Below are 72,089 nucleotides of genomic sequence, written 5' to 3'. Positions count from 1 at the left end.
AAACAAACAGCAACTTAGTTAACTACTACCATGGACACTAGCTTCCACAAAGGGTCCCAGCAGCTCTCATTGGTGGTTCTGAGCTTGCCAAAAGCTAACACTTTGTGCAGCAGCAGCCACGATTTTAAAGCAGGTGTATCATAACCAAGACACTCGTAATTAGTATCAATGAACTTAAACAGGGCAAACTAAGGCAAGTCAACTACAATTACCTACATTCTTTCACTTCCATTTCATATTTCAGGCCACACATTTACAAATAGAACTACAAGAACAGGAACAATCACCCCTCTTGGCACATCCCAATCAACAGGAGGATTGATTTCAGAGCATGCATATTGATTTCAGAGCATGCACGATCTGAAATCACTCATTGTCACTGGGTAGGGTATTAGTTTTCATCTAAAACTTAAAGGTACACAAACTAAGCAGGATATTATTATAATATTGTTAAATATTATGTGACTTAATTGACCACTTACACCCTAGTACTTGGGTCCCCAGGGCTCTACTAGTCACCTTTCTATTCAAATATCTATTTTCTGATCAACAATATGAATGTTGGGATTTAAGTGGTTAACATACAAGAGAGTGTAGAGTTTAATGGAACTGTGTCTTAAATGCTGCAATCCATAACTCATATTGTACCGGGCCAGGACCCTATCTGTGCTGCAAAGCACTGACATGTGTCCTGTTGAGCTGTACAGCCTGGTAGAGAATGTGAGAATACAGTCACTACACTGTACCTGACCACATAACTTATAACCAAACTTTTATCGTTTATCGTTTATCGGTGCAATTCAATCTGCAATGGAAGATTCATATTTGCATGTTGACCCTCAGTTGTGTTGTGATTGGAAGGTTACCATTTTATGTCAATAAATGATCATCTATCTAGCATTCTAGCTTGAAGGTCGGCTATTTTTGGCGAAGAGATTTGGTGTGTCTACCGTTGTGACTCGATCAGTTCCGTTTCCCTAAGACTACTAAGGGTTTAAGTGGTTCGACTTCATGCCACCCTTGCATAAGTCCGTGCCTCACCACCCCACCCCAGTCAAAGAAGTCTGGCCACACCCCCTGCTTCACATAGAGGAGAAGTCTACTCCTGTTCGCCTTGCTCAGCAGCACTGACACACACAGCAGCCAACACAGTGCAGGGTTATCCAAGGCTGTCTGCCATTTTGTCTGGTTTATTTACTTACAATCCAACATAGGTTTTTAAGGGAGAATATTGACTGTTGCTCCAATGAGTCCAATCCAATACAACACCCTTTAATGACTTGTCATGATCCTGGAGCTCTAGTAGTGTCTGTCATATCGTACGTGTTGGTATTATTTATAGAATACTGTTGGAGAGGTCTACTGCCAGGATTCTGAGCCAAATTATGTCTGGTGTACAACACGTCATGTTCCCCCCACAAACATTCTGGTCAGGTCAGACAGACTCTCTGGAAAAAACAGAGACAAACTAAAAATAGGGGAAGGGCAACTTGAATGATAGACAAACCGCACGTAGCGTCAAGTCAACTTGATAGAAGTTAGGGACAGATGAACTAATGACAAAAAATGTGTATACTATATAGAGTTCTGTATAGCAGTGGTCCTCAAACTGGGGTCTGGGGATCCACAGGAGGTCCTTGAAGAGTTACGGGACTGTAATTTGTACACTCTCAGAGTTAGGATTTTACAGCATAGATTGTGGTCCCAGAGATTGAAAATTGTAGGTCCGTGGCCTAATGCCTATGAAACTCCTTTCAAGGTCCTTGAAATGAATGAATTAATGACGTTTGAGAAGCACAGCTGTATAGTGTATGGTCTTCCAGCTGGAAAAGGAAGCATGATATAGAGTAGACTGGTGGAAGACAAGAGGACAGTGTCACATTCTTGCCATAATGGATTACGATTGGTCTTCTGGCGCTCTGGTCTCTGAACAAGTCTTACACTGGTAAGCGACACCGCGGATTAGATGGCCTTATGGCTGGGATTACAACAAGCTCCCACCTTCTGCGCCGACCTGGATAAAGCAACTCCCCCCCCCCCTCCCCCCCAAACACACACACCTTCTTCTCTCTGATCAAATGACCTTGACTCTTGCGGGGTACCGAAGGTGAAAGCACACTATTGTAATTCGGATCTAATCCTTTTCACTATTAAGTGATTCAACAGATTTGAGGGAGGGTGTGGGGGGTGTGTCAGGTGCTAAATGCAGATTAAATGCTTATTAGGCAAAACATCTGAATCATATAATACTGAAACATTCAACATGGCCCTTTACACTTTGGAAGAGGTGCCTTTTACAATACAATTCTATCTTATCTATACCCTGCCTATCAAATGTAACAAATACATGAAAAGAAAGTAATCTTATATTTACGATCTACAGTATCTAAAACAAGTACCACTGACATGAAATGTCTTCGAATGGGATCTTATTCACTCAGTTGCTAACTTGCAGTAGCTAACTTGCATCTACTATTTCTACCCCTGGTAAGGTTCTAAACTCAGATATGTTCAAGTCAAAGCAATCCTATGATCAGCAGAACTTTATGCAATTCATAGGCCACTCTGTCGTGTCAGAAATACCAGATGTCTTGTGATGCATACTGCCATGTCTTGCGTGACACCGCCCTGCGACTAAGAATAAATCTGGCTTTAGAAGTGAAAAATCAGACAAATTGGCACTACTTTGCTGTTGCTATATAAGATTTGTGCATGCAGTAGGCCTACTTCAAATCCAAAAGGTGTACTGTATGAATCAGTACATTGTTAAAGGAATAGAGAGTGAGAGATAGAAAGCATTACAGTACCTGTCCTGTTGGAAAGTTGCAATCCCTCCTCGGTAGGAAGAGTGGATGAACTGTTGGTGCAGACTGTACCACGGGATTAGGCCTACGACCAGCAGATTAGACCTTGGGCCAATCAAGAATCTCAATCATAAACCAATGAAGGGACAGTCCTGCAGACCCATGACCACTAATAAGCCTATCCCACGCCACTGTCCTGTTTGACCTACACACACACACACGCACGCGCACATGCACATGCACACACACACACACACACACACACACACACACACACACACACACACACACACACACACACACACACACACACACACACACACACACACACACACACACACACACACCCCTGTGTTGGAAAAGACAAACTGTATAGTATATTACAACACACAGGTAGTCATATAGCTTTATTAATTTAATAAAGGGGAGTCCAGCCCGTTACAAAGCCAGTTAATGTACCCCATTATAGCACATAATATATAGACCATGTTCACAGTTCACACTGACAGAATGGAGAAACAACAGGTGATTGACCTTGTCAGTTCAAACTGAAAAATGGTTGATCATCTGTTGGGATATTCATTGTCAGAGTACTAAGGTACAGTAACAATATTATTGGCATATAATTTTTATCAGTGGTGGAAAAAAAACTCAAATGTTTCAAATAATTTGTAGATCTGCTAAACTTGAAATGGTACATTCTGCATAATGCATACTGCATTTCGCACTTTAAGTACCAATACTGTTTTACCTCAAGTGCATTTTTAAATCTGGATTTTTAAAAGTGTCTGGGTGTTACGATCCGATCCGTTTATACCTTCCGAAACGTGGGTGGAGGTGATAAAGTCCTCACAGGGTTGGGGTGGAAGGGGCTAAGGGCCGATTCATACTCCTATTTTACCGCTGTTTTGGCGCTGTAGTGCCGAAATGATTTCGGCTCGTCAGAAATTTTCAGTAGCACCGAAGAGCCGACTTTAGGACGGTACCCGCCCCCCCCCCCCCCCCGAACCTCAAATGACGTCAAATTGTAGGCTCTACAGCGAACCGACTTTTACTCGGCTCTATAGGAGTATGAATCGGCCCTATTAGGGCCGATTCATACTCCGATTCATACTCCTATAGAGCATACTCCTAAGGCAGAGGGGGGCACAGGGTTTCAGGAGTCTGCCTTATCCCCTTCTACAAGTCACTCCCCTTGATGTCATCTTGGACTTTCGGAGCCGAGCTGTTGTCTCTCCTCCTGATCCCGAGTCACTGGCTTGCTCTTTCAGCAGCACTGGACAGGGCTTTGATGGTTTGACGTTGGGCCTGGCCCAAATAGGCCTACTCAAGTAAAGTACAAATACCTCCACCTACCACTTTTGATCCAGCCGACCACAGTACTTGCGCGCTCTGCTTGCAAGTAATGAGTCGTATCCCTCCTCATCCTCCTGCCTGAGGATGCGGTGTAGTCTTTCTCCTCCAGGGGGTGCTGATAGAGATATACATATATACGTTTAAAAAAAAATATATACCGGTGTTCTAGTTTGTCATCAGACCATGTCAACTTCAGTCCGCGTCAACCGTCGCCGTATAGAGACGGACACATAACGACAGATGTTTTTCATAGTATAAAGATTATAAAGAAAGATAATAAAGATTGTATTGTTTGATAATCACAATAGTTTTCACCACGTTTTTCTTCCCTCCTTTTCTGCTACCTGCATGTCCTTTTGTTTACTTCATGTGATCTCCAGTCATGTGGCCTCTCATCTGTCTCGGTTTGGCTGGAGCTGCATGGTGTTCTGAACACCATATTTGTGGGACTTTGTTCACAAACTGCAAACGCACAGTAGAAACTTTCTATTGAGAGCCAAAGATTGGGACAGGTAGGAAACTCCCGTGATTAATACCCTCTTTCTCTCCAAAGATTGACGATCTGGCCTGGCTACCAAACCAGCATCTTGCAGTACGAGTCGGGCATCATTCATGATGTGTGCCGACGTGAGCCACAAGGTGCTGCGCAGTGAGACCGTGCTGGACTTCATGACATGCAACCTCAAGCAGCAGTGTCCAATGCAGCACTTCAGAGAGGCCTGCACCAAGGAGCTGGTCTTTTCGCAGATAAGTAAGCCTGGGACCGAGGCTAGGAGCTGGTCGGCCTCGTCGTCCTCACAAAGTAAACAGAAGATTCACACTCCATCCACTTGACGCCCGTGACTCCGTGAGCGTGTAATGGATGAGCTTAGTGGCTGTGTTGCGTTTGGGATCGACATAAATCTGACAAATGACTGCTGTGGAAAGTAGCACATTTGAATTGCAATGTTTTAATCTAGCGGTTGTCTGGGTAAAATGAATCCCAAGTGCAATCAAACTGTAATATACGGACGCCGAGCCTGTCCACCAAATAAATTCTTCCCAAACACAAGATGCTCACCTAAAAATGGTTTCAACACTAGGCGAGCCGATAAAAAAAAGTTTCACTTGAAATGAATACTATGAGTTTCTATAATGCAGTGTATAAATGCGGTGTGTATGTCATTCCCAGTCTATGGTCATTCCTCAGGTACAACAACAAAACGTACAGGATTGATGACATTGCATGGGATCACACTCCCAACAACACGTTCAGCAAGGCAGACACAGAGGTCTCCTTCAAGGACTACTACAAGAATGTAGGTTTTCCTGCTGGTCACAATTGTATAGCATAGATTATTATGGAATGCTGCAACTAACTTCATTTTTATTGATTACTTTTTAGATGAATCGATATACTGTGATGTGTATATTATTTTTATATCTAGAAATTGAATATCAAACTTAGGTCCTGTTTTATACTTTGTGAAACACGTCGCATTGTGACGTTGACATATTTTTGAAATGTTTTGTCTTACTGTAAGGCACAAACATTAAATAAAACCTGCCCAAAACGGATTATTAATTTTAATTTTACCCATTAAAACCAAGAAAGCATCTGTCATTTTATATTTCATAAGTTAGCTATTCAGAAATGGCAGATATGCAGTGCTGCGAGCTTGCACACCTGCTATTTGGATTTCTTTAATCTTGAAATTGCGAGAACTACTGATTTAGAAGGCATTTGTAGAATCTGCCTCAGTGATAGATTAGTTTGTGAACTATTGCACACCCCTAGGCTACACTAGACTAATTGTCTCCACCAGGCCGAAGGCATGTGGGGAGAGTATGTTTTGCACTGCGTCCGTCCGTGTGTCCGTCCGTCCGTGTGTGTGTGTGTCCGTCCGTCCGTCCGTGAACAGCTAATCTCGGCCACCGTTAACCCGGTCGATGCCAAATTTTGCACACACACTCCCTGGATGCCAACCATGAACCTCTGCCCCAAACTTTCCAGAACGGCCTGTTATAGCGCCACCAGGAGGCCGCTTTGTGCAAAACAAGTTTTTGCACAGTACACCTACAGATTTTGTCCAAACATCACGCAAATTGGTACACAGTCTCTCTAGAGCCATTCAACGAAACGGGTCTTTCAGATTTATCAGACTCCATCCTGATTGGTTAAGATTGGCTTCCAAAGTTCACAGGAGTGCTCAGTTTCAAACAAAATGCTGCAAATCATGAACACATCGCGTGATTTCCGTGAAATTGTGCACCCACATTCCCACTAGGCCGAGGACGAAATGCCACATGAACAATTTCAACTCAGCCTCAAGGTGGCGCTATAACTGGCCGAAAAGTGTTTTTACCTCTAACTGCACGGATCTGTGGATAACCTGGTGGAGACCTGTGCCCAGAAGGGCACTTTTTCTAGTTATTTGGTGTTTCTTGAAGCAATACAGCCTGGACATCCGTTGCAGTGACCAGGCACTGCTGGTCAGCCAGCTGAGGAAGATCAGGGGTCCTTCTGGGGGACCTCAGCCATGCTGATCCCAGAACTCTGCTACCTTACAGGTGCTCTGCTCTCAAAGGGGAGAGGGACAATATTTTTGAAAGATTATTTGGAATATATTTTTTACACAAATCTTGTATGGGATCCCTTGCACAATATATTTTCACTTTTTTGGGGGTCCTTGACGTAAATTCGAGATCACGAGATTCAGTGTATGAAGATGCTGATGGTGTTTGACTCTGAGATGATGAATTAAGTATCGAAAAATGGTCTCGAGTAAACTAGAAACTAATTACCTGTACTTAAGTAGAGTATTTTGGTAAATTAACTGACAATTACTGAAAACAAACTTAACTGGCGTTGCCCACAGGTCTGACTGACAAGATGCGTGCCGACTTCAACATCATGAAGGACCTTTCCGCTCAGACCAGATTGACCCCTGAGCAGAGAGAATGACGCCTCAAACTATGTCTAAAACGGTGGTTCCCAACCTTTTCTGGATCAGGGTCCACCCATCCATCTGAGCACTTAACACGGTGCAGATGGTGGGCAGCATGCATTTTCAGAGCACAACATTGATTGTGTTCTGGCTTGGATCAATGGAACTAAGCTAATTCCTATTCATCTATCACAATGAAAACACATTTTTCAGGGTTTAAAAACATGGCATGTTTTATATTTTGTTTTAATGTGTGTTTTGGCAATTATTTGGGTGCTCTTTTGACAACATCCTCACCATGGCCCACAGGTAGAGGTAACTAACAACCCTTTCCTGTTTTTAGGAACGCCCAAGCCCAGGCGGAGCTCAATACCTGGGGACTCAACTTCGATAAAGAGCTCCTGAACATAAAGGGCAGAGTTCTTCAGTCTGAGAGGATTTTCCAGGGCTCCCGTTCGGTATGAAAAGCACAAAAATGTCCCCTCAGGATTTGTCAGGAAACTTGCAAGTCGGGGAGGATATAGAAAATAGTCTGCCCTGTCCTTCCTCTTCTTCCTCATACAGATATTGTACCAATATTTCACTTTATGTAACCGTTCTCCCATCTTGATATTATATTTGTCAATAAGCTCAAATCCTCAGTGTTTAGCAAAAGTCATCAGTCAAACAAGGTTGTCTCATGTCAAACGTGTTTGAATGTTGTGAAGCAGTTACTTGGGTTAAACCTCACAATTGTTTTGGTTTTAAACACAGTTTGACTACAACCCCATGGCAGCCGACTGGTCCAGGGAGATGAAGGGCCTTCCTATCATCAATGCCCCCCCCACTGCAGAAATGGGTGGTGTTCTGCACCAGACGCAACGCCAACGATGCCCAGACCCTCGTACAGACCTTGGGCAAGGTCTCGGGTCCTTTGGGCATCCACGTGGACAGACCTACCATGTTCATCATTTATGTTCATCATTTATCACATGACAATATCGGTATCCAATACGATCGACTCAAAACAATGAAATGGATCTAAATAAATGCATAACGACTAGTAAGTGGTGTATATTTTAAAACGCCAGTTTAAAATAGTCGCATAGCCTGTATGCATCATGTTGTTTAAGACGGATGTCGGGTTCATTATTTACCTGGCATGCTACTGTTCCCTCTGCATTCTATTTACAGCATGTAATTATTAAACAGACCCTCCAACTAGAAATCTTTACTAAAATAAAACTTAAATACGTACTTTGCACACACTTGAGCTTGGACACACTTTCCTTTTTTTTTAAAGGGTGGAATATGATGACCGGCAGGAGGCACTCCTCAGGGCCTTGCAGCAAAATGTAACTCAGGAGACCCAGATGGTAAGTGATTAAAACATAGTGGACTGGAACTCTTCACTGGCAGCATTATTCCTAAGTCTGGAAACTGAAGCATGATTATACTTCATTGTACCATCGATGGTGTTGCTCACAGAAAATGTACTGTGTTGTATATTTACAACAATCACTGTTTTAACACAAACTAAGAATAAACCTCAGAAACATAAAGCAAACAAAGCAAAGGAAACAACCCAGTTTTCACTTCAAGTTGAGCTTACTATCTGGATTAGATAAAAGACCTGGACTGTATCTGCAGATCCAAATCTTTAAATGGTCTTACATATGTATTTAAAAAATAATGCCATAGCAGGTTTTTGTTGTGATGACAGAATCGGCTTCATTTGTAAGAGTGTAAGCTGTTGCTAAGAGTCTTGCCCTTTGTGGAGCACAGAAGAGTAGGAGATCAATAACGAGGTAGTAAATGAGCTTATTGAAATAAATTAACATTTGCGTTTTTTAATAAGATGGGGCGCCATCGCGAAGTCAATGGTAGGGGAGACATTGGACATGACAGATTCTGACTGATTAAAACCACTAAGGGTAATAATGGTCCTCAGAAGACTTGCTAGCATTGTAAATGGAATGGTCCACAACCCATAATTAAGGTTTTCCTTAATATGTGTAATTTGGTCTGTTCTCATAGGTGGTAGTGGTCCTCTCCAGCGTTAAGAAGGACAAATACGACAGCGTCAAGAAGTACCTCTGCGTGGACTGCCCTACCCCCAGTCAGTGTGTGTTGGCTCGCACCCTCGGCCGCCCACAAGCCCTGATCACCATCGCCACCAAGATTGCACTGCAGATGGCCTGCAAGATGGGAGGAGAGCTGTGGACACTGGAGATTCCTGTTAGTGCCACCCTGTCACACACTCAATGTATATTATCAGCAAGCCATGTACAGGTGGCATTCACTTGGGGATATAACTTCAAATTCAATATCACGATTATTCCAAACGTATTCCTCGTACACCATTATAATAAACGATTATGTTTATAGGCATTGAGAAAAAATGCAAGCTCACAACTCCATTGTGAGCTTGTAGATCGTCAAATGTTTTTATTTTGTACGTCATTGTACAAAAGTATATTACAGGTTTAGTTAAGTGGTTAATTGATTATTTGATCAACCTACATGAACACGTTTAAGTCAGTCAGTGTTTTTACTGGTTAAAGGTTAAATAAATAAAAAGAGAAAACTGTATAATTCCCTGTTTTTGCAGCTCAAGCAGCTGATGATTGTGGGAATCGACTGTTACCACGACACCGTTGCTGGAAAGAGGTCCATCGGTGCTCTGGTGGCCAGTCTGAACCAGGGCATGACCAGGTTAGTAGTAGTACAGCAGTCTGAATGAACCAGGGCATAACCAGGTTAGTACAGCAGTCTGAACCAGGGCATGACCAGGTTAGTACAGCACTCTGAACCAGGGCATGACCATGTTAATACAGCACTCTGAACCAGGGCATGACCAAGTTACAGGCCCGGCGCCAAGATGAAATGACAGAGGGGCAATCGGGGGCAAGTATTGGACATGAAGACAATGCGCCACATTTGCATATCTATAGAGGGCAGAGGCGCACGATTTCGTTGGCTTCCTTTGGAAATGTACCATTGTTTTGTCTGTAACTATTTGATCTAAGGGGGCAAAGAGGTTGATTTAGGGGGGCAAACACCCCCTTTGCCCCCTCGTGGCACCGGGCCTGCCAAGTTAGTACAGCACTCTGAACCAGGGCATGACCAAGTTAGTACAGCACTCTGAACTAGGGCATGACCAGGTTAATACAGCACTCTGAACCAGGGCATGACCAGGTTAATACAGCACTCTGAACCAGGGCATGACCAGGTTAATACAGCACTCTGAACCAGGGCATGACCAGGTTAGTACAGCACTCTGAACCAGGGCATGACCAGGTTAATACAGCACTCTGAACCAGGGCATGACCAGGTTAGTACAGCACTCTGAACCAGGGCATGACCAGGTTAGTATGTAGTCTGAACAATGTTGCATTTCAACACCTGCTGCCATACCTCATCTTAACACCTGCTAGTTGAGCTGGCACCTCAGTCTTATACCCTGTGCTCACAGCACCAGTGATCTGTCAGTACTGTAGTTTGGACGAAGCGGAGTGTTGAAGAGCGATTGCAGCTTGTCTAGAAGCAATCTATAATTGATGTCGCCTACTGTAACCCAGCTACCATTGGATATTATCATTGCCAGCCATTAGACACTTGTGGTCTTAGACGTTATAATATTGCAATTTGCAACTCCTCTCATGCTTTCATAGTTTAGCTGCCATACCTGCTTCATGCAATTTGTAGTTGAGACTCCAGGCCCTGAAAACTTAGATATTTAGGAGACAGGTCTTACATTTACCTGTAGAGCCAATAGTGAGGAGGTTAGAAAGTGCTTGGTGGTGTCCTAAAATATGACATTGTCTGTGCTGTTGAATAGGTGGTACTCCAAGTGTGTTCTGCAGGACAGAGGACAGGAACTCATGGATGGATTGAAACCGGCCTTTGTCGGTAAGTTAGGTTCATTTGCACTCGTGTTCAAAGGCCAACTTTAGGGCTGCAACTATCACATTATCGATTATTGTATTGATTACTTATTCGATTAATCGAATAATGGAAGCACATATGCATCTTAAATAACCATTTGAGCATTGTTTTAAAAATTGTAGCCGACGAGACCGAAAATCTTAAAACGTGAATAACTTAATCTAAATCATTCCGTCCAATTCTAAGCAAAGATTATGTGTCGATCGCCTCTAGTAAAGAAGCTAGATGTAGCCAAAACGGCTGCTTCAGCCACATCCGGGATAACGTCTGTCGGTAAAAGTGCTCCGCTGCTAAATGATTTGATGGATTAAATAACCCTGGGGCGTTTGGGGTGTTAACTGCTGCACTCTTATCTGAGATGAAATGTGTTTTTGATTTTCTCAGGTGCTCTCAAATCATTCTACAAGTTCAACAACCAGATGCCTGCCCGCATCGTTGTGTTCAGAGATGGAGTAGGAGATGGCATGCTGTCCACTGTGGTTGACTACGAGGTCCATCAAATCCATGGGGACAGACTACGCGTAAGAACCTTACATGTCCATTATCATGACCAGTGATTCTTCCTGAAAAGAGTATTGTTGGCTTCAGTGGTGTTTTTGGCAGCACATTTTGATTTTAGTTTGTCATAGTCTCTAACAGTTTTCATTTAGTTTCAGTCACATTTTAGTCACCTTTGATTGTTTTAGTGTCTAGTTTTAGTCAACTAAATATAAGATTTTAGTCTACTAAATCTACAGTTGATTTAGTCGACTAAAATGTATTTTGACGGACCTTGATGCCGTTGTAATAACAGATTTGAGCTTGTAGATCTGCTATTTTCAGCATGCAAACCAAGTGTAAAATGACTTATACTGGATCTCTTGTCCACTAGTTCCTTCCTAACATTTTAGTCTAGTTTTTATTTAGTTTTAGTCAGTGAAAAAAGGTAGTCGAGAAACATCTTTTCGTCTGGTTGGCTTTGATTCTGGTCATCTAACCAAGGAACCTCCAATCTTCAATGGCATTATGGCTCAACTGTTAAAAACACTGGTTACCACAATCAGCCAAAAGTAATTACCGGTAGACGTACAAGGTTTCCACCGATGGCGACAGGGTGCACTATGTAATGCTAGAAAACGATTCTAACCTCCTTGTCCTCTGGTCTAGGCCCAAGTTGACTATGGTGGTCGTGAAGAAGCGCGTCTGCTCGAGGTTCTTTGCCTTCCTCAATGGCAAGTTGACCAACCCTCCCCCTGGAACTGTTATTGACACGGACGTCACCAGTTACCGAGTGGTAAGTTGTTTTGGACGTAAATGGTGCATTTATATATAGCGCCTTTATCCAAAGCGCTTTACATAGATTGTGCATTGCATTCACACACACACCGATGCCGGGGGAAACCATGCAAGGTACCAACCTGCACATCGGGAGCAATTAGGGGTTCAGTGTCTTGCTCAAGGACACTTCGACACTAACTCTGGGGTTCCCATCCGGTCACTCTACCCCTGAGCCACTGCCGCCCCTACAGTACAATGATACCACTGCCGGACATACAGTACAATGATACCACCCGACAAACGATTGGAACATTTAGACAAAGTGTTTTGGTTTTGTTTTATCTCGTCCATCTTGGAACATCCTTAAAATAAAAGAATGTATGCAATCTTACTCCCAGGTACGACTTCTACATTGTGAGCCAGGCCGTTCGCATGGGAAGCGTCTCCCCTACCCACTACAATGTGGTGTACGACACCAGCGGACTGAAGCCGGACCACATGCAGCGACTCACCTACAAACTCTGCCACATGTACTACAACTGGCAGGTAAGCTGCTAAACTGCAAGTCTACACATGTGATTTACATGTTATGTCCCTGTGGTCTAGTCATACGTAGGACAAACTAAACAACCCCTCAAACAAAAGCTATCAGAGCACAAATAAAATGTGCAAATCATGGTTCACCTTCTTCATTCCAATTCTGTGGGAATAAGAGAATTGTGATGCCTATTAGAGGGGTTGATATTCTACACACTGGCCCAGAGAGAAATGCAGTGGATCTACGATTCTTTTCCCCTAATTCTTTTGTTTTGATATCATGTATACTGAATTTGGGTCTAGCACTTTTTCTTCAATAGTGTCGCAGTCCCGCCCCCTTTAAGAACGAGGAGTGGCCCAGGAAATAATGCCCCTTCCCCATAGACGTTTCAAAAAGTATTTATTTAAAGACACACGGCGGACAAAGCCAACTCGGCTCGTGACAAATCATGACGACCGACACAATGTTTTGGGCAGATCAAATAATCAGAGGAAAAACAAAATGTTGTATCTTGCCTTTTTTTTCTTCTTTCGACTTATTTGATCTGCCCAAAACATTGTTTGTTGTCATGATTTGTTACGATCCGAGTTGGCTTTGTCCATGGCGTATCAACGTCTTTAAATAAATACTTTTTGAAAAGCCTATAGGGAATTATTTCCTTGGCCACTCGTTGTTCTGAAAGGGAGCGGGACTGCGACACTAGGACCCAAGTAGTTTTGTTGAAAATGCACTATATAAATTTGAGATCATCAACCCCAGGGGGGTTTAGCGGGTAAATCTGCAACATCGGAGTTGGAACCGGAGACCAATTGGGTCTCCATTGACCTGCTGAGCGCTGTTCAGAGGTGGACAACCGCTGCCCCCGCCGACGGGGGCAAAGGGGTGTTCACAAAAGAGCTTGTGACTATTTTATCCATTGGAAAACAGGCTTACTGTTTGGACCGGACAGCAATATGACATACAGTAAGAATCTTACCAACATTGAATGTTTCCCTGTATTTTGCTTTTCAGGGGATCGTGCGCGTTCCAGCTCCCTGCCAGTACGCGCACAAACTGGCTTTCCTTGTGGGTCAGAGCATCCACAGGCAGCCCAGCGTCCACCTGGATGACTACCTCTTCTATCTGTAAACTGGCTGTAAACCTGTCCTGTGAGCCCCCGAAGGCACTGCCACGGCCTGCCTTCCGGCAGTCATTTTATTTTTGCATGAGTCTTCTTAGCCCCATATGTTCCCTCTCCCTACGCTCATTCTGTAGCTCCGAGATGAGGTCACACACTGGGCCCCTCCCACCGCGTTTCAGAAACGGCGCAAGTTTCCGAAAACATAGTCTCTTATCCTTACCAGACCATTAATCCAAAACGTGTAGGGCCGATCCTGGTTTACACTAATTCAAACCTAGGATCGGCCCAGAAAATCCAAGTCGCCATTTGAACCGAGCCTTTACGTCCCGTCTTTTGTCAGTCGCTTCCATGTTTATCAGGGAAGTTGAAAAGCTTTAGCGCCTCCCCGGCGCCTCCCCTGGTCGAAAATGTCCAACTGACTTCAGTTCACTCGACATGCACGCGCACACGCACACTTCCTTGATAAACATGGAAGCGACTGACAAAAGACGGGACGTAAAGGCTCAGTTCAAATGGCGACTTGGATTTTCTGGGCCGATCCTAGGTTTGAATTAGTGTAAACCAGGATCGGCCCTACACGTTTTGGATTAATGGTCTGGTAAGGATAAGAGACTATGTTTTCGGAAACTTGCGCAGTTTCTGAAACGCGGTGGGAGGGGCCCAGTGTGTGACCTCATCTCGGAGCTACAGAATGAGCGTAGGGAGAGGGCACATATGGGGCTAGAGTCTTCTTAATTAGTATTGCATGCTTTGTTTGTTTTTGTTAATGCAACATTTCACAGTTTGTGCTAGAGAGCAATGGCTCTAAATTGTTTACCTACAGTACAGTATGTACGTACATTTCACTTCTACACCAGAAAAAAAGAAAATCTTGTTAACATTTTAGGCAAGAAATGGCCTATTTTCATTTAATGTTTACAATAGATATTGTAAGAATAGCTTACAGAAGCTTGCTTGTAGTTGGAAGATTGTTGTGGGTTAAGTGTCTTGTTTTGGAACACCAACCGATATACTGTACAGCAAAGGTTTTCAACTTTTTCATATTCATTATTCGGCATTTGAGCCACAGACCACCATTTGAAGAGATTTAGCTTCTCAGAACCAAAACTAAGAATATTGTTATCGTATAGACTTTTTGTCCACAATTCAATGCTGTATTGATAAAACCATTTTATTTCATATTACACTCAAGAATTTAAAATCTATAACGGTCCATTTGGTTATCAACTTCATTATTTAGCTGCATGGGGACCACCTGGAACCTCAAGGACCACTGCTGTACAGTATGTAGTACAACAACAGTTTATTTTAGGATTTGTACTGATTCTGTTTACAAATAACCGTGTGAATCACAAATAGAACCTTTGTTTATTGGGAGTCAGTCTTTCATTCTCTCAAGGTACTGAATTAACTGATTCAGATGTCCGTTTTATAGTTATTGTCGTCGTTTGATCTTAAATGCTATCCATTTCCATCTCTCCCATTTTTCTTCCAAGTAGTACTTATTGGAATCTCAAATAGTTGCCAATTCAAATGGGGTTGGGCGATCTATTAGTAAAATCACAAAGCAATATTTTTACATGCAAAAAGAAAGACATTTTGCTGAATATTGGTGCTTTTAGAAAACATTTTATCAAGAAACTTGAGCAATTTTTTTTAGGTTTTCTTACCAAGTACTAGCAGTGCTACTACATACACAGTAATTGATTGCACAGTATACAGAGGATATGTGCAGTGAGTCCACTGAACAACTACAGCCAAGTCTAGATGGTGCAGATAGACATGGTACAGTACAGCATGTCTATTAACTGTCCACAGTCAAATCCTGTGATCCTGTGACCAGAAGTAGTGGGGATGTGTCCCAACAAGCCAGCAGTCTATTCTAACTCGCACTACTTCACCTTCCAAGGACTGCTGGACACCGCCGTGGAGTATGAGGAACACGACGAAGACTGAAATGAGTTCTGTAACCCCCTACACAGGCTGTCAGGACTGAAAGCAATGTCAGGGGGATGACAACTAACCTGACGCTGCCAGATCCAACATGGTTACCCAATACCGCCCCCATCTGGCAGTCAGGTTAGATGACAACATCTTCAACTAAAATAAATTGTCATGATATTTTTGCCATACAACATGAATTAGGCTTTTTTTACTGTGACTTATTGTATATAGAGGCATAATATTATATGCGAACCAAATGAGTGTGCAGTATGTGGACATTTGCATTAGCTATCAGTGTGCCCAGTATTTCAACTGCCATTTGAATACATTTTGTCATCCATTGTAGTACTGTAGATTGGTAGTCGAATGGCCTCTAGTTAATGTTACAATCTGCCATGTACAATACACTGCTCTTTACTCCCTAGTAGTTCTAGTATTTAATACACAAAGGCCAATTGAGTGCTTTACATGAGGCATAAACTAAATTAATTAAAATATTACTGCCCTTGCGAATATTTTTTTAATTGAGGATTAATAACTGCAACGTTCAAAGGCATTGGAAAGTTATGAGGGAGGTATGTCTCTCCCGTGTCTAGAAGACTACTATAAAGCGGCACAAATAAGATACTTAGAATGTTGGTGTAATCCGGAATATGATGCAAAATGGAAGGTAATTGAAATAAATCAATTGGATGTCCCCCTCCAGGCAGTATTGGGTGATAGGACTCTCATGAGGAAACACTCAGGAGAATTAAGTAAATGGACGAAAGTCCCCCTGAACATCTGGTATTCCACGTATTCTGGGACTGCCCAAGAATACAACAATTTTGGCTAGAAATAGTATCAGACATTAATGCAATAATGGGCTTTGAGATTGAATTTGAATTTACAAGTGTCTATCTGTGTAACATACCAGAGGACCTTAATACCCCAGACAAATACCTTCTTAAAATACTGCTAGTGGCAGCAAAAAAGGCAATAACCAAAAAGTGGCTAGATAAAATCCCGCCTAAAAAGGGAGAGTGGACAGCCATTGTACAAAACATATACGAGATGGAGGAACTTACTTTCGCCGTTAGGATAAGCACAGAAAAGTTTTACAGATACTGGATGAAATGGATATTATACATGGGAATAGATCTTTTGTAAAGGTTTTTTGTATGAAAGAATAAGAGGTGAACACTGTCTTTTTTCTGTCATTAATGATGTCATAAATGTACCTGTTGCGCTCATGTTTTTGCTTTGTCTTTGGTTTGCCCTCTATTTTATTTTATTTTTTATGTAATTTACTTACTTTATTTATTGTCTTATTCTACCGATGTATGATTACCATGAAACCTGTACCTGGAAACGAACAAACTAAGACACTCTGAAACTACTCAAAGAGGGTTCTCTTACTCTCCTGGAACTGTAAAGACCCGTTACAATGTGAAAGTTAATGACAAGAAATGTAAAAAAAAGACTTGTAACAATTACGATATGTACTGTGATGCCCAATGTGACCCATCTGTTTATTGAAAAATAAAAATAAAAACAAAGTTTCAAAAAAAAAAAGGCATTGGAAAGTTGCTCGAAGACAATTATTATTTACAAAATTATTTACAATATATCAACTTTGTTACTGTCCACTGTATTCATATTTGACTATTCAACTATATTTGTTGTAGCTTCCCCAGGTGGCTGATAAGAGCTGGGTGGAATGGTGCGCCTTCAGGGTCTATATATGCTGTACGATACAACTTGGGAACCTAATAATACTTGTTGGCACCTACTGTAAACCTCAATGTTAAATCAGCTATTTATTTTTTCTAAATGTAAAAAATAAAGCATTTGGAAAATTGTCTGAAGTAATACTTAAAGTATATAGGATTTGAACATGCATGGTACATAATTAGCAGACCTAAATGTATCCTTCAACTATGCCCCTAATGACTGGCTGATCACAGGTTTTGTAGCAATTTGTTGCAAGTGTATTTTTAGGCCTTAAAAGTCTGTTCTCAGCATGTTCAAATCCTATATACTTTACGTATTACTTCAGACCATTTTCCAAATGCTTTATTTTTTACATTAGAAAAAATAAATAGCTGATTTAACATTGAGGCTTACAGTAGGTGCCAACAAGTATTATTAGGTTCCCAAGTTGTATCGTTCTCAAATATGCCCCGGTGGTGGTCATGTGTGACAGCTCGCAGGTCACCTCCAGGTTCTGTCAAGGCCGTCTTGATCCTCAGCAGAGTGGGACCGTTCTAGGTGTGCCTCGTTCTACAGACTCGCTGCGTTGGAGGCACAGCACATCTTTCCCCCAACGGAGGCTTACAGTAGCTATGGCATGGGGGAGTCTGCCAAGGATCCCTCGCTGAACTCCTGGGCTCCACCGGATGTCTCACCGATCCATGAGGTCCGTAGGATGCTTACATCACCCTGGGGTGTCAGCAGGTTCTCTTCAGATGTACTGAAGTACTTTGAGCCTACAGAGATGATTGTGACAGTAAGTACCGTCAGCCTAGGATCATTTGCAGCATTATGTTGAACATCTAATTCAGTAGTTCTAAAAGTGGGGTCCGGGGACCCAAAGGGGGTTCCAGGGGGGTCTCCAATAAAGATAACAAATTTGTTAATATAGCATATAAATCTGTTCAACCACTAATACATTGGCTATTGACAATATCCGAATCTACAAGGTCGCAATACAACAACACGTCACAATGTAGATTTCCCATTTCCAAAAGAAATCTGGAAAAGGTGAAACATTTTGAATATTTTTTAAACATTTCAACAGCACAAATCATGTACGGATGGAGGTACACGAATACTTTCAGATGGATGTCCGTGGCCATATACATATTCATCAAGGATCCTTGACAAGAAAGGTTTGAGTATCAATCTTCTAATTCTATCAAAGACGATTTAGTTCTTTATGGATACTCACTCTTGGACTCGCTTCCCTTACCCAGGAAAGCCTGGCTGAAGTCTTAGTCGTATTCAGGATTAAGCACATAGCAACCTGTGCGCTTCCTGAATCTGAATGATTTGCATCTGTGAATCCAAGTTGCAAATCTTGTAAGTGTCTTATTTGCCCTTTCTGCTCTCTGTCCTAGGGTGTTCTCCTCGCTGTCTTGAGGTGGCAGTGGATCGCTGGTCTCACCGCCAAACATGACTGGAACTTTCTCCAAGAGGCACTGTGGTAACACACCTAAGAGCACAAAGGAGGTCATTGATTAGTTGATCAGCACATATTATCAAAACTAACTAACTAACTGTTAGTAATCAAATGTGTTAGGGATGTATCATGTAAAAATTTAAAATATGCACTATAACTTTACTTTACCAAATGCTTCTGTTTCTACAGTATAGAATGAAAATGTGTTTTTGTGGGTAAACATAAACATATTCGTTCCAGTCCAGTACAGAGCCCCTGCCTGATGACTAAAAGTCTAATCTCTCCCCCTGGTGGACGCACAGAAGAATGGTGGTTCTTTAACTCATTTTGACCTGAGATCAGATTCTAAAAATGTCTTCTAAATCCTGACAGTTTAAAAAAATAGCAGACCTACAAGCTCGTAGCGCACCACTCGGTGGCGCGCTATGAGCTTGTAGATCTGCTATTTTTCAATAGCTAAAGCACAACATAATGCTAACACCAAAAGGGGTTAACTGTCATAAATTTGAAATGAACTGTGGCGTCTTACCGAAGTCCTGAGCATTCTCTATGAAGCACTGAATGACTGCTCTCTGCAGCTTGAGGTGGGTTTCCAAGTTCTCTGCAGTTCCCGCTCCAGATGGAAGGAGGTTAGGGGTCAAGACCACAGACAGATTATTGCTGTCCATCTTGTTATCTGCACTCCTAGGGTAGAAACAAACGGCAATCACAATCACAGTACAATTACAATCGGAATCCTTGTATTTGGCGGTGCATTGATCACATAGTAGAAAACACATGAGCATAAATCTGGAAGTTGGTTGAAAAAGCTGGTGAACACACTTACCTCTTGGACACACTGTGGATGAAGTCAAAAAGGTAGCGCAACACGCTGATGTTTCTGTCAGGCAGCTTGCAAGACAGCAGCAGTGTGGCGGCGGTTCTGTCTGCCTCACTGGTCAGCTCCTGCGCCTTCAGAAAGGCATCATGCAGCTCGGTGGGCAGGATGGGTTCTGGCAGCTCTCTGAAGAACTGCTTCACCAGGCCGGCCACAATATGGGGATTTGCTGTGGACAGACTCTCTTCCTTGCCCGCATCCAGCTGGACCTGAAGAAACAATGCAAAAGTTGTGTTTAGACTTAATTTATACTTACAGGCACTGTCAGTATGGGCTCTCACAATCATGACATCTTATTGTTGGTTAATTGTCATATATAAATAATTGTGATTAATGATTTAATTGTGTTTTTAGCATTAAACAATGGTACCCTACATATGAATACAAATTCATTTCTGTTTGCCTATTAGGCTTAAGCAATGACAGCAAAGTCAACTAGAGCCATTACTCACCCTGAGTGCTTTTTGTCGAGTAATGGAACCTGTTATTCTGAATAGGCCCTCTTTTTCAGTGTGCTCAAGCAGCATGGTACATGCACCCACCAGAAACCTGAGAAAGCAGAGACATGAAATGAAATTAGCAAAACAATTAAAAATAAACACCATTTGAACAGTAACATTTAACTGACATTTGCTGGTTTTCCACTGGACACTCACCGTGGCACATCCCCGTGGTCAGTATGATGACACTGTAGGCTCTTCAGTGGTGCTCCGAAAACCTTCACCTGAGAGAGGAAAAGTATAGTAAAGCAACATTTAAGATTTCACAAAACAAATGGACAATCTTGTGGTCATTTTTCATCAATTAGCGAGTAAAATTACATGGCTAACAAATTAACCCTGGCTGCTAAAAACCCCAAAGATTTGCAAAAGATTAGATCCAATGCGGTGATCCAAGGATGAATTGAATGAATGAATCCATGGACGGTTATGCATTGGTAATGCACTGTGCACATATCATATGGCAGATGATAAATTCAGAGAGCTGGCCTGTTCTGACATCACAATGTTGTTAACCGATGTAAAAGCTCACACATGTCATGATGCAATGCCACACATTGTGAGCATGCATGTAGATCTGCTATTTTCTAAAAAACTATTGAAACATTTTGAACAATTTGGAATAATTATACATTTCAAGTTCAACAACACAAATCTTGTATGGGGGTACTTCCTTGGCACAATATATGTTCAGATCCTAACCAACCCCAAACCTGGGGTCGTTGGCATTAAAAAGTTTAGAAGAACCATAAGAACCACTGTGAAAACAGCCATATGGATTAACTGTAACCGTTTACATTTAGCCTCAGGTGCATAATATTTGAACCAGTGCAGTTGGCTAAATTTGTACAATATCAGAGTTATGCTTAGCCCCTTTCGGGACCCTACGTAAAACTTTTCTGATATTTTGTTGAGTCGAACAAATGTCAGAAACTTCAGTAGCATTTGGGTTCTGCTTGGAGGGCTAAGTTATGCTGAACACTATCTGACAACAACCGTTTGAAAGAGGCAGTATAGGTATAAAATTGAACTTCTTACAATTTGCAGACGGACCGTCAACAAATATGTCGACAAATATGACTCATATTTGTCCACAACGAGTGAAAGCGAAGAGTAAATATCAAACCTTGTCAACGAATGAGCGTGATTATGAAACCGAACCGAACCGCTCTAGGGATAGACCGTTGCCGTTAGGAACCTCACCAACCAACGACCAACGACAACGACCAACGACATTCCAAACGAAACGTAGCCTCGGTCCCAGCTGGCTTACTTATCTGCGAAAAGAAAACGATAAGGAACGCTGCGGTGGGATCCATAATAACACCACCAACGACATTTAGAGCAGAGCAAACAAACATCAGGGAAAAGCCTCGAAACGTTGGCAACGTTTCGACGGTTAAACTTCATCATGATTCCCTGATGAAGGCTTAAATGAAGTACTGTGTACAAAGAAACGTTGTACCGTCGAAAGCCTTCATCAGGAATGATTAACCGTCGAAACGTTGGCAACGTTTCGACGGTTAAACTTCATCATGATTCCCCGATGAAGGCTTAAATGAAATACTGTGTACAAAGAAACGTTGTGCCGTCGAAAGCCTACATCAGGGATGATTAACCGTCGAAACGTTGGCAACGTTTCGACGGTTAAACTTCATCATGATTCTCTGATGAAGGCTTAAATGAAATACTGTGTACAAAGAAACGTTGTACCGTCGAAAGCCTTCATCAGGGATGATTAACCGTCGAAACGTTGGATTCATTTCTGTCTTACCTGCTGTCCTAATAAATATTGGCATTCTGGCTATAGTGTGTGCGGCCACCTTCTTGTTTTTTCAATATCTCCTCTACGAGGAACAAAATGAAACATTCCAGTAAATAATGCATTCTAGGTTTGTACACTCACCTTATTGCGCTTGTTGCTCCAGCATGTAGACATCTTCCTTCCCTTTGCCGTTTTGCGGCAATCAGGCGTTATAATACCATACGTGTTGAGCTGCTGCTCAGCTACAACACCACGGTCCAAAATACTAATATACATAACTGTAAGTATAGTATACAGGTCCTATATAGTAAGAGTTACTTAACCGTTAACCGCAAATAAGCTGTTTTGTAACTGTGCTCTGTCCTATGTTCTGCGACTGCGTTGTCCAGTTGTCCAGTTGATGTGAGAGAGGTTTGTTAAAAATCAGTTGAAACCAGTTACTAAATTAGTGCACACGGTGTGTACACGTGCACATCAACAAACGACGTTCCCATACGCCGGCTCACGACAATGGGCGGGGCCGGTTACTGCTGATTTGACTGACTGGCCAATCACAGAGGGCCGTGCTGTCGCGAAATCAGCCAACCAGATAACAGGTGTATATCAGATGACGTCGGATTATACTTTCAAAGTGCTCATCTCTTTATTCGCTTTCACTCACACACACACTGCCAAGTTTTTGCCAAGTTGCCAACAACTGGACGTTTATTGAGAGGACCCAACGCAAGCGGACAGTTACTTCAAGTTCTAAAAACGAAGAAGATGGAGACGGTATGTAGACGTGTTTATTAATACAATAGTATGCACTGACTGTCAACGGTCAACGATCGTAATAATGTTATTTAGTGACGGAATTGTTTACAGGCGGGTTTGTTTGACCGTGCCAAAAACGCTATAGTTAATTTGAAACGTTAGCACAGCAGTAAATAGCCTAGTTTGTTTGCTCTGCTCTAAATGTCGAGGCTCTAAATGTCGTTGACGCGTGGTGTTATTATGGATCCCACCGCAGCGGGTAAGCCCCGTTTCGTACCTTCTTTTCGCAGATAAGTAGGCCAGCTGGGACCGAGGCTACGTTTCGTTTGGAATCCCTAGAGCGGTTCAGAGTGGTTCGGATTCATAATCACGCTCATTCGTTGACAAGGTTTGATATTTACTCTTCGCTTTCACTCGTTGTGGACAAATATTTATTTGTCGACATATTTGTTGACGGTCATATGACCGTCTGCAAATTGTAAGAAGTTCAATTTTATACCTATAGCCAGGACTACTGGCTACTGCCTCTTTCAAACGGTTGTTGTCAGATAGTGTTCAGCATAACTCTGATATTGTACAAATTTAGCCAACTGCACTGGTTCAAATATTATGCACCTGAGGCTAAATGTAAACGGTTACAGTTAATCCATATGGCTGTTTCACTGTTTTAATCAGTGGTTCTTATGGTTCTTCTAAACCTTTTTAATGCCAACGACCCCAGGTTTGGGGTTGGTTAGGATCTGAACATATATTGTGCCAAGGAAGTACCCCCATAAAAGATTTGTGTTGTTGAACTTGAAATGTATAATTATTCCAAATTGTTCAAAATGTTTCAATAGTTTTTAGAAAATAGCAGATCTACATGCATGCTCACAATGTGTGGCATTGCATCATGACATGTGTGATCTTTTACATCGGTTAACAACATTGCGATGTCAGAACAGGCCAGCTCCATATATGGAGATCTAGGGGTGATCATGTGTGATCAATTGGCTAATTTAGGCCCTGTCCATAGCCTGGGCACTGTGGGCAGTGGCCCTATCCAGAGACCGGACATAGACTTTTGTGCTGGTTCTGTATCCCACCAACTCAAGGCCCGGGTACTGCACACAGTGTCAAACGCGTGTGTCAAATTTTTGACACCAAACTGGTGTCAAAAGTCGATGGGGCGAACATTTCTTGAGTTACTTGGATTACAAACGTTCATACACACTTACAGAGACATTTATAGATGAACAGTTTATGTAAACTGTTTGGGCCGATTCATACTCCTATTTTACCGCTGTTTCGGCGCTGTAGTGCCGAAATGATTTCGGCTCGTCAGAAATTTTCAGTAGCACCGAAGAGCCGACTTTAGGACGGTACCCGCCCCCCCCGAACCTCAAATGACGTCAAATTGTAGGCTCTTCAGCACCGAACCGACTTTTATTCGGCTCTAAAATAGGAGTATGAATCGGCCCTTACAATTGAACGCTGAGGATTTTAATGTAAATAACTAACTGTATAATTGTTCATCCATCCTCAACTGCCTATCAGGAGTCGGATTGAGGGGTCAACAGTTCCAGCAGAGAGTTCCAGACTTCCCATTCCTGGACAACACAAATTGCCTGCCGGCGAGTTGTGCGATATTAGTCTGGCTTATTAGCCAGGCTATAGGGAGACGACCAGAGGCATTCGTACTAGATGGCGATGCCTGAACCTTTTACACGCGAAGGAGCAGTGGCTCCTGGATATGTTTCATTTCTGAAATTCATTTTCAAATCAATTGTTAAAAAAAATGCAATGCCGTTCTAGTTCCTGCAGTTCAATGAATGAAGGAAATTTGCTTAATTTACTAATCTCTACATTTTCTCCCACAGGATTCTACAGATGACAACTTCACCTTGACTTCTACCTTGATCCAGGACCCCAACAACCGCAGGGTGGGGGTGGTTCTGAAGAGGGTTAGGACTGAGCTCTTTCGAGTAAGTACATCCTTCCTTACTACCAGTGGTGGAAACTAAAGTAACTAAGTTGATTTATTTATTTAAGTACAATTTTGATGTTTACTTTCCTTGAATATGTCAATTTTTCAATACTTTATAGTTTATACTATACACTCCACTACATCTCTCAGGCAACTCCACTACAATTTTTTGAAAACTTCAAACTTACTACTCTGTAGATTATTATTCAAAACATGCATTAACCACTTATAAGCCCTATTTTTTTACTGTGTCTATTAGAAAATAACCGATGAGATGCATTGTGAGCTTGTAGATCGGCTATTTTTGAAAGATTATTTGATAAAGAAAGCTTCCATGAGTTTATCTGTAGGAAGAAACGTTACAAAAAACACTATTATTAATACGAATTACTTCACTACTAACTACTTCAATTTCATGAATTTAGATTTATTGAAGGAAATTTGCTGAAGTTACAATTGTCTACATTTCCTCACACAGGACCTGGACCTAGACAACTGGACCTGGAAATGCATCGATGACCCCAAGAATTCCAGGGTGATACTGAAAGGGACAGTGAAGGCTTCACAGGGAGAAGCACCCAAAGACCCACAAGATACACAGGTGAGTTGGTTTCCGTGTTTGACAGACGATTCCGACACGGAAACTGACTCCCCTGTGTGTCCTCCACCAAGGCAGGTCACCCCCAGGAAGAGGGTCACCGTGGCCAAAAAGAAGCGAGGAACTGGATCTGCTCAGTTCAAGTATGTATAGATACATCTTGGTCACTGGTTTTAATGGTTTTGTTACTTTAATTGATTTGTTTTGCTTGACCACAAATGTTTAGATAGTATGTTGTTTAGACATGCTAGGTTCATTGTTTACCTTGAATCTTAGTTTCTTTGAGGCACCACATTGTTCTCCCTGTGCTCTATTTATGTGACTTTGTTTATTGTCTGAGTTAATGCTTACTCTCCTTATTCCCATCTCACACTTTTTGCAGGAGCATGCAAGCCTTCCTCCAGAAGAGACTACAATCTCAGAGCAAGGGAAACAAGAGGAAACCACCACCCAAGGACTCAAAGGAAGATCAGGAGGAAAACCACGGTGAAATGCCAGTGCCACCACCAGCCAAATGCCTAAGAGTGAGTACAACTTTACTACATAGTATACAAGGAGTTAGGGGTCTATACTTGGCCGCTCCTAATTTCCCTCTGCACTAAATCTCTTTGCTAAAAAGAACAGATCTACAAGTTCACAACACAGCATGTTGTGAGCATGTAGAACTGCTATTTTCTGCCCCAAACACTAGGGCTCAGTGGTTAAACTGCAAGCAGAGACATGAAACAGTGGAACAGTTGCATTGAAGTGATTAACCAATAACCAGTGATTTGTTATGCATGTACATTTGCCACCACTAACATCCACTAACATTACAAATCACTACCTTTTCTCACACAGGAGGTCGAAGCTGACAGCCCCCCCAGGAGGATGGGCACCATCCTCATCGATGCCCCCAGGGTGGTCCATAGGAAGGTGAGTTGGTTACCGGTTCTGAGTGAAGATAATGACATGGCAACATGGTCTCATTATAAAACATACAATTGATACTTAATCCATTATAATTATGTATTATATCTGCAAGGATAGAACTCAAATGTTGAGTTGTAGTTATAAAATTAATGTTGAGATCATTTTGTGACTTACATTGTTATAATATACATTATGTTACTAATTAGTTACTACATGGCAAGATGTAACTTACTATGTACATTTAGTTATAATTAGCAAGATATGTATGTTGATTTTCACTAACATGTGTTTCTTCTCCATGTGCAGAGACAATCTTCTGCCTCCATCAGCACCAAGAGACCTGGACCAAGGCAAGGATGAAGGTTGACTGTCAACGTGTGCCAAGTAAGTAAATACCAGTACATCTTTACTAATAGAGAATCTAGCCACTTAATAAATACATCATAATACATTGTTTAGTTTAGTTAGACCATCCATCCATCTACAGTATGAAGAAGTTCTTTACTATTAAGAGGATCTGATGCTTGATCATCCAAGAGTTGAGCTAAACTAGGCTACGCTCCCATTCAACAAACCATTTATACTTAGTCGACCAAGGTGCCCCAGGCCTCCATACTAGGTCCTCCTTTTTCGCCCTACACTACATTTCTTTACCAAAAAAGCCAATCTACAAGCTCACAGCGCCTTGCATCGAGACTAGGGATGTTCCGATGAGACATTTTGGCCGATATCGATATCCAATATAATTAATTGATGTTATGGCCGATAACTGATATTACCGATGTCGATATGATCTCATTCTGTATTCAATTTTTTTAAACATATGCTCATTCATTTTCTTTCTTCAAAACAATTGACATATATTTTTTCCCCCCACATCCCCATGGCAGCACACATACAAACAAAATCTTATCACAAAATGTTTTGACAATAATAAATACAGAACAAAAATAAATAAATAATGACATAAAGAAAAATAAAACGAAAATAAAACACATTACATACAGTTAAACAAACAAATGCCCAATGTCCATCACAGTTCCCTACCCCCACCCCACAGCTGACTACTCAGTTAACCACTATACATCCAAAGCCTCTTCAATATCACCTCGCTTAATGAAGTCCAAGAACTTCTCACATATCTTATAGAATACCGCAGGTTTCTTCCTAATTACATATGTTAGTTTCTCATGTGCCAAACTTGTTGTTAAGTTCCTCAGCCAAAAGCCGATCGTAGGGGCATTGACATTCTTCCAACATAGCGCAATTGAGCGTCTGGCCTGTAACAGGCAAAGGTCGGTCATTATTTTTTCATTACTATTTAGTGTACAATTTAATGGATAAATACTGAGTATACATAATTTAGGACAAAGAGGAACTGGACCTGACGTAATCTGAGAGACATAATGGACCACAGACCACAAATGGACCACAGACCTCCAGAATGTTTTAATCTCCTCACATTCCCATAAGCAGTGGAACAGTGTACCTTTATGTTCCCCACATTTATAACATAAATTAGGAATGTTTGGATCAAATTTATTTACTTTCTCCGGGGTTATGTAAGTTTCTGTATTCAATTATAATAATATTGTCCATTCTGAAAAATGCATGTAACAACTTAAATAACAACTTAAATAACTTTATATTAAATATTGTGAGCTTGTAGATCTGTTCAAGCTGTTACTTTGGGTTTGTTTATCTGTAAAGACAGGCCGATTAATCAGACCGATTAATTAATCGGGCTGATTGATTAATCGAACCGATGCAGATTAATCTAAAAACAACTAAAATCGGCCGATACCGATGTGTTTACAGATTAATCTCTCATCACTAATCGAGACTCATTGTGAGCTTGTAGATCTGCTATTTGTGCTGAATGTTCATCCCAGAAAGAATAGGGGCATTAGGGTTCACGTGGTTAAACTGCAAGACATAAAAAAGAAAGAAACAATTATAAACAACAACAACAACAATGCAGGAGCAATTTCCTGCAATTAAATGTATCAAGTAAATGACCTAAAGTTACTTATCACTTCTTTTTCTCTCACAGGTCCCTGATCCATCCCAGCAGGACGACACACTCTCTCCTCCTCCCACCTCAATCTATCCCACCCATCACTCTCCCCCCTCTCTCTTTCTCTCTCTCTCTCTCTCTCTCTCTCTCTCTCTCTGTGTATACATAGTTATGCTTGTAAATAGTTGTTACTTTGAAATGATAGTATGCTACACTGAGTATTATTTCTCTTTTGTTTAATAATCTGTAACAGTTGTAAATATGTGCAAATTTTTCTTACATTAATGGTTTAATTATTTTTTTGTATTTTAAAGAGATTGTTGAGAAGTATGTTTCATAATAATAAATAATATATTTTATTTGATAATCATATATCAAGCTTCATGTCTTTATTTTCTTCTTTTAGTGAGTCTGTCACAGACTCACATTATATTACATTTTATTTCATGCAAGTAAATTTGACTACCGAATGTAGTTATTCACTACATCCATCACCAGGGGACACTACTGGGTATCTTATTTATATGGTACAATCATCAAGTGAAAGTGAATGCTAATGGTAAACTTGGACAAGAATACAGGATTATTATTAAATCGTGACTGGCCTCAAAACTGACATTGCATACAGACAACATTAGAAAGACTAGCTGGTAATGTACTATTTTTCTTTTCAGTGAGTCTGGCTCTGATTGATAGATGAAAACTAACATAACTTGCTTACTTAAAATGACTAAACGGTTGCTGAGTGTTTAGCTGTCTTGGACGTTGTATGGAGGTTGTGAGAAAACATCTTTGTGCAATGTTTAATTAATCTGCTCAATGTTTATTCGGCTCATGCACATTACTAGAAATATATATATTTTGGGAATTTCAAAGTAGGCTACTCCAGAATTGAACAAGGAAACGTGGGACTTGAACACAGAACCTTTGGGTTGAGAGGCTGATCATCAAACAAGAATCACGCAACTTGGATCCATTTTTGGGTATCAATGAGTAACTTTTAATAAAATAATGTTTAGATCCTGTTTCACTGCAATACGTATTGCAGTGTATATGCAGTGTGAGATCATATTGGCTAGACATATGCATATCTTCTCTTCTGGGGGTCCGCGTCCAAATACAACGTACATTTGGGGGACCTTGACATCAACATGGTTTGAGCACCATGAGTAATTTAGCTGGAAACGTACCAATTAAGATAACGAAGCCGCAAGCTTCATGCAACCGTTATTTGGATATACTGTATTTGATATTTCTCTGTAATGGTTTATATTGCAGTGTGGGGTTCCCCCTTTTTTGAATAAGAATTTGAAGGTTTTCAGAAAACCTTAGCTTAGGAAAGGCGTTTTTAGAATCGGCCTCAGGTCTAAATTAGTTAATATAGCATAAAAATCTATTGAACCACTTTAACCCTATACATCATCCATCCCATCCACCCACAGATCCACCCATCCATCCATCCATCCGAGCACTATCCATGCATATTCCATCCACAAGCTCCCTTTGCGTTTGCTCTTTAAATAAATCACACCTGTGTGAAGTGAGCGGTGGAACTATACTATTGTTATACTATACTGAATTCCTGTACAGACAGACAGACACGTGCTGAAAAAGACTGGTGTTACACTAAAAACTAAGCTTCCCACCGTGCACCACATGTGTGAAGCTCAACAGTGCCACTTTCTCACCTGTTGGTACCCTTACTTTGGTACCCTAAACAGACATAGGGACATATAGGGACACACCTTGTAAATTCCACACGTTGTAAAACGTGTGGAATTTTCATCCTGTCTTGTATGGGGGTCCCTACTCCCTATACCTGGCACAAAATAAATAAGTTATTTTAAAATGGGAATGTAAAGTGCAATATAACAATGTATTATTTGAATTATGATTACGGTATTAATAGTAATATTAGGCTATTACGTTTGAGGACCACTCACCACTGGTATGCACAAAATTAAATCTTAAGTGTATTTTTGTAACTCGGTGGTAGCCTACAGCCTACAGACCTGTGCTGTGGTCCATTTGGTTCTCCGCTCAATGGATAAATGATGAGCCGGACTAAGGATTTACCATGTGCAGCCTGCCCTGCACTATAGGCTGTATAGACTATAGAAGTATAGAGTGACCTGTCTCTTTAAGTTGGTGTCAAAGCCGATTAAACGTTGATCTCAGCCGTGGTTCTGTTTTCAACCGTCTGTTCCTGACCCTGCATGCATCTATTTTTATTTTACGTTGCTGCTTCTGCTGCTGCTGCTGCTGCTGCTGCTGGCCTGCTGCATAGGCTGCTATCATATAAGCTTTCGTTGGTTTTATTTCTTTTTATTTGTCTCCTGTAGCGCAGTCTATATTTTTTAATTAAAAAAACACAGATCGAGTAACTATAACCTGTCAAAATCCGGATTGTAACGGTAATGTCGTCAATATTATAGATTTACCAGGTTTAGATTATGTGGGTAATTTTTATAATAAAAGCAAGTGGTGCGTGCGAGCTCCAACTTTCCTACTGCAGGGTACGTAAACCATGGATTATTCTTTCCCTGCAATGAAAATACATTGTTAACGTTATTAACCACTTTCTCTAACCTCTAAGTATAGCTATGGTATAGCCTACCGCGTCTGTGATGCCTAGTCACTATTTAATTGATATTGGTTGGCAAAAATGTATAAATAAATAAAACATAAAAAAAACATACAGAAGTATAGCCTATGATGACGAACAGGCTACCATAGTGTTTATTGCTGAAAAATAAGACAAAAAAGTAGGATGACAGATAGGCTACAGCAGATGTGAATGATTACTATTTTGATATTGGGGCAAAACAGGACAAAAAACAAAATAAAACAAACTATCGAAGGCGAAATGCAGAAGAGCGTCCGGTACAACGAGGGCCACGCGCTGTATCTGGCGCTCATCGCCCGCAAGGAGGGCACCAGGCGCGGCGTCCTGAGCAAGAAGACGGCGGAGAACAGCCGCTGGAGCGACAAGTTCTTCGCGCTGTACCAGAACGTGCTCTTCTACTTCGAGAGCGAGCAGAGCGCACGGCCGTCGGGCATCTACCTGCTGGAGGGGTGCAGCTGTGAGAGGGTCCCTGCGCCCAAAGGGTCCTCCTCTGGCACGAAGGAGGGCATGGACAAGCAGCAGCAGCAGGTAGGTCTACCGTCTAATCATTAGCCTACACCCTACACGCTACACCTATACATAAGACTCTAATGTATGTATTGTATTTTATCGATGTTGACAGTTCACTCTGGGGTGCATACTTAGTTTAGACTAGTCATTGGTTAGACATGGGTTAAGGTTAGGTTTACCCTGTTGGCCCAAATGTTAAAGAGGCATTATGGGTGCTTTATGCCAACTTAGCCATTTACGTCGTTAGTTTAACTAGTTTTAAATGTGTTTCAGTGTTTTTGTCTGTGGTCCACGTTTCTAAGGTTTCACCGGATATACTAAATGTTATCCAACAACAAAATGCTTTGCTCATGGACACACCATCAACAGCAATTATAAATTATAGAATATGACCACCATGCCCATCATACCACTTTCGGTCCATGCAGCCGACCATAGTATACTTTCAAGTTATACATGTCATACAGATACAATACTTTTTATCCACCCAAAATTGAAACATATCTTAATTACCAATAGCCAATTATAACCACGCCCACCAATATACCACTTTCGGTCCAGCCGACCACAGTATATACTACTTTCAAGTTATACTGTATACATGTACATGATACGCATACGTTACCTTTTACTCACCCAAAATTGAAACATATCTTAATTACGTCACCATAAATAGCCAATTATAATGTCGGTTTTGTTTAAAGGTTTAATTGTTGTTTTACATGGCATTTCCGTTCACGAAAATATATAGCCTGCAAACACGCACGCACACACACACACACACACACACACACACACACACACACACACACACACACACACACACAATACAGTTGATATCAAAACTACAGACTGTAAAATGAGTGTAGTCTAAGCCAGGCGTTCTCAACATTTTTGGCTGGGGACCCCCGGAAATGCTTTGTCTCGCTGAACTGATCAGTTTGATTGATTGGTTGATTGATTGATTGAAGTATTTATTAACAGTTTGGAGAATTACAGTAGGCTACATTTCAAGCACAACTCAATACAAAACTGTTAACTGTGGACGACACCATAAAGCATTACACTTGTTTACAATAGGGTCCACCATTTTCAATGCATCATAGAGTGCCATCATCAGTGCCAATTAACCTTCTTGGTCACACTGCCAGTATAGGCCACAAGATGCATTCTGTCTGTCTGTCTGTCCTGTCTATCCTGTATGAGTTATCTCATACAGGTTACAGGATACCTGAAAATGTATGTTTACTAAAGAGCTGGTGAGATTAGTGTGCTTCATAATTATGTTACCTGAGTTGCGACGCGTTTTGAGCTTGTAGACCTGCTACTTTTGAATTTGGATCCTGAAAAGTGACAGTTTGGGACGTATGGGGTTTCCATCTGACAGAGACGATATACAAACAAAGCAGACCCACGTCTGCTTTAACCCGTTCAATCTGGGAAAGCATCTGTGTCATTTTAGATTTTAGCTATATAGCACATTAGTTCTCAAGTGGGGTCCGGAAAGTAGTTAATATAGCATCACAATCATTTGAACCACTTTGGCTATACAAAAATAGCAGATCTACAAGCTTGTAGAAATACATAATCGTTTTCTGTCGGGATGAAACCACCTAACTGGATTTTTGAGGTTTTTGATTTTGATTTTGCATAAATCAGTGCTATTGAACACCCTTTACGTCTGTGTGTTGTTTCGAAAATATTGAACCAATGAAAAGTAGTAAAACATGCTTCGGACAAAACCTCTCAATTGGACCCTCAAACTGTCTGCTAAAGCAGCTAACTCCACCACTCCCCTCTCAAACTGTCTGCTAAAGCAGCTAACTCCACCACCTCTCCTCCTCTCAAACTGTCTGCTAAAGCAACTAACTCAGTCCACCACCTATCCCCCTCTCATGGAAGTAATTGACAATATTGCTTTGTTTTCAAAATATAAGGTTTTCTTAATTTACTGAAAAATATATATTTTTCATTTCCTGAAAAATTAACATTCTTCCTGAACAGCAGAGATAATACATATACTTTAGGGGGTCCTTGACATGAAAAGGTTTTTCACTAAACTGATTTAGAAGATTCTTTTAGAATTTGCCTCAGGTCTTAATGGGTTAAAACAGAGAGAGGGCTCTGGAATGTGCTTATTTGGTCCTATTTGGCGATCTGTACGTATACACTTCTGGACAAACAAGTACAAACATATACGCACATAAACACATACTGTGCTCAAGTACGGCGAATGGTTATGTGGAGTAGAGACGTACTGTACCAATTACGTACACAAAGACGTGGTGCATTTATAGATATACCGGTACATCCGGTAGATAGATATTGGTAGTTGTCATTTGCAGGTTTTTTATTAGGGCTTGTTTCTAAAAGAAGTGTAGTTGCTTATCTGGGCTTGTTTCTAAAAGTAGTTACTTATTTGGGTTTGTTTCTAACATGTAGTTGCATATTTGGGTTAGCATACTAAATGTTTTTTTAAACCAGTGTTTCTCAAACATTTCCATGTGATCCCCAGAATTGGCAACTGGCAATTTTCTTTATCGTTTGTAGCCACACAACTATTCCACAAAAGAGAGAGAGAGAGAGAGAGAGAGAGAGAGAGAGTGTGTCTGGAACTACACCTCCTGAAATCTGAGCAAGGAAGCTGGACCAGAACGTTCACGAAAATATATTTCAAAATATCTTCACGTTTAACTTTTTAATATCCATTTCTGCTAAGCAGCAAGCTATTTAGGCTTAGATGATTTGTATTAGGACAAGTTTGTGCGACTGTAAAGACTAAAAACAGAAGGAAGGAGGCTTCACTTCCACTTTATCGCTTGATCATGCTCAGAGCTTCTGGTGCAGTGGTGCTCCAGACTGTAAGCATTTGAAAATTGCAGGAGGCAACATAGCTACTGTAAGCCTACTGTACTAATTAAAGCCCAGTGCGGTGTGTAGACTACTGTCATGAACTGGCTCACATCCTGACAAAAGGGAGACGACACACAGGATTAAACTAGACACAATTGAAATTTTAACAACAAAAAAAAGTGCCAGTGGTATCAGTAATTTACAGCGTGTATGGCTGTGTGCACTGTATGACGTAGGCCTACTGTACTGTATGTGCAAGTGCAAATGGCAACTCAACTAAACTAAAACCAAGCCAAACACAGCAACACCAAGCAGGCAGCATTGCCTGTGCAGGAGAGAGAGTGAAAGACCACAGCTGGACCAGTCTGCTTTTATAACGATTACTCAAGGGGATGATTGGGACCAGGTGTGTCTCATCCCCAGCAGGCTGGCCCTGTCCTCCTACAAAGGAACTAACCTCGCATCACCAGACTTTCCACCTTAAGGCCTATTCATAGTCTGGATTTTCGGTGATGAGGTGACCACCGCTCCGGTGGTGAGCTGACCACCGGAGCTGAAATAACATTGAGCGGTGGTGAGTAAAAACAGAGAGAAGGGCTGTAGCGGTGGCGGTGGTTTGCTCTTCACCGCGGCTCGTGACGTCATGTTGTAGTTCGGTGGTCACCCCACCACCGTAAATCCAGACTATGTATGAGCCTTTAGAGGAAAGCCTGGTCTGTGTCCAAATTCGCCCATGTGATCCGATCGGATCCGCTCTTATTCCGGTAAGGTGGTTTCCACTTTTTTCTGCGTTTTTGTCCCCCCGTTTGTTTTTAGTCTTGCCGGTCACTACGAGTTGGAATAAAAGATGGATATACCAAGCAATCAAGTACTTGAAGAAACTTGACACATGCATAAGGCTTTTATTGGGGGGGTGCATAGTGCATACTGCATATCCCCCCTTTAATTGATTACACCCTAAAATGATGACGCCCTTGATCGCGGGAATTAGTTACTGTTAATTCTGATTCCGGTTTGGTGGTTCCGGGCTGATTACTAGAAATAGTCATCCCAGGCTACACAGGACACTCAATGGCAATCAATGGGATGGGTCATCACACTACTCCATAGAATGAGCATGTTTGCATAACGTGTTTTTGGATGAGGTACTCAGCACATTCACGGAGGAAGAGACAGTGCTCTACTGAGCACATATAGATTTGCCCTTTTAACATGGGCAAATTTGAATTGGATTATATATTATAGATTATATATATGCTGCCCCAAATACTATTCTTTGGGGCAGCATGCTGATAATGCACACACCTAGTTTGATGAAAATTATTTATTGAGGTTTGTTGTTTTGACAGACAGGTCCTACGTTTTCGCAGACAGACAGACAGGCAAGCAGGCAGGCAGGCATCCGCACACACACAGCATCAATTACATTACAAAAACAATATGCAATAAAACATGATCTGATCTGCTCCTGATGAAGGGTACTCTTCAGATAAGTGACTTCCTTCTGAAAAGGTTCTGTGAAAACCTGCAGACAAAAACATCAAGGACATTTTAAGCAAATGATGTACAATTGATATCAATGACTCACCATCTAGTGATGTTTACCGGTTCCCTTGAGCTTAGCTGTGCATGTTAGCAATATCTATTCAGGAACGAACTGCCCGTACCCATGGCTGAATATATTTATCCTAATGTTGGCCATGAACATTGACAGAAGTGCAGCTTACTGTGAATCATTACAGCATGTTTAATGCCTTGGTTTCCGTTACATACTTTGCAATGTGTTTTTTGTCACTGTATATTTGCACATATGAAACCTTTCCTCTGCATTTAGCCATGCTTACTATTAGCATTACTAGTACAGCAATTAAGGTAACTGTTTTGCTCAAGGACACATCGACACTGGCCCTGTCCAGACGCCTATAGGCTGTATTCCTGGCCACGCCCCCTACTGAGGTCCTTTTTAGGAGCTTCCGTGTACGAGTGTTCCGGTTGTTGTCATATGTAATTGTTCAGACGCTTGATCAGACGTGTTTATTTTACTTTGACATCGTTACAATGGAACTGATGACACACTCATCTGATTGATGCAGAGTTGTGAAGATCCCACACCCGTGTACAGACGACGACACATGGCGAAATGGCCTGATGTAACTAAAATTTACTTAACAGAATCAATGGCAGTGGATAGAAGACGAAAGGACGCTGTGGAAAGTGCAATGGCATATCAGTATCTCCACAGCTCCCACTGCCCCTGGTCCTGTATGTCACCTCCGTCTCTCCCTCCTCGTTTCCTGTCTGTCTCCACTTACTCTGTCAATACCAAATCAATTTGGGGTCTTTGGCATGAAAAGGTTTGAGAACTACTAGTGTATAGTATATATTACATGGCAGACTGATGAACCTGATGACTCTTGTGTGACACATAGTATAGGGCACAGGGCAAACCATGGCTTTAAGTCCTCCCCCCCCCCCCCGTCTGTCTGTCTGCCTCTTATTGTTATCCTACAGCTTAAAAAGCCAGCATGTGGGACATGGCAACCACTGTTGCCATGTTTGCCATTATTATAAGCGACTTTGGGCTTGTTTTCATATACCTGGTTGCTTATTTCTCTTGCAGAATCTGGCAAGGAGCTAGCCTACAGTATAGCTGCACAAGGCCTCATACTGTAGTTATGTAAGCCCCCTTACACAGACATTCTGCACACACCCTACACACACACACACACACACACACACACACACACACACACACACACACACACACACACACACACACACACACACACACACCAGTGCCTGCAGCCGTGCACACCGTGCAGGCTTACACACACGAATGCTGAATGTATGGCTATAGACTTTCGATGAATGCCATTTCTACCTATTACCGTACCTTTCGGTTTTGCCATTTATAAGCCTACACCTGAGCTACTGTATACTTAGTGTAATTGTGTGCGGGTGATGTGCACCAAAAATAACAGATCTACAAGCACCACACCAGTATAAATCAGGCATGACTCTAACTTGTGTCTTTCCGTAATTTTAAGCCTAAAACGCGTCTATTACTCAATTTATACTGTAATTCAACTCTTAACGAGATTACACTTAAGACGGAGGGCGGAGGTTGGAGGTGAGATTTATTGCGGATGAATTGATTACAGTATGGAGCTGGGATGAGTGAATGGACAGAGAAGTGACAAGCAGTATGATGACAGAATGACAACAGAATGATAACGGTATGAGGAGGAGACAGTGGAGGAGCTTTGGCGTGGGCCCCCTGGGGACGGGCCAGAGCCTCGGTTCGAATCCTGCCTGGCGGAGGCAGGGGGGCTCTTGAGCCTGCCCCCCTGGGGCCGACCTGGTGGAGCCTGCTGCTGGGCGGTCGTCGGGGAGGTGGCGGGTACCTGAACGGAAGCACAGGTGAGCGATGGGAAATGCGGAGCGTTTATAAAGGGGTGCGGACAAGGTAACGTAGATCTGATTGGGGCAGACGAATGATGGGTCGTTACATCTCTAAGTTGAACTTTCGTCAAAGACTAACATTTCAACTCTTAACGAGATTACACTTAAGACGGAGGGCGGAGGTTGGAGGTGAGATTTATTGCGGATGAATTGATTACAGTATGGAGCTGGGATGAGTGAATGGACAGAGAAGTGACAAGCAGTATGATGACAGAATGACAACAGAATGATAACGGTATGAGGAGGAGACAGTGGAGGAGCTTTGGCGTGGGCCCCCTGGGGACGGGCCAGAGCCTCGGTTCGAATCCTGCCTGGCGGAGGCAGGGGGGCTCTTGAGCCTGCCCCCCAAAAGGAATTTAAAGAACATACCTGGAGGTCGTTACCGGCTTGGGTTGCACTAGGGCGTCATCGGCCCGCCTGGGGCCTGGAGGAGAGAGAGAGAGGAGCCTGCGGAGATGGGACCTTGCAGAGGCGGATGGAAAATGAGAGAGTGGGGTTAGTAGCGTGGGAGTGGACGACCTCTCGGCAGAGGGATGCGAGAAGGAGCAGTGGCGATAATTTTGGTTCACCTGGCGACGGAGGCGAGACAGGGTGACTCCCGGCGGAGGAGGCCCGCGTGGCCGGAGGACGGGTCGACCGTCGTATTGGAGGAAGACTCCCGGCGGAGGAGGCCCGCGTGGCCGGAGGACGGGTCGACCGTCGTATTGGAGGAAGACTCCCGGCGGAGGAGGCCCGCGTGGCCGGAGGACGGGTCGACCGTCGTTTTGGAGGAAGACTCCCGGCGGAGGAGGCCCGCGTGGCCGGAGGACGGGTCGACCGTCGTATTGGAGGAAGTGAGTGGGCGTCCTGGAGAGGGAGAACATGTTTAGAGGAGGGCAGAGGAGGAGGTACCCGCCACCGGACACATCCACCAGTCAATGTAGGTACCGCGCTGGAAGATGCCATGGACTGCTGGGCGTCAAGCACGGAGGCGGAGGAAGGTCTCACGTAGGAGGAGAAGGCGGAGGACGACCATCGGCCCAGGGCCTGCAGGGTCAGCACGGAGACGCCGCTGGCAGCAGCGGTGGTGGCGGCGCCGATCCTCAGAGAGTGGCTGGAGTAACGGTCAGGCGGGAGGCCACATCTTTGGAGCAGGGAGCGGAGGTGAGAGGTGAAGGCGTGCTGGTGGAGAGGGAGACCGTTCGGGAGGCTGAAGAGAGGAAGGTGACCGGAGGAGCGTTTTCTAACGGAGAGGAAGCGCAGCATGGAGGAGAAGGGGCAGAAGTTGCCGGAGACCTTGGCCACCGAGACGAGGCAGCCTTTGTGGCCGCGGTCAGCTTTTGAGTGTTTCAGAGATAGGTTGTAGCCGGTGGAGGTGAAGCGGAGGTCGGAGCAGCAGACGTCTCTAGAGGGGTCGAACGCCGTGGACCTGGTCGTGAACTCGCCTACCCTAAGGAATCCGTAGAAGGCGAGGAGAAGGGCGGCTTCGAGGAGGCGGTCTAGATAAGGAGTGAAGACTCCTTTCCTGAGTTCCGAGACGAGGGAGTGGAGAATGTTTAGAGTGATGGGGAGACGCTTGTCCGGGACGTGGCGTGACGATCGCTGAAAGCCCTTTAGGAGGAGTTTGATATGTGAGTTAGCGAACAGGCTGGGGAAAAGGGGGTCGCGAAGGCGGGCGTGGAACTGGACCCCTGCCAGTAGATTGTTCATGTAGCCGTAGCTGAGATGATTAAATTTGAAATTAAAGACGAGAAAAGGGGCGACGGTTGAGATTAGTACCGGGAAGAGAGGAGTGGAGTGACAGGCACAGAACTGACCGAACTTGCGCCAGGCCGAGGCGTAGCAGGATGCGGTGGCGGGGGAGAGGGCGGATCTAATATAGACGTCGGCGAGAGAACGGAGGTGTTGGATGTGGGGCATCAGGACAGAACTAGCTCTCGGTGCGCCGGGCAGATCAGGGGGAGTGGCTTGGCTGAAGGGCATCGCTGGTGGAACTCCTGGAGTTTGAAACGAGAGAGACAGTCAGCGATATTGTTAAGGCGGCCAGGAACGTGAGCTGCGCGGACCGTGAAATTGAACATGACAGAGGACCAGGTGATGAATCTCATAAGGGGCATGATCTGATTGGAGGAGGAGCGGCCTTTATTTATGACGAAGACTGTGGCCTCATTGTCGCAGTTGAACACTATACGCTTGCGAGCCCAGCGGGACCCCCAGAGCTTGCAGGCTACGGCGATGGGGTACAGTTCGAAATGGGCTATGGACACCGGTGGCTGAGTTAGTTCGACGGGCCAGCTGTCGGAAAACCACTCCCCTTTGAAGATCCCCCCAAAACCTGCAGAAGGCGCCGCGTCGGTGAATAAGTGCATTTCGTGGGCCGGAGATACGGGGTCGTGATAGAAAAGGGAGATACCGTTCCAATCTTGTAACAACTTTGACCAGAACAAGAGATCGGACTGACAGCCTGCATCTAGAACAACTACGTCGCTAAGGGAATCGACGCTGCTGGCCAACTCCAGCAGCCGGGATATGAACGAGCGGCCCTGGGGAATTATTTTGATTGCGTAATTGAAATGACCCAGAAGTGAAAGCAGCTGGCGCTTGGTGCGGGGCGAAGCGGCGCTCTGGATTAATTCTCTGACGCGAGTTAGCTTTTCCAACGGGAGGGAGGCTTTCATCTCTACGGAGTCTAGGAGGATACCGAGAAACTCGACGGACTTGGCCGGGCCGACTGTTTTTTCGGACGAGAGGGGGACCCCTAGGGCGTTAAACGTTTCTTTGAGTGAACGGAGGCTGGTGGGGGGGAACTGGGAGGGAAAATCTATTAACAGAAAGTCGTCGAGAAGGTGGAGGACAAAGGGTAGACGGTTAACATTCAGCAGAACCCAGCAGAGCGCCTCCGAAAGCTGGTTAAATATGTGGGGGCTGCTTCTACAGCCGAACGTTAAGCGAGTGGCGAAATAGAACAAGTTCTCCCATTTAACGCCGAAAAGGGACCACTGGGACGGGTGGATTGGCATTACTTTAAAGGCGTCTGTGATATCTGCTTTTGCCAGCCACGCGCCTTGGCCTGCTATTTTAATGAGTTTTATTGCGTCGTCAATGGAAGCGTAATGCAGAGAAAAGTTTTCGAGCGGAATCATGGAGTTTACGCTGGGGCACAGGTCGTGGCGGGGGGCTGACAGGTCTATGATTAAACGTTTTTTCCCCGAATATTTTCGCGTGGCGATCCCGATGGGATTGCTGCGAAACGGATTGAAAGGCGGGGTGGGGTAGGGCCCTACCATGAAGCCTTTGAGAACCTCTTTCTCCAGGAGAGAAGCGACTATTTCTGGTTCTGACAGGGCAGATTGGAGATTAGGAAACACATGAGAGTGGGTTAGGGGTGAGAGAACGCCGACGCGGAAACCTTGCGATAGGCCCGTGAGGAGATAGTCCGTGAAAACTGGGTCGGGGTGAGATGATAGAGCGGCGGATAAAACGTGAATGTGGATGGGGGTGGAGGGGTGGCTGCTTAGAATGGTTTGGAGTATCGAGTAGTTTTGTGAGGTGGACCCTCCCTGCTGGCATCCCTCGAAGGGCGGGTTCGCCTCGGGCACACGGACTTTGGGTGGGGATCTTTGCAGTAGCTACAAACGTGAGAGAATTGACATTTACCGAAGGTGCAGACGTTTTCATTAAAGTTGTTACATATGGCCATGTTATTAAAGAAGGTCACCTCTCTTCCGCGGGAGTCCCTCTGGCCCGGGGGGGGCCGGTCCTGGGGGTAGAAATCTTGAGAGTCGAAGGCGGAAGGATTCGAAGTTTTTGGGCGGTTTTCTTTTTTCGCCGAGGGAGCGAGGAACACTGACTTGGGGCACGATTCGGCGGAGTGATCTACCTGGTTGCACAGATGGCAGGTAAGGGCCCTGTGGCCGCCTACGTGTAGGATAAGCAGCTCTGTATCTAGGCACGCCCAGTTGAGTGTTGAGTTGAAGCGAGAGAGGAAGTTAGCCGCTTTAGCTGAGAATGCTTTGTGATAATCGTAAAACATAGAACCGCCGTATCTACGTTTGATTTCGCTAATGAGAGCGAGGTAGCAGTCTAGCTCGGATCTACGCTCTGGGAAGGCATCGCACAGGGTGTCCCTAAACAAGCCGAAGGCTATAACAAAGTCGCAGAAGTCGAGGGAACGGTTAATGCGGGGATCAGCGGCGCGGAACACGACAGAGAGCTGGTCGGAGCCTACCAGCTTTCTGTCGCATTCGGGAGAGGGGAGGATGAGAGCGGCTAGGTTAACGTCCTTCCCTTCGATTATTTGGGCTCTGAGGTGAGAGGAGATGGCGGAAAAGGGGGAAATGAAATAATTACCGGCAGGGGCAACTGGCTGGGCGGAGGAGAGGGTGAACCCGGACCGCGGGTGGAGAAGCACCGGGTTGTTTTGAGGAGGAAAGGAGGACGAGAGCGTGGCGCTGGCGGCCGCTGGAGGAGGGTTCACGGGCGCTTGCTGAGGGAGCCGTGATTCGAGTGCCCCGACTGCGTTGGCCAGGGTGGCCATAGCTGACAGCAGCAGGGCGGTGGAGTCGTGAGATGACGGCGAATGCGGATTTTGAACGGGGTCGGCGTCGGCCTGGGAGCCGCCAGGTTCGTCCTGGGCGAGCTCGGCTGAACGCGGGGTTGTATTTTTCTTTTTACCCTTACTCTTGCCTTGGCTGGGAGACTCGTGGTGCTGAGGCTGCGAGGACTCGATGGTGGCGAGAAGGAGATCCACCAGCTGAGAGTGGGTTAGGCCCCGTTCGGGAACGATGCCGTGGCCGGAGAGCGCGGCGTAAATGAGTTCGTCTGGCCAGTGGACATACTCGGCGGCAGCCAGCCTGGAGCTGCGGCGGTGAGAGGTGCTGTCGTCTGGATCTGACATGATCGATGCGCGTTACCTGACTACCTGAACGGAAGCACAGGTGAGCGATGGGAAATGCGGAGCGTTTATAAAGGGGTGCGGACAAGGTAACGTAGATCTGATTGGGGCAGACGAATGATGGGTCGTTACATCTCTAAGTTGAACTTTCGTCAAAGACTAACATTTGTGGTGACATTTGGCCCTCACAAGTGTAGTAGTAATACAAATGTGTGCACGCACGCCCATACACACGCACGCCCACGCTCACACACATGCACACTCACACGCGCACACACACACACACACACACACACACACACACACACACACACACACACACAAGCCCTTAAGCCTTTGGTTGTCTATGGCGTCCACACGCTACAGTTACAGTAGCTAGCTTGCATCATTAATACTCATGCGATGCAGGCCCACTCACTCTCTCCATGCTGTTGTTGTAGGCTTGTAGCCTCACATAAGGCACAGTAAGGCAGGCTATAAGGCTATAGGTAGAACAGCCATGGAGGAATAGTGTGGTAGTTACTGTAGGCAGGGGTCTGTCTGTCTGTCTGTCTGTCTGTCTGTCTGTCTGTCTGTCTGTCTGTCTGTCTGTCTGTCTGTGAAATACTACCTCAGCCTGATGAGTTGGTATTGGTTCTCCTTCTGGGAGAGCACTAGCCTGACACTCAGTCTGAATTTTCATTTTGTTTCACTTCCTTATTCAGAGTTCAGACTGAAAGCCCTCCCCACGGCAGCAGTTTCTGGGATGGGCGTTGTCAGTCAAAGTGGCGATTGGTTCATACCAACCAATCAGAATAGTAGGAAAGCAGATGACGTTGTTGTCAGTCATGTGGCTATGGCTAACCCGTTTTCTAACCAAACAAACACAGCCAATGAGCGCTACTACTCCTACTATAAACAAAAGCGGTAAAATATGTCGGATGATGATGTTTATGAAACCTGTCGTTTCTGTAAAGAAATGATCATACATCGATTTAATAGCCAGATTGATACGGTCATGAGTCACCGCAGTGGGGGGAGCCATGTTTGTTGTCTGACGCTGTCGAGTGAGGGGGCTGATGGCCAATCAGCTGGTGCGATCGGATTTTCGAATGACACTGATGCCGTCGTAGGGAGAGTCACCAGACCTGAATCGCCAGAACATATTTTCTTAATGGGCGTGGCTAGCGATTCAGGGCTGTAGCTAGGCTAGGAGAGCACCAAACAAAGCTGTCAATGGATTTTGGGTCTATAGTTGAGTTTCATATATTATATGAAAAGGTATTAAATATCTGTCCAAAATGCATTCAGTCTGGGACTGGACCAAAACATGTGGCCAAGCGTAGCTGGTTCCTGAGCGCACCTGACACAGGCTGGATCGGGATTGTATCTTCATGAATGAACCATCTTTTTTTTCCGTGTGTTTTGACGTGCAGCACTACTTCCTGGTGATCTTCGGCCATGATGGACAGAAGCCTCTGGAGCTGCGGACAGAGGAGGAGTCAGACTGCAACGAGTGGGTGGAGTCTATCCAGCAGGCCAGGTGAGAAATGTCACAGTGCAAAACTGGTATTAATGCTTGCTGCAGTGGTTCCCAAACTGGGGCTGGGGACCAAATGATTTGGGGGAACATTGTTTTCTCACTCAACAGTAAACAAACCAACATACAGTATAAGTGTATACAGGGTATCTGCACATTTCTAAAGTGACAATATAATGACGTTGAAGACCTTTTATTATTATATAAATATTATGTAAAAAATAGTCGATCTCCAAGCATGTACTGTATGCTCCGGCCCATGCCAGTGTCGGCGCACCAAAAGGCTACAAGCTCACAACGTGAACTCTGTGAACTGGCAGGTCGCTGCTAGAATTTTGCAGTGCGACATCATCGTCTTATGATGGAGCATTAGTCGGGCTTAAGACAGTGGCAAACATTCCGCAATGCTCCAGATATTCACTTTCCATCTGTGTGTGTGTGTGTGTGTGTGTGTGTGTGTGTGTGTGTGTGTGTGTGTGTGTGTGTGTGTGTGTGTGTGTGTGTGTGTGTGTGTGTGCGTGTGCATGTGCGTGTGCGTGTGCGTAACATTTAGGTCACACTCTGGTGCTGTGCTGATTACATCACAGCTGTGATGTTCACTATTTATACCTCTACATTTCTGTCCTCACGTTCTATCCTCTCTCTCTCTCTCTCTCTCCCCCCCCCCCCCCCCCCTTGTATCACTTTCAATAAGATTATGGATTATATCGGTATCACCTGATATAATATTCTGTACTTAAAAGTGCTGTGTTTGTAAAAGGGTACCAGCCAACAATAATCCCAATATTTGATTTGAATGTGAAGCTGAAAAAAGCCCTTTTGTGTGATGTGATTGAAGGCTGCAAATTCGATCAGTGTTTTCTGGGGAAGGGTCTAGCTGTACCTTTTAAACGTTTTTAATATTTGACTATTGTTTGGACCCAATTTCTTATACAATTGTGGCAATAAAGTAACTAACTAACTAAATAACTGCTTTCATGCTTATTTCATGATGGGTAGAGAGCTGTCCGTCTCTCCATCCGTTTGTTCGTCCGTCTATCTGTCACATTGGCCTGTTGTAGCGCCACCAGGAGGCCAATTAAACACATTTTATGATGTCACTCTTACAGACTTTGTCCAAACATCACGCAAATTATCTCTACAGTCAATTAGTCATGTGATCATGACCTACAGACCTCTCCGATTTTTGATTGGCTAAGATTGTGGCCCTCCGAAGACCTGGTGGTGCTCATGTGTGTGTGTGTGTGTGTGTGTGTGTGTGTGTGTGTGTGTGTTTGTGTGTGTGTGTGTGTGCGTGCGTGCGTGCGTGTGTGCAGTTACAGTGACATCATCATAGAGCGTGAGGTGCTCATGCAGAAGTACATCCACCTGCTCCAGATCATGGAGACGGAGAAAATAGCAGCCAATCAGCTGAGGACGCAGCTGGAGGACCAGGACACTGAGATAGAGAGGCTGAAGGCTGAGGTACACACACTGTGCAGCGCACGCACGTACACACGCACGCACACACGCATGCACGCACGCACGCACACACACAAACACACACACATAGCCACACAAACACACACATAAGCACACACATTTTAGTCTCAGGTCATCCATGGCACCACCTGAATTATACATTGACACTTTTAGCACCTTTTGTGATGTGAAAGTAACTAGTAACTAAAGTTTTCGAATAATTGTATGGTGAAGTAAAAGTATAATATTTGCCTCTGAGATGTAGTGGAGTAGAAGTACTGAAAAATGGAAATACTCCAACCTCAAAATTGTACTTACCGGTGAGCAGAGATTTATTTGAAATACGTATTTGAAATACCTTTTTGTATTTTGTAATTTGTATTTCGCTGGGATGGAAGAAATGAGATGTATTTTGTATTTAGATACATTTCTTTGACCCAGTATTTGTATTTTGTATCAAAATACATTTTCAATGTATTTTGCCCATCAGAGATGGGCAGTATTTGAAATACATGTATTTGAAATACATGTATTTGAAATACGTATTTGAAATACTTTTTCTGTATTTTGTAATTTGTATTTCGCTGGGATGGAAGATGTATTTTGTATTTTGTATTTAGATACATTTTTTGACCCAGTATTTGTATTTTGTATCAAAATACATTTTCAATGTATTTTGCCCATCTCTGCCGGTGAGTACAGTACTTGAGTAAATGTACTGGGTTCCTTCCCACCCCTGTGTTGGAGCAGGTTGCGGTGCTGAACAGAACCAAGGAGAGGCCGTTGCCGAGCCAGAGCAACCTAGAGGAGGACGACCCAGACATTAAAAAGATTAAAAAGGTACACTGAGGTCATAGAAGAATTTATGCCATGTTATACGAAGCATAGATAAATATGTCACTGTTCAGACAGATGGATGGGGTGTGTCAGTTTTATCTTCACCCAGCTGGTGGCTGCTCAGATGGTCACGATGAGCACTAGGGAGGTGAGCTGTAAGGGGTGAATGTCTTGCTCAGGGACACTTGGACGCGCGTAGACATGGGCGGGAACCGGTGACCTTCTGATAACCACTCAGCCTCTCTACTGTACCCAAGCCCCCAGAAAGGCTGGCCGACATTGAAGCTGCCACTACCTACTGGACAAAAGTGGAACAGCAGCACGTTCATGGAGATGGACGGACATTCATGACGTCATGTGCGTACTTCCGCTCGCTCGAGCCATTGCGTTATAATGGTACTTCCGGCAGGCTTCCGGGTGCTTCAAAACGCCCCTGGGCAACTTCTATTGAAATGGATAGCGGGGGCTGTCACTCCTGGTCCGCACTCTATCCTTTATAACTCTATGACTGTACGTCTGTACCTATAGCAGGCTACTTCTGCAATTGATTGATTGATTAATTGATTGATTGATTGATTATTGATTGATTTTCGTTACTGGCTCTGAGTAAATACAAACATTGAAGACAAAAGTCTGTCTGTCTGTCTGTCTGTCTGTCTGTCTGTCTGTCTGTCTGTCTGTCTGTCTGTCTGTCTGTCTGTCTGTCTGTCTGTCTGTCTGTCTGTCTGTCTGTCTGTCTGTCTGTCTGTCTGTCTGTCTGTCTGTCTGTCTGTCTGTCAACAGTACTTGAGCACATGTACTTACTTAGTTACATTCCGCCCACTGACTTCACGCATGCGTTGCGTGCACCCGTGTGTGCGTTTAGGTGCAGAGCTTCATGCGCGGCTGGCTGTGCCGACGCAAGTGGAAGCTGATCGTGCAGGACTACATCTGCTCGCCGCACGCCGAGAGCATGCGGAAGAGGAACCAGATCGTGTTCACCATGGTGGAGGCCGAGGCGGAGTACGTGCACCAGCTCTCCATGCTGGTCAACTGCTTCCTGCGGCCGCTGCGCATGGCCGCCAGCTCCAAGAAGCCTCCCATCAGCCACGACGATGTCAGCAGCATCTTCCTCAACAGGTCGGAAGGGAACGTGTTTCTGTGTCGTAAATAACATTTTATTGTGGCTTTGTAGCTGTATAGACAAGGCACACAGGAAATAAACATACTGTTTTTGTCCCAGTGAGACCATCATGTTTCTTCATGAGATCTTCCACCAAGGACTCAACGCTCGGATAGCCAACTGGCCCACGCTGGTGTTAGGTGAGTGTTGCATACAATGCTGATTGCATTCATCCTTGAGACAGAGACATTATGACAGTTCTGATTCTATTTCTCTGCTACCACAATGTGGAATGCCCTGCCCCCCTGACACAAATTTAAAAAATCCATCTCTTTTGTACATACAGTATAGTGTTTGTATTTGTTGATGATACCATATGTATTATGGTGTTTTTTCTTTTCTTTTCAAACTTCTGTTTGTGTTCCGAGAAAATCCAGCTTCCACGGTAATTCAATTCCCAGTGAGTTTAGTTATGTTTTGTTGACGCTGCAGCCGACCTGTTCGACATCCTGCTGCCCATGTTGAACATCTACCAGGAGTTTGTGCGTAACCACCAGTACAGCCTGCAGGTCCTGGCCAACTGCAAGCAGAACCGAGACTTTGACAAGCTGCTCAAACAGTACGAGGCCAACGCAGTGTGCGAAGGCAGGATGCTGGAGACCTTCCTCACCTACCCCATGTTCCAGGTATATATATGACCCGGTGTTGATTTTGACATATTATAGTCTTTTGAATCTAATTCAAGTTTAATCATATTTTAGTCATCTGAAATGTTTTACCTTTAGTCTAGTTTTAGTCGACAAAAATCTTAAATCTACAGTTGATTTATTTGACTAAAATGTATTTTGGCAATCTGATGCCGTCCTAATGCCTGAATGTGTAAAAAGTGTAAGAATACTGACAAATACTAAGAAAATGCATTAAGATTGATGGTATTTCAGATTCCACGTTACATCATCACTCTCCATGAGCTGTTGGCTCACACGCCTCATGAACACGTGGAGCGTAAGAGTCTGCAGTTTGCAAAGTCCAAACTAGAGGAGCTGTCAAAGTAAGCACGGCTTCATTTCAAAGAAACGCATTCTCACTCCCAAAATGGCAATGAAATTTTGACTATTGCAGAGGTGTATCTACAATAAGGCGAATCCATTTCTGCCTGGCTAAAATCCATACAATGAGAAATAAGAAAGGACAAAAACAAGACCTGAGAACTATTAGTGGACAGCTGATTGGCCGTTGCGGTAGAGCGCGACCCTAAATCACCCATTGGAATGTAAATGCATGCCTTTCAGCTTTTGTATGCTACTCGTCTGGCAGGTATATCTTATATCGTTTTAACAGTTTTTTAGTGGACCTTTTTCGGGTTGAGAAGGGCACTTTCGCATTCCTGGATTGCGGAAGTCCCAAGAAGTCACTACAGTCCGTTTAGGGAGTGAGAGTGTGTTTGTCATAGTAAGCACACTTTGAACCGTATCATAAAAACATGACTACACATTTTGGTGATGTTTTACCTACAGTATTTGTTCATGTTGGCGAATGATTATGTTGAGTAGGACAGAGGCGGATCAGATGATGATGATGATGTGCTGTTTATTGGTCAGGATGATGCATGATGAGGTCAGCGACACGGAGAACATCAGGAAGAACCTGGCCATAGAGAGGATGATCGTAGAGGGCTGTGACATCCTGCTGGACACCAGCCAGACCTTCGTAAGACAAGGTGACGTGACGTGACATGACATGATGTGACATGACGTGACGTGATGTTGCAACCAAGTGTAAAATAAGGCATTACCACGCCATCAAGGCCCGCCAAAATACATTTACATAATAAACAACTGTAGATTTAGGGCCCTATATACGCCAGTGCTTCACCCCTTATCCTTAAACTTCTTTGCAGGTTGTGTGCGATGCGATGCGTCTCGTTTCATTGTACCAAACGCGTCTTTGAACTGTACCTAAGCGATCTGTTAGTAACATTTTCAATCAATCTGTATGTATCTGACTGAGTGCAGGGATGCAGCCTGCAGGCTATCAGAAATGACTTTGGACAGATGGAAAAAACTTTAGTTAAACTTGCAGAGTGACATTACTTTACCTGGGTTTCATTAGCGCGACGGAACGTGACAAAATAGGCTACAGCTGAGTTATGTTGTGCTGCTGACAGGCAGTAACACAGTAACACACGCGTTGAAGCAAGGCTGTGGTAAAGAAACCAAGAAGGAGTAGACAGTGATGTCAGTGTTATGCAACACGGAAGTAGTATGGACTTGAAGCTGTTTATAAACCAGTCAGTCAGTGACATCACTGACGAATCCTTGGTGTTACTCTTCCTTCCGACCGAGTAGCCTCTGAAACCAGGCTTTCACCGTCGTCTTGACTCTTTTTTCATCTTCTTCTTCCCCCTTCATGGGCCCCGCGGGTACGCTGGGCCCCGCGGGGTGCATTGCACCGGTTGCACCGACAATATACAGTATACCACTGATCACAGGAACAAGGACAATAGTTGCAGAAGGAGGAGAGAACATTGGAGCAGCACAGACATTATTAGGCGCTAGTAGAAACGTTTCGACCTAAACAGTCTTCAGAGTCTGATGAACTGATGACTAAAATTGTATTACATTTTATCCAGACGACTACAACTAAAACTAAATCAACACACTGCTGAGGTTTCAGTGTGTCACTGCCTGTGTGCTCCGATCTGTCAGGCTCCCTGGTCCAGCTGCCATCCAGCAGTGAGAGGGGGATGCTCAGTAAGGTGCGCCTGGGCTCCCTGTCGCTCCGCAAGGATGAGCGACAGTGCTACCTGTTCACCAAACACGTCCTCATCTGCACACGCACCTCCGGGGGCAAGCTGCACCTGCTCAAGGTACATCTCACCTGGCTGCTCGGCTATGCAGCAAGGGTCTTCAATGTGTTGCAGATTAAACCTTTTCATAGCGTTTCATAGACTTGTTTGACAGCACTATCATTGTGTAGCGTAAAGCGTTGGATTAACTTTAATGTGTATTGTCAGACAGTCCACCACTTAAACCCTCGACACATTTTCCCTCTACACCACACCTTTTTGCCGAAAATAGCCGATCTACAAGCTCCTACTGTACATGCTCCACAACATTAACCACAACGCCTCGCATTTCCAATGACACATAGATTTGCCGGTCCCCCTGTAGTAACTTTGAGGACCCCCTAAGGGTCCCGGACCCACCGTTGAGGAAGACCCCGGCTGCTATACAGTATAAATACATGCTTGTACACACACTTCATACAGTGTTTGCACGTATAAACAACCTTCCTCTCTGATTCAATCTATGATAATCCTTTTATTCAGTTCTATGCTACAAATTACTCTCCTGTGTGTCTTGAAATTTGTACACAGCCTACACAGGGGTCCATTTGGTTCCGTTTGTACGTTCTTGTACGGTGAACATTGTGGTCCCAGAGATGTCGAATCATATCAAACTGTGGGGTCCTTGAAAGAATCACTCATTGCTTTCCTCTCTACCCGCCAACAGCAAGGAGGAACCTTGTCTCTGATAGAGTGTACTCTCATTGAAGAAGTGGACACCACTGATGAGGACTGTGAGTATCAACATTCCTTCACTCTACTCTGGAATTGCAGCAGCATTGATTTCGTCGACTAAAACGGTCCTATCTTTTTTAACAGAATTTTATTCAAAAGACTATGACTAAAAACTAAAAGAAATGTTTCTGTCAAAATCAACACTGAATTGCAGTGACATGCCGTTCATCCTCCACTATGAATTCAAAGTAAGCAAAGGATCACAACCTGGCAAGAAGCCATACCGGAGTATCAAGAGCCATGTCAACAAGAGCCAAAGCGTTATTGAACAAAACCTAAGCTTGTCGCCTGTGCTTTTATCGATTGTGTAATATACTGAATGCACTTTACATTTTGATTCACTACTACTTTTGTTTTTTTTGCGCTCTTTTTTTTAATTGTCTCGTCTTTTAAACTGCAAACAGTAGAGTGAAAGCCTGCACAAATAAGAGTTTCACCTGTTACAATAAGATTTGATTGATTGATTGATTGATTGATTGATTGATTGGGTCAGTCGGTTGGTCGGTCGGTCGATTGATTGATTGATTGAGATGTCATGTGTTCGTCATGTTGCAGTCAACGCAGCGGGCCAAGGCTTAAATCACCTGGAGTTTAAGATCGTAGTGGAGCCCCCTGATGGCCAGCGTTTTAGCGTGGTCCTTCTGGCTCCTTCACGGCAGGAGAAGGCTGCATGGACCAGTGATATCAGCCAGGTACACCTGTCTCTAATTAAAGCAGTTCTTCTGAAACCTTTTAATGGCAAGGACCACCCAAATGTACCCCCACCTCAAAGCTTTTGTTCCAGGGACCTCCTGTTGTCCTGTTGATTTGTTTTAAAAACATTCGAAATTATGCTAATATATTTTTTTTAGATCTGCTATTTTTGAATAGCCAATATATAAATGGGTAAAGTGCTTAAAACTATTGTGATGTTATGTTAACTACTTTAGCCGGGGACTAGACCCCCTGGATGAGTCGCAATGCAACACACTGTGAGCTTGTAGATCTGCTATTTGTATGCATTTCAAACATTTGAAAACTTGTGAAATGGACATTTTGCATAATGAGCACTTTCTACTTTTGGTACAATTTGGTACATTCACTTGTAACACAGTATTTCTACATTGCAGTACTGATACCTTTACTTAAGTATGAATATGACTCAGTGCTTTTTCCACCACTGCTCATGTGTGTGTGTAACTGTGTCCCTCTCTCTCTTGGTCGTGTGTCCAGTGTGTAGATAACATCCGCTGTAACGGCCTCATGACCAGCGTGTTCGAGGAGAACTCCAAAGTCACCGTCCCACAAATGATCAAGTAAGAACACTGGCACGAGGGTAGGACCAGTAATATAGTTTCTGTATGTACATATGTTTATGAATTTACAAGGGCTTGGCTGAGCCAAGCCCTCTAAATCTTCTTCCCAAAAGGACTTTCAAACTAGGAAGGGTATAGCCTGGTCAGCCTGCAATGACATGCATAAGATCTGGTCATCCCAGCTTAGTAAAAAGCTTAGTATAAAAAATATTTAGGACGACCGTCCTCCGAGACATGGACACTTTCAAAGGAAACGGCTTGATGGCACTTCAAATGAGAGCGCAAAATCTCTCTTATCTGGTAAGAATCTGAATGTGACGTTACCCTCCCTTACCTAAGGGCTGACTCTCGACTGCACACGGACGACGTGGACATCTGTTTCAGCAAGACTCTGAACTCCTGCAAGGTTCCGCAGATCCGCTATGCCAGCGTGCAGCGGCTCCTGGAGAGGCTGACGGATCTGCGCTTCCTGTCCATAGACTTCCTCAACACCTTCCTCCACACCTACAGGCCAGTGTTGATTTCTTCGACTAATAGCCATGACAACAATTGTTGACTATCTTTTTTCCACTGACGAAAACTGAATGGAAACTAAATGAAACTAAATGACTAAAAGTATGTTAGGGAGGGAGACAAGAGATCCAGTGTAAGTAAAAGACACGAGTCATTTTACACTTGGTTGCATGCTGAAAATTGCCGATCTACTGTACAAGCTCACAACGTGTCGCAGCACGACGCGTTGTGAGCTTGTAGATCTGCTATCATCTGCAAGCGTAAAATCAGCCATTACGACGGCATGAAGGCCCGCCAAAATACATTTTAGTCGACCAAATCAACTGTAGATTTAGTCGACTAAAATCTTATGATATTTAGTCTAACATGTGACTATGACTTAAACTAAAATCTAAATTTGCTGTCAAAAACCACACACCTACAGGCTCTTCACCACGGCCGCCGTGGTCATGGACAAGCTGGCCGACATCTACAGGAAGCCCTTCACCTCCATACCTGACAGGTAGCCGTGCACATGGCTTTCAAACCAAGGACCCCAAATAGGCTACAGTATATGCATTCTCTCCCTCTTGTCTCACATTCAACCATGAATGGTTTAAGTGGTTACACTTTCTCATTTGTTTACCATTTTATATATTTCTCCATCTTTGCATTCTCTCCCTCTTGTCTCACATTCAACCATGACTGTGTTCAGCCCATGGCTGTGTTCAGCTCATGGCTGTGTTCAGCTCATGGCTGTGTTCAGCTCATGGCTGTGTTCAGCTCATGGCTGTGTTCAGCTCATGGCTGTGTTCAGCTCATGGCTGTGTTCAGCTCATGGCTGTGTTCAGCAGCAGTGGTGGAAACTAACTAAGTACATTTACTCAAGTACTGTACTTAAGTACAATTTTGGGGTATTTGTACTTTACCTGAGTATTTCCAATTTCCCAATACTTTTACTTCTACTCCAATACATTCAAATATTGTACTTTTACTCCACTACATGTATTTGAAAACGTAAAGTTATAGTTACTTATTTTGATTATTATTACAAAACATACATTAACCACTTCAGACCTTATTCATTTTTTTAAATAGCAGATCTACATGCTCACAATGTGTTGCAATGCGACACGTTGTGAGCTTGTAGATCTGCTATTTTCACAAATGAAATGGGACAATCTGCATAAGGAGTACATTTAAGTACATTTTGAATTCCGGACTTTTACTTAACGTAACAGAGTATTTCTTATTTCTTATTTAAGTACTTTTTCCACCACTGGACTATTCAGCTCATAACTGCGTGAACAGCTCATCTGTCATTCAATGTCTCCTTTCCACGTCCGCCTTCTCTCTGTCTCTGCGTCCTTTCGTCGTTCCTGTTTGTGTCCTCCTTGGACGTCCTCCTCCTCTTCCTCCTGTGACGCCTGTCCCTCTCAGGGTGCAGTACCACTCATCAGACCGTCTGTCCATCACCTCCCTCTGTCCCGACTACAGCCTAAAGATCACACAACTTGCTCTCAACCAGTCCAAGTAAATATCACCACTTGTGTTGTTAAAACCTGCTCCATGTCCTGCTCTACCCGGACTACAAACTCTTGGGTCAGCAAGCGCTGACATTTCTAGTTTTTATACTTTGCACGTTGCGCTACGGTGTCCGGTCAGCGGCAGTGCAAACCCAGCGTGATTCCACCTAAATCTAACTACAGTTTTTAATCTGCTCATCAAGTTTAAAGGCATTAGCCATTTTTACTCCAAGGTTTGAGACCATGGGTATACCACGTAAGGTTGCAGTGGACCCAGGTCTAAGGGGGGAGCATTACATGCTGTTAAATCTAGTAACCTGATAAAGCAGAGTCTTGTTTGTTCTTTACTCCTCTCGGTCCTATATGCTCATCTCACACCTCGCAGGTCCTTGGAGCTGCTGTTTGCCACCAATCAGGGCGGGTGGGGAAGCGACTCCCTGAGCAACAAGTCCCCCAGGCCGTGCCGGAAGTTCTCCACCCCTCCCCCGCTGGTCATCCCCGGCTCGCGCACGTCCTCGCCCGTCCACTCCCGGAAGCACTCCCTCAGCTCTCCCGTGGGCTCCAAGCCGGCGTCGGCCTTGGACCTGTCCGCCACTCCCACCTCCTCCGCGGCCAACTCCCCCACCTCCACCCACTTCCCCACCTCTCCTCTCCTCTCCTCTCCTCCTCCCATCTCGCCCAGGGGGGGCGCGCCGTCCTGGTTCTCCTCCCCTTCCCCCACCTCCACCAAAGCCCCGTTGGACCTCAGCTATGCTCCAAGGTGAGAATAGTTTGGGATTTTTCATTTTGGTTTAGTTTTAGGTCGTTCCGTTTGTCATTTCTTTGTTAATTTGTTTCCAGAGCGGATTTGATAGTTTTTATTAGTTGTTATTATTTAGAAAACGAGTGACACCACAGACCGCAAGGTGCCATATGGTGGTCCCGACAGCTGGTGTACAGCTAAATAAATACATTAAGATTTCATATCATCCCAAAAGGCTTCTTTTATGTTAAATGTTAGTTTTTAAATGTTGTTGGTTTTGGTTAACTCTACTAACCCTTGCAGTACTCCTCCCCCCAGCTCCCCAGTAGAGCTGAGCCCCGGACCGCAGGAGGACATGTTCATCGGCGGAGAGCTGCCGCGCATCGACGCCTTCTGTGGGAAGCTGAGACGCAGCATCCGCAGGGGTACGGCCGGGACCCTTCGGTCACAGTTAACCTGCATCCAGACAGTCACGTCACGAAGATGCAAGATGCAGCTAAAAGCAGGCGTGCTATTGGGAAGCACCGCCCACGCTGCAAGTTGCAGTCGCGTGCAAGCTTCATTTTCCATCCACCAGCTGTTTAAAAACCAGGAAGTGACTCGTGCTCTTAGCTGCATCTTGCATCTTCGTGACTCGACTGTCTAGGAGTACCCATACACACCACTGGCTCTCAAACCTTTACATGTCTATGACCCCCAAGTTAATATGAAATTGGCCCGCGGACAGAAGAGAAGATTTGTTCATTTTATTTTTAACTCAAAATTATATAAGATGCAGATTTAGTTGACTAGAATCTTAGGTCAACTAAAAGTAGACCAAAACCAAAACATTTCAGATGACTAGAATTTTATTCAAAAGACTATGACTAAAACAAAACCAATATTTGCTATCAAAATTAATACTGCGTCTCTATCGGGTGTGAACCTTTTATTTGAGTGTCCAAAGCCATTACCTGCAATAGTGGTTTTGGAGTAAGTAATATTAACTGTGTTGGATTCATTAGATTCTAATGGATCTAATGTACCGGTAGTTAAATATTGATAAAACTCCCAGACAGACTTAACTACTTTCAACCTGTCATCACAATTCTGGGCATGTCATTATACGCAGAAATAAATAACTATAAATATATACATTTTTTTGAAAATTCTGTAACAGATCCAAGGTTTCAAGTGGTTAAATTATTAGATAATAATAATAATAATAATAATAATAATAATAATAAATAATTATAACTTAGATAACTGAAAAATATCATTTGGCCTTAGGGTGGCAGTAGAGCATAGGTCATATTTAGTTCGTTTTATAGAGCAGTGGTTCTCAACCAGTGGTCCTCAGGTGGTCCCCAGCTAAATGATGGAGAGTTGGTAACCCTTATTAGATCTCTAACTCTTGAGTGTAAAATAAAACCAAATGGACCCCTATGGTTCCATTTGGTTTCATTTTACACTCCCAAGAATTAAAGTATTGTTAAACATCTGCATTACATAATTTACAAGAATTCTACACAATTAGAGACTGTAGAAGAATTGTTATTTTGATCAACGTTTGCCTGTTGTCTCTCCTATGGTACCACATCAATACAGCAGAACCCTTTTTTCAATCAAGTCATTTGTGATCTGTCAAAATTAATTTGTTCCTGCTTTTATGTGATTTTTGCCAAATTTGAAATCAATTATTTTATTAGCAACAATAATACTATTCGGGACTTTTTTTGGCTTTCTTTGATGATTGTGTAATGTTCCTGCCAGCTGTCCTGGAGTCAGGCTTCATGCCTGAGTCACCGTCCACCATCAGTGAGTCAGGAGACATGTCCCCATGTCGCTCCCCCTCAACCCCCAGACATCTACGCTACAGGCAGGCAGGAGGTATGAACACACACACACACACACACACACACACACACACACACACACACACACACACACACACACACACACACACACACACACACACACACACACACACACACACACACGTTGTAGACCAGGGGCCTTCAACAGAGGGTCGGCTCCGGGACCCCTGGGTCCTCAGAGTTAGCCTGGCATTGGTCAGAATAATATCACTGCGTAGATATTTATCTGGAATCACAACTGAGCAGTGCCAGACCAAATCTGCCGAGGGCAATTTTGTATTTATTGCAATGGCAGATTCGTCTGGTTTCCAGGCTACTTCAGACAAATCTTTGTGTGATAGGATTGTTCTTATTCTTACATTAAACACTTGAACCCTAGGCGTCCCTATTCTGTGGAAGAACGTTGGCTGAAAATAGCACATCTACAAGCTCCCAACGCTTATGTAGATTTTGAGCTAGTTTGGTGCAAAGAGACAAAAAGAGCAAACCAAGTAGCCAAAGGTCAAGTTCAATTATTGGATTAATTTGTGTCACATTCTTTACATATTACTTAAACGCACAATGAAACTTTCCCCACAACATTCACTTCCTTCATTCATTGATGTATTAATTTATTCATTCATTCATTCATTCATTCACATGCACCTCTGTACCTCTGCAGGTACATCAGGTGACACCTCTCGCTGTACGATGTCACCAGCCTCGGCCTTTGCCATTGCCACAGCTGCAGCCGGACACAGCAGCACTTCCCCAGGCGAGTTGATTATGGAACGTCGTGACTAGACTAGTTTTGCTAATGAGGTTAAAGCGCCACTATGAACTATCTTTTAATGAATATAATATAATTTTGTCCAATCTGTACGGTAGTATGTTAAAGGAGAATTCCATGCTAGAATGCTTTCTTACCTTTCTTTGTAGTTGTTACGTCCCCACCAAAGAGGTCCAGGTGTTATTTTGTGCAAAAACTCCTTATTGGCTATTTCCCCTACCATAAGCCCTCAATGAATTGCATTGAGTTGAATGGGAATTGAATGGGGCTATGGGGTGTTATGCTAATTCGCTTATTTCCATCAAAATAAGTAGTAAAGTGTGCCGCTTGGGATAATATTTACATTATGAAGAGAGGATATATACAAAGGAATTATAATTTTGAGCGATGGAAATAAGTGAATTAGCACAACACCCCATAGCCCCATTCAATTCCCATTCAATTCAATGCAATTCATTTAGGGCTTATGGTAGGGGAAATAGCCAATAAGGAGCTTTTGCGCAAAATAACACCTGGACCTCTTTGGTGGGGACGTAACGACTACAAAGAAAGGTAAGAAAGCCTTTTAGTATGGAATTCTCCTTTAATAATGCAGTTAGGGATGGGACGATAACCGTTATTAACCGCTCATGCACAATTATCGTATCGCAGAGATTTTAATTAATTGTGAAATTGTCCTCCATACACTAGAGCAGAAGATTCAGTACACCCTCTATACTTGATAAAACGGACCTCCAGGTCTAGTAAGTCGCAGGCGTGTGCGCGAAACGAGCATGCGTGTGCTACACTTTCACGGGACCGCACCCACGTACGTAGTTACCCTCCCTTTTGATTTACATCAAAAGGGCTCAAACCCACAATTCAACATTTTGGTTTTAAGATGTTGATATTCATTTTGTATTCATCTTTAGGACACCAAATCACACCTTGGAAAGCATGAGTGTCTATTTCAAACAAAGTGTGTTTTTTGACATATTTTGACAGCAGGAATTGCCTGTCATAATTGGACTCCCCAGTATTAGTATGTATTAGGATGTTGATATTCATTCATCAGCCAACACTCCCCACTCACAGGTAGTACCCCCCCCCCCCCTCCCCAGAGAGGACGTATAGGGCCTTAGTCCTACTCCTCCTCCCAGCCAACACTCCCCACTGACAGGTAGTTAGTGCAGTTTTAAAAAAGCATGTGGGAATAAATGTTCTATTTTCTTTGTCTGTACAGGTTTCAGTAATTCTGACAAGGCCTGTGACAAAGAGTTCATGATTCGTAGAGCTGCCACCAACAGAGTTCTCAACGTTCTCCGACACTGGGTGTCCAAACACTCCCAGGTGACGTTTATACAACCATCTCGGTCATCCTAATCAAATAGTGCCTCAAACACCATTTGTGGGTCACGGTCATGGACAAATCTTCATAGGTCCCTTTATTTATTTATTTTTTCCTTTAAGAACCACTATCCTAAACTGTGTGTGTGTGTGTGTGTGTGTGTGTGTGTGTGTGTGTGTGTGTGTGTGTGTGTGTGTGTGTTCTCCAGGACTTTGACATGAACAGTGATCTGAAGATAGGGGTTTTGACTTTATTAGAGGATGTACTACGAGATCCAGACTTACTGCCACAGGAAAGGAAAGCTACAACCAACATACTAAGGTATGCTCGCACGCACGCACGCACGCACACACACACACACACACACACACACACACACACACACACACACACACACACACACACACACACACACACACACACACACACACACACACACACACACACAGTAACATATCATGTAGTCAAACCATTTAACACTGTTTATTTTGCTCTTTAGTGCCCTTTCTCATGAGGACCAAGACGATGCGCAACTGAAAATAGAAGACATATCACAAGTGGTTAGTATTGCAGGCTCTATTTTGATTTAATGGGACAAATACAGTAATGGACTCATAGACTGGGTGCCGTGCCACCCTAGGATGCCTTGATGCAAGTCCAGGGGTGCCTCAGAATACTTTGATAATCCATCAAGTGTCAGTTTAACCACTTAGACCCTCTATGCTTAGTAAAACTGACCTGAGTTAAACTGTACTTGATCTTCTTCAGCCTACAGTCTCCTCACCAAAAAGAACCGATCTACAAGCTCACAGAGCATCACAACGCATTAGTGGTTAAACGCCAAGTATAATAGTTATTTTCAACCTGTCTTAATGGAAACAAATATTGTCTCCAGTTTTCCTTGTGACATACTGTATCTTTGGGGGAATATTTAGATATTTGTGTGTGTGCATGTGTGGTGCGTGTGCGTGTCACAGGTGGAGACTCCTAGGGCAGAGTGTTTTGAATCTCTGTCGGCCATAGAGATAGCAGAACAGATCACCTTGTTGGATCACCTGGTGTTTAGAAGCATCCCCTATGAGTGAGTATAGTCACCTGGTTACTAATGCACACTTTACAACACACACAGTAGTAAAGAGCCGATGAAAGGCTCAACTCTTTTTTCTAGAACCTTAAAATAATTATAATTTAATTAATTTCACTATAAAAACCTAGCAAACACCTATAGAACTCAGTAGTAACCACCAGTACAATCTAGAGCAACAACCTATAGAGCGATTCCGTAGCGGTTTCATGGTCGCAGCCTACGTATTTCCTGTAGGCGGACTCGACATAGCTGCGGGGTTTAAACCCTCACCAGGCGCATCTCTTCTACTATAGTGAACGGCAGAGTGACTGATGTTTAGTCTGCCTCGAACGTTACTCTTTTATCTCCTTTTTACTAACACTAACATTACAAATATGCCCAGAACATCGTGATGAACCTGTGTAGTTTATGGCTGCTCCAACAGTAGTGGCAACATGAAAAAGAAAAAGAAAACGGAATGTCAAAATATCCACCGCCGTGGCTGAGACCAGAGCCATTGAGAGGAAGCAGTGAAAGGTCCTGAAAGATACATAACGCCAGTCTTACCCAATACCCAATCTTTCTGTTTTATGAACACAATGCTGCAGTACTTTATACCTTATACTTTAAATGCTTAGTATGAGGTATAAAATACAGCAGCCTTGTGTTCATAAAACAGAAAGATTGGGTATTGGGTAAGACTGACGTTATGTATCTTTCATGACCTTTCACTGCTTCGTCTCAACCATTACTCAATGGCTCTGGTCTCAGCCACCGCGGTGGATATTTTGACATTCCGTTTTCTTTTTCTTTTTTATGTTGCCACTACTGTTGGAGCAGCCATAAACTACACAGGTTCATCACGATGTTCTGGGCATATTTGTAATGTTAGTGTTAGTAAAAAGGAGGTAAAAGAGTAACGTTTGAGGCAGACTAAACATCAGTGACTCTGCCGTTCACTATAGTAGAAGAGGTGCGCCTGGTGAGGATTTAAACCCTGCAGCTATGTCGAGTCCGCCTACAGGAAATACGTAAGCTGCGACCATGAGACCCGCTACGGAATCGGTCTATATTCACTAGCAGCTGCCTGTTTTAGTCCTGTTTCTAGTTATATATTAGTAGCAGTAGCAGCATAGTAGTATTAGTATTAGTAATGAATATGTGGACATTTGACAGCTCAGACTAGGTTTACCATAATCTGATGTTATTCTATCCCAGAACGAGTGGTACAGGAACAGGTGAACATTTTCATAACTCCACCCCGAGTCCACCGCAGCTCAGAACGTGACCAGTGGGGGTTTTGTCTCGAAAATGATTAATATTATTTTTTGGTAGACATCTGTCAAATCTTACCACAGTGTTTTGTCCCGAATGTGCCGCCGTAGTGTTTACAAGGCGACTTTCATGAATTCACGGGTGAGACTTCCGGAAGTGCGCGTCTCACAGAAACACCGTGGATAGTTTTTAGTCATTATGAATGACGGATATCTAAAAGAAAGAAATATAAGCAATTTACCGCTCATGCTCTGCAGCTGCAGTGAACTCGGGATGGAGTTATGCCAATTTTTTTACCTATATCACTCGTTCTTGGATATAATAACATGAGATTACGGTAAGAAAGAAATCTAGTCCGGAATTGTCCTTTAATAGTCCTAAAATATTATCTACTGTATATACATACATTCATGAATCCACTTGCTGACCGGCTGAAAGTATTGGGCAATTGTTTTTATAGAGGTTTCTTGTGACCCTACCATTAACATCCTATGGCTGGCAAAATTGTCAAAAAAAATTCCTTTTGCTTTAAGTAGCATGTGACATGTAAAACTAGGGGGTTGTCATGATTCTGAATCCATTCCAAGGATTAGTTTTACAGAAAATACACTCCTTGGGCTAAAAACGGCCATAGACGTCATGACAAATGTGATGAGGTCAGCACATCTTGGGTGGCTATGGCTGCTTTTAGCCCAAGGAGTGTATTTTGTGCAAAACTAATGCTTGGAATGGATTCAGAATCATGAAAAACCCCTACTTTGACATGTCACATGCTACTTAAAGCAAAAGGAAATTTTGACATTTTTGCCAGCCATAGGATGTTAATGGTAGGGTCACAAGAAACCCCTATTAAAAAGATTGCCCAATACTAACAGCCAGTCAGCAAGTGGATTCATGAATGTATGTATATAGACAATATTTTAGGCCAATAAAAAAGACTATATACCAAATTTCCCACTTTAAACAAAAGAAGCCTGTCGGCTGCCGGACTATAACAGACAGTGTTGAACATGTGCTTTCTTGTAGGGAGTTCCTAGGACAGGGGTGGATGAAAGGGAACAAGACAGTGAGGACACCGTACATCATGAAGACCAGTCAGCACTTCAATGACGTGCGTTTTTTGAATTATAGCCTCTGAAATCAATGTATCCTTTAGTTCTCAAAGTGGGAAGTGGGAGCCCTTGGGGGGGCGGGGCTTCCAGGGGGTCCCCAGCAAAAGTAGTTAACCCTCTTATGACCCCCCCCTTGACGCTATTCAATAGCGTCAAGGGCCAATAGCGGCTATTGACGTAATGAATAAAAAAATCCCTCATTACCCTTGGAGTGAGTGTGAAAATGTAGTGGCCCTCTGGAGTGAGTGTGAAAATGTAGTGGCCCTCTGGAGTGAGTGTGGAAATGTAGTGGCCCTCTGGAGTGAGTGTGAAAATGTAGTGGCTCTCTGGAGTGAGTGTGAAAATGTAGTGGCCCTCTGGAGTGAGTGTGGAAATGTAGTGGCCCTCTGGAGTCAGTGTGGAAATGTAGTGGCCCTCTGGAGTCAGTGTGGAAATGTAGTGGCCCTCTCCATCGTCAAAGTTGCCGCCTTTGCCTGTAGATGAGCAACCTGGTGGCGTCTCAGATAATGAGCCAGGCCGACGTGGGGTCCCGGGCGGCCGCCATAGAGAAGTGGCTGGCGGTGGCCGACATCTGCCGCTGTCTCAACAACTACAACGGCGTGCTGGAGATAACGTCCGCCCTCAACCGCAGCGCCCTCTACAGGCTGAAGAAGACGTGGGCCAAAGTCTGCAAACAGGTTATTGGTCCTTGTATTATTAGTGTGTTGTGTTTTCTGAATATCAAATATTCACAGATATTTGATAAAAGAAACTTCAGCTTGTGTATGTTGCCTCCAGACCAAGGCTCTGATGGAAAGACTGTGTGTGTTGTGTGTTCTTCTCTGCCTCCAGACCAAGGCTCTGATGGAAAGACTACAGAAGATCGTGTCATCAGAAGGAAGATTCAAGAACCTGAGAGAAACTCTGAAAAAGTATGCATGTGTTGCCATTTACAATAACATAGAGCTGTGGTTCTCAAACCGCTTCATGTCAAGGACCCCCAAATTGCTAGGTATTTGTCCACGGACCCCCATCTGAAAAGGGTTTGTGCCAGGGACCCCCAGAAGAAAAGACACAAGATACTTTAAAGATGGAGTGCCACAATTTTTGTATTTTTCCAGTTTTTCATGTGTCTATGAGGTGACAGTACTTCATTAGACACCCTGGAGTTGTTTTTATGTGCAATGGTGTATTAACTTTGTATTTAGGGTTTCTTCCTGGAGGCTGAACCCTTGACAGTCAAATGGGCCAATGAAGTAAACAGTAATATAGTGACGCCACACTATCAGCCCCTCCCCTAACCCCTCCCCTTTATCATACAGCTACAGCTGTGGGTGCGGCTTCAGTTCAGGTGGATCACCACCCATCACCACCCACCAGGCAGACCAGACATACTTAATGAACTGGTGTGGACTGGTGTCCACATAAAAGCATGATTTTAACAAATATTGTACACTTTTTGGAAAAAGTTCTTCCCCCTTATATTGTATATATTATATATATATGTATTGAAAAAATGGTGGCACTCCATCTTTAAAGGACAACTTTGGGTTTTTTCAACCATGGTTCATGTTTTAGGTTATTAGAGAAAGTAAATGATGATAGTTATTATATTTATTTTTTCATTTGCTGCTTTCTTTCATTTTAGACAGGGGGGGGCGGGGCATTCAAACATGGGGCTAAATAAAATTATGGAGATTTATTATTTTATTATTTACTATAGTCCTAATAGACCCAAGAAAATTACTCGTGGGCACAAAAGATCACAGAATCTATTTAATGTGAAGGGGGAGGTGACAAACTGACATATTGAGCCTTCGACACACAAGGCTACTTACTACTACTACTTGTAGCACTATAGTAAATAATAATACAGAAATCACAGTAAGCGTATTTTAGTTGGGGCATTTCTGATACTTCCGTGACCGTGGAGAGCGAAGGTCTGGATTTACCATCTATAAAGGTTAGTTAAATGACAAATTGAGCCCCATTCCCCCTCACACATTCACACATTTTCACAAGTTGAAAACAAATTCAGACATTCTTCCGAAAGAATTTCATGAATAAAATAAATGTAATCAAAGAAATTCCCTAAATTAGGAAACAAATGTTTAATAAGTAGTGACAAACTTGCAGCGTGACACAAAGAGGAATAGATTAAAAATAATTTGCAAAACACATTTTTTTATATTACTCCTCCAGATTCTGTCCAAAAATCCCGCAAATCGTTACACAGTATGTCTATAGAGGGTCGCAGTCCCTCCCCCTTTCAGAACGACGAGTGGCCCAGGAAATGAATCGCAATGCATGTCAAGTGCTCAAGACGGATCTGTCCGATATTTCATATTACATTCCACCATTTCACAGTTTGCAGGATGTCCTTTCCTACTAGGCTGAGGAATATATCCTACCCTTTTCACATTGGCCTGTTATAGCGCCACCAACAGTTGGATTTTTGCAAAACACATTTTTGGAACAAAATGCCTCAAATCATCCAATTGCCATCAAAGGCGTATGAAGAAATGGCACCCTTTTCACATTGGCCTATTATAGCGCCACCAGGAGGACACAACCTGGCCTGGCCTGGTGGAGACCTGTGCCTCGAGGGGCACTTTTTCTAGTTAGACGTATTGTCCATCTTGTCCTCTTTGTCCAGCTGTAACCCTCAGTGTGTCTCAGCCCTTATAGACATATTGTCCTCTTTGTCCAGCTGTAACCCTCAGTGTGTCTCAGCCCTTATAGACATATTGTGCTCTTTGTCCAGCTGTAACCCTCAGTGTGTCTCAGCCCTTATAGACATATTGTGCTCTTTGTCCAGCTGTAACCCTCAGTGTGTCTCAGCCCTTATAGACATATTGTGCTCTTTGTCCAGCTGTAACCCTCAGTGTGTCTCAGCCCTTATAGACATATTGTGCTCTTTGTCCAGCTGTAACCCTCAGTGTGTGCCCTACCTGGGTATGTACCTCACCGACCTGGCCTTCATCGAGGAGGGAACGCCAAACTTCACAGAGGAGGGCCTGGTGAACTTCTCCAAGATGAGGATGGTACACAAACAAAGATGTTCACTAAACTTCCATACAATACACGGCACGTTCCTGTGCTTTGCAAGGTCTCCACAGTGTCACTGCTTTCAAATGCACCATGCACACGCACGCATGCACGCACACGCACACACACACACACACACACACACACGCGCACACACACACACACACACACACACACACACACACACACACACACACACACACACACAGGGCTTTATGTACTTTAGTTAATTGTCTTTATTATTTGATTTGTTTGTTTTTTAGATTTCTCATATAATCCGTGAGATTCGTCAGTTCCAGCAAGCAGCTTACAGGATAGAACATCAACCCAAGGTAAGGTTGCCACTTTTACTCCTTTGCACTTTTCTGATATGTGAAGTAGTGTTTCTCAAGGTGAGGTCTGAGGTCCCCCCAGGGGCCCTTTGATGGGGTCGCTAGCTATTAAAATTAATAAATGATATGGAGTTCCACAGGTTCCTGCAGGGGGGTTGAGTCCATGCGAACCTACGCCCCATTCCATTCATTCATTTCTTCATTCAATAAAATCCATTAAACTTTCTCAATGGTGTGTTCAATTCGACTAGTGAATGATTGTTGAGAGCCAAATGGACTCTTACAAGTCTCTATGTGAGTCTCTGAGTGTGTATGAACAGAACCAAATCCATGTGTGCATACATAGTATTTTACAATGTCGTCATGTGTGAGTCAGAAGAGGGTAGGATCCAAATGCAAGACGTCAAGAGCAGCTTCCTAATGTTCATTAAAGCACCAAAACAGGAAACACAAGTGGCACTAAGAGATGACATGTAATACACCGGGACGATGATGAATACACTTAGATGAAGCTAGGGCACAACTCTGGGAAAAGCAGGAAGATGTAACCTTTGCAAACTGCCAGAGAACACTGGGAACCGGGGTAGAAAATACAGGTACACCACTACACCTGAATACTTGCTAATGACAGGACTGGTGAGAAGAAACAGCAGAACAGAAACTAAGGAAAACAGGACACAGTAGCCAGTAGGACAAGACTACAAAATAAACGCAAACAAATGCAAAGCACTTAAACTAAGAAATACATTACTTAAAAATCTAAGGAACACATATAGTAAACACTATAACAAATATACAAGGAACAATAGAACAACAAACAACATGGAGACAGAACACTTTTTAAAGAAAAGTGATATACCTCAGCATCCCTATTCTATGGTAAAACACTCACAGAAAGTAGCAGATCTACAAGCTCTACATATAGAGTGAAAACAGAAAATACACTAGTAGCACTAACGGACTCCGCTCAAATGGGGTGGTTAATTATCATTCACCCTGCACGTTCCATGTTTTATGTAAAGTACTATAAGTAAAGTTCATTCTCATTAATTGCCACTAATGAATTAATTGCCAATTAATTCATTGTCATTTCAGGTGACTCAGTACCTGCTGGATAAGACGCTGGTGCTGGATGAAGACTCCCTGTATGAGCTGTCTCTGGAGATTGAACCACGGGTCCCCCCTGGATAGCAGACACACACGCACGCACGCACACGCACGCACACACACACACACACACACACACACACACACACACACACACACACACACATGCACAGGGGATATTACTATGCACAGTATCAAGCATCAACATATTTATTGTGCTTTGAATTCTCAGGGGGAAATGTGCCTTTTTTCAGATGAACATCTAATGTGTGTCTATTCAGGAAAGACACTGTGCTTTAATTGGAACAACTAAGAAAGTGTAAAAGTGTTATTTGTTCACCATAGAACTGTGACTGCACAGTCAGTCAGTGATCAAAACAACTGAGGCACTAGAGAACCAACCAGCTGCTGCTATCCTACTGAAAATACCTCGGTCTACATTTTCAATCTGACCTGAGATCAGATTTAAAAAATGTCTTCTATGTCAGTCGCTCTTCGATTTTTCAAAAATAGCAGACCTACAAGCTCATAACCCGCCACTCGGTGGCGCGCTATGAGCTTGTAGATCTGCTATTTTTAAATAGCTAAAGCATAACATAATGCTAACACCAAAACGGGTTCCTGCCCAGAATGGGTTAATAACAAATCAGTTTATTATTGTTTATTATTAAGTCACAAGTCGACTTACGGTATACAGTATGTCTGAATGATTCCCCCAGAAGCAAAGATTTGAGGTAAAAAAAAAAGAAGCATAATATTAAAACATTTACACATTTTCAAGAATAAAGAAAAACTAAACAAAAACAGATCTACAAGCTCATCGTGCGGCACGAAGGCACGACACACTAAAATGACAGCAGCTTTCCTGATTTTTAACGGGTTAATAGTATTATTATTATTATTCCCCCTTATATCTTACAAAACAAGCTGCCATCTGGTTTGTTGTTGATACTTACATTATATGACATGCAGGCATGGACTTTTATGGCTTGGCTTACGTTCATTATTAGAGTCGTTAACAATCGCCAAGATGGAAGTGTATTTTTTTAGTTAACTTCTGTGTCAATTTCATGCACAATATTGTCTTTTGTAAAATAGTATTTTTTTGTACTCAAAACATCCTAGATTTCAATAATGATATTTGTGCTTTTAAAGGGGAATTGGTTTCTGTCAAGATATAATACTACTTTGACTACAGCTGAATATATTTTATCTAAATGTGTGTGTAATAGTTCCCCATCAATGTGGTCTTTAAAACACACACACGCACGCACACACGCACGCACGCGCTCACGCGCTCGCACACACACACACACACACACACACACACACACACACACACAGTACACATTACAGTAATAGCAACATTGTAAATACTTTGCACAAATTATTTGTACTGAATTGTCTGAATGTTTGAACTATAGGTTTTTATAGTGTAAATTTACCATGTTTTCTCTGTTTTCTACAGATAACTGTTATCCACATCCTCAACTTTCACTGAGAAATCTATGTAGCTATAGTTTTATTAGATGTACTTCTTCCTTTTGGTACAATCCTGATGTCAGTTATCTTTGAAGTAAAAATGTGTTAATAATAGTATGTAATGCTTTTATACATAGTACAATCTACTGTGTATAAACACACACATTTCCCCACAAAATGTACAATTATCTACGGTCCAGAGTTATATATTAAAGCAATTTAAAGATGGAGTGCCACAATCTTTTTTCTGTTTTCCATGTGTCTATGAGGTGACAGTACTTCATTAAGATAGTAGATGAGATAGCCTCCAAACACAGTCCTCCTCAGGCATACAGCCGGTGGAACGGTCTCAGCCTGGTATTAAACGTAACATCAGTAAAAACTATTAGTCCAGGTGCAGATATGGTTTGACCCAAAACAAATTGCAACAAAAGGTTTCTCAATGGGTTCTTGTAGTATCAGGTGTACTTAAACAGTAAGACACCCTAAGGACGAGAAGCATCCGCCTGGGTGACAGCAGACTGCTGCATGGGCGAGCGCTGGCGTTTTGGCATGGGGGGTCAGATCAACATAATGGAATGAATTCTGTACTGGCCATATATGTTATGGAGCTTGTCTTGAGTGTACACGGTTTGATGAGGGATAGTTAGCATCTGAATTAGAATAGAATAAGAGTGTGTACAAATGGACCCGTATAAAGGGACTAATGCATGCCAACCTGGGGGTCCTTGAAATCTACTGTTCACTTTAATGACATATTAGCATAACAGAACAGCGCATAGCGCATATATATATATATATATATATATATTAAAAAAAACACAAAGGTCTCCACCTTTGCAGTCATTTTCCTCAGCCACTCTTTTCATGAGTGTCTGTTCCTTCTTAGAGATCTGCTTCACAGCCGTGTCTGTCCTGCTGCAGTTCAGTTGGTAATAATACAGTAGTTCTCTATTCTCCTGCTGGGTCTCACTGAACACATTCCTGTGCTCGGCTTCCTCTCCTACCTGAACGGAGGCAGCTTTCTTGAGGGAAGCGACCACGTCACCTATACCCCGTTCTTCTGTTCCACCGCCTGGAACTTGTTCTATGCCGTTTTTGTCATGTCTGCCAGTTCCCACCTGATGTGATGTGGGAGATCCGACTTCTCCAGATTGTGCTGAATGACTGATAGCTTGCATAACGTCGTCAGGGTAGGACTTAAGTCTAAGATGTACAGGTCATCGACCGTGTGGTAACCTCCAAAGATGATGATATGATCTCCCACCATGCAACAGCACATTCTAGACATCCATGCGCAAGGGCCTTTCCCCTTGGGCTCAACCTTCGTCCAACAGAAGGTCTCGGGGTTGAATCTCCACAGATCATTAAAGAACCGGCACAAGTGGTGGCCACCGAATACATAAAGCTCTCCCTTGTAGACGAATGCCGCATGACCCTTGTGTGCTGGTAAAACCTGTTTATGCGGCGTGTTCAGCCAGGTGTTGGTCTCTGTGTCAAACACTCTGATGTTATTGTTTTGCTCCTCGTCCCCTCGGCCCCCGAACACAAACATCTTTGTCCCGATGATGGTGGCAGAGTGATACAACGAAGCGGGTGGCGGAGTGCCTCTGGCGTTGAGGAAAGACCAGACCATCATGGTGGTGTCTAGCTTGTAGATGTCATTAGAGTGTCCAGTCAGCGTGTTGTGTCCTCCAAAGACGTACATGACCTTCCCCAGGACACAGGCCGAGTGGCCGCTCCTCTCCTCTGGAACGGTCCCGGAAATCTGGGGCATTGACCAGCCGTGGGTGTTGACGTCGAACGCGAAAAGGATGTTGCTCGTCCTGGAGTAAGTGATCCCGCCCCAGATGTAGGCGAAGTTGTCGATCAGCACGGCCGTGTGGCGCCAGCGCCACACAGGCTCTCCTCGTCCAGCGGCCGTCACCGCGGGCAACTTGGTCCAGCGCAGGGAAACTGTGTTGAAGATGTGGACGTCAATCTGACCCATGTAGGACATGGAGTTGCCGCTGCTGTCGCACCCTCCGAACGAGTACACCCTGTGCCCCACTGCCACCGCAGCATGGTTGAACCTCACCGGCCCTCCTTTCAGGTGTACCGTCCAGCACAACATCTCACATACCATGCATAGTAGAAGATCGTTCGGGTATCGCTCTGTAAAACAATGGAGCACCCCCACACACACCGTCTCACTTTATAATGTCGTGGCAGCAGGAACGTCACAGGAAACTCGGCCAATCTGTAAAGCCAATGCTTTGAAGGTTGGCCAATCAGGGAAGCCGATGCCTGTTGATTTCACTAACAATGGCGAATTGATCACCATAGATCACCCCCGGCACAGGCAGGCTCTGGAAAACCAGTTTCTCACTTTAGGGTCCGGGGACCACCAGAGGTCCAAATTGGCTTTGTGTAGCTTAATGGGTCTAGAGAACAAGTAAGTCAGTGCATTCAAGGTTCTGTAAATGCATTGTGAAAACAATACAGCAATGCATTGGTATTAAAATATGTATGTAGTATTATTAAAAGCATTTTAATACTTTACCTTGGGTGAAATGTTAACTGTGCAACAATGTTTGTTTAGGGCAGTTATGATGTAATGTTTTGCCAGCCAAGTCTATGGACTTTAATGTTTGTTTTAGGGCAGTAAATTACAACGTAAGATGCCATCTCGCTGATACAAATACATCTTGTAATACATTTATTTCATTCTTCACGGACATGAAAACTTGAACATGCCCCCAAAAATCTGGGCTGTTTGTCAACTTGATCAATTGACAAACAGCTGGACTGGAAGTAACGGTTTTATATATATTGTACACATGACATTTTTAGTAATTAACACAATGGTTGAAAGAGTTTTAAATGTTTATTTGTATTTATTGACACTGAAGTTGCATTGGTATGTCTGTCACCTGTCTCCCCTCTGCAGTGCTGGCACTCCTCTCTAGATTGGAGGGTGCCAAGTACTGTAGAGGAGGAGGGGTGTTTGTTCCTGTCTGTATTATGTTTAGTCTTGTTTATGTTAGGTTCTCTAAATGAATTGGACCTGTGAAATGGTTGAGTGTTTGTATATCTTATATTCCTTCAATGTATAATGTGGCAAGAAAAATATATTCCAATTACTTTTCGGTGCACTCACCATGGGGGGGGGGGGGGGGGGGGGGTGCACCCACCGCCGTTATAGGAACCTGACGCCTGTCGCCTGTGTTGATGGAATTCATCAACACAGTATAATCATTACTATTAATTTAATTCTGAGTGTACAAAATGTAATGGCCCCTATATTGTACACTCAAATGGACTTTCTAGGATGTTCTACTGTGCAAACATATAAATTGATGAGGTTAATTTATGCAAAGGATAGGCATAACCCATGTATCCAAATAGACAAAAACAAAAATGTTGAAAGGCAAAAATGATTAATGTGAAATCCC

The 72,089-nt window shown here is 43.4% G+C and overlaps 3 protein-coding genes and 1 pseudogene across 5 annotated transcripts in view; 2 read left to right on the top strand and 2 right to left on the bottom strand.

Annotated features, from left to right (window-relative positions):
- The window catches only part of LOC310879467 (creatine kinase S-type, mitochondrial-like), a 12,347-nt gene extending 9,385 nt beyond the window's left edge, over positions 1 to 2,962 (bottom strand). The window contains exon 1 of the mRNA XM_083794179.1: positions 2,808 to 2,962. The gene's annotated coding sequence lies outside the window, so the exon portion shown is untranslated. The remainder of the gene's footprint in view (positions 1 to 2,807) is intronic.
- LOC310878947 (piwi-like protein 1) lies at positions 2,079 to 13,937 on the top strand (annotated as a pseudogene). Its single transcript has 15 exons — positions 2,079 to 2,107; positions 4,714 to 4,962; positions 5,350 to 5,458; positions 6,591 to 6,710; positions 7,019 to 7,127; positions 7,431 to 7,545; positions 7,841 to 8,029; positions 8,370 to 8,442; positions 9,104 to 9,304; positions 9,678 to 9,781; positions 10,908 to 10,978; positions 11,399 to 11,535; positions 12,161 to 12,287; positions 12,670 to 12,817; positions 13,821 to 13,937. The product of its transcript is annotated as a piwi-like protein 1 (transcript).
- Positions 13,938 to 31,287: 17,350 nt separating this feature from the next.
- Positions 31,288 to 67,257, top strand: rasgrf2a (Ras protein-specific guanine nucleotide-releasing factor 2a; the record flags this gene model as incomplete). 2 transcript variants are annotated; one of them, XM_083794294.1, is made up of 30 exons in its annotated part: positions 31,288 to 31,575; positions 44,161 to 44,267; positions 45,581 to 45,728; positions 46,476 to 46,565; positions 47,428 to 47,681; positions 47,785 to 47,864; positions 48,157 to 48,350; positions 48,606 to 48,715; positions 49,266 to 49,384; positions 50,373 to 50,533; positions 51,180 to 51,246; positions 51,803 to 51,939; positions 52,460 to 52,542; positions 52,882 to 53,052; positions 53,480 to 53,557; positions 54,475 to 54,567; positions 54,946 to 55,320; positions 55,621 to 55,727; positions 57,055 to 57,171; positions 57,820 to 57,912; positions 59,150 to 59,256; positions 59,463 to 59,575; positions 59,754 to 59,814; positions 60,232 to 60,335; positions 62,622 to 62,706; positions 63,187 to 63,384; positions 63,539 to 63,618; positions 65,613 to 65,730; positions 65,998 to 66,066; positions 67,162 to 67,257. In XM_083794294.1, 30 exons carry the CDS (start codon positions 31,288 to 31,290, stop codon positions 67,255 to 67,257), a joined length of 3,903 nt encoding a protein of 1,300 aa, XP_083650420.1. The 2 variants fall into 2 exon arrangements, with proteins under 2 accessions (XP_083650420.1, XP_083650419.1); XM_083794293.1 differs by having other exon boundaries at positions 57,820 to 57,933.
- A 2,485-nt stretch (positions 67,258 to 69,742) lies between these two features.
- LOC310878946 (kelch domain-containing protein 3-like) lies at positions 69,743 to 70,768 on the bottom strand (the record flags this gene model as incomplete). Its single annotated transcript, XM_083793362.1, has 1 exon — positions 69,743 to 70,768. The coding sequence occupies one exon, from the start codon at positions 70,766 to 70,768 to the stop codon at positions 69,743 to 69,745; it is 1,026 nt and encodes a 341-aa protein (XP_083649488.1).
- Between the last annotated feature and the right edge of the window lie 1,321 nt (positions 70,769 to 72,089).

Source organism: Protomyctophum parallelum (assembly GCF_964188405.1).
Source record: "Protomyctophum parallelum genome assembly, chromosome: 21".
Taxonomy (NCBI): Eukaryota; Metazoa; Chordata; class Actinopteri; order Myctophiformes; family Myctophidae; genus Protomyctophum; species Protomyctophum parallelum.
The sequence above is the reverse complement of the archived record's forward strand: the minus strand, read 5'-3'. Positions and strand labels throughout refer to the sequence as shown.